This window comes from Lygodium microphyllum, unplaced genomic scaffold (assembly GCF_053477565.2).
Source record: "Lygodium microphyllum isolate KBCC unplaced genomic scaffold, Lygodium_microphyllum_v1.1.10 scaffold_53, whole genome shotgun sequence".
Classification (NCBI taxonomy): domain Eukaryota; kingdom Viridiplantae; phylum Streptophyta; class Polypodiopsida; order Schizaeales; family Lygodiaceae; genus Lygodium; species Lygodium microphyllum.
This window is the reverse complement of record NW_028229536.1, coordinates 667278-739366: the sequence shown is the minus strand read 5'-3', so window position 1 is coordinate 739366 and position 72089 is coordinate 667278.

Below are 72089 nucleotides of genomic sequence, written 5' to 3'. Positions count from 1 at the left end.
ATAAACAAGAAAATAAAAAATTAAATAACTACCACTACCACTACCACTACCACAACAACAATAAACAAGAAAAAAAGAAAAGAAGAAATAAAACAACAACAACAACAATAACAATAACAATAACTACTGCTACTACTACTACTACTATAAAAAACAAGAAAAGAATCAATTAAAGAACCACTACTACTACTACAAACAAGAAAATAAGAAATTAAAGAACTACTACTACCACCACTACTTCTACTGTTGAGATATCGAGCTCCACTCATGATACGCCAGGGTGACCGTTGTGTATTTATGTCACCGACTTGTCAGTTGCAGACGCGGTTGGTACACCGCCCTTGAATAATAGCTACATGATAGCTATCCTTATCTACTCTAGTTCGTGGCTCAGTTAGTATGCCACCTTAGTTAGTTGAGTTTGGTTTTGAGACCCATATCTAGGGTTCTTCTATTTCTTTGTACTTGAGTTCTTTTTGGCTTACACAACTAAGAAGAGGAAAACTGTTTTCAGCCTCCACCCTTGTGTGTCTTCCCCCATTGTGCAAGCAAGAAAGCTTCAAGCGAGACTCCTTCCTTCTCTCCCACAATCTTGACATGGTATCAGAGCCTTGTTCGTGGTAAGGAGCTCAAGAAAGCAAGCCAAGCTCGCAGTGGTCTGGTAAGAGGAGCAGTGTTGCTTTCATTTTCTGTTTTGGGAGCAGATCTCTGCAGGTAGCATAGCCGGAAATTGCAGGAGTGCATTGTCTCAGGTTGAGATGCCCTTCGCGGTGAAGCAAGAGGGCAGTATATGCTGCGGGACAGAGCTTTAGCTCTAGGCGACCTTGTTTTTTTGATTTGAAGCCATTTCGGGGCCTGTTTTGAAGGCAGAAGTTTTCTGCACGCACTCAGGAAAAGGCCCTGTTTTATGCTGTGCGACCACTGTTCTACAGGTCGGTGCAAAGTTACCACAGAGATTGCATCGTATGCTTGTGTGCAGAGACATTGGGAGTTACAGAATCATCCCTATTGCCTGTTGATGCAAAATCGTCACTAGGAAGTGACTGTGTGGTCAAATACCACTTTCGTCAGTTTTGCAGATTAGCCCTTGTGAGGCTGAAGCTGTGTTCTCTGCAGTGACAGAATTTTTTTGCAGTGTTCTGTAATGGCATCTGATTCTCTCTCACAGATTGTCACTGAAAAGCTTGACAAGAACAACTTCCAAGTATGGAAGTTTAGAATGACAAATTTCCTTATGGGAAAAGGATATTGGGAATTTGTTGCAGGAAATGAAGAAGAACCAGTTCTTCCTGATGTTCCCAATCAACAGCAAATGCAGGCATTTAAAGCATGGCATGAGAGAGCCAGGAAAGTTATGTATTGGCTGTCTATCAGCATTTCAGACTCTATGATTGTGCATATTCAAGATGCAAGTACGCCAAAGGAGGCATGGGATACTCTGTCAAAGATGTATAGCACAAATACACAAGCCAGGAAAATGCAGCTCAAGCAAGAGTTGCACAATGTGCAAAGAGAAAATATGAGCATCAATGACTACCACATGAAGGTGAAGAAGATTGCAGATGCACTTGCTTCCATTGGGTCGCCAGTGGAAGATGATGATTTAGTTTCCGTGACCTTGAATGGTCTAGGAAAGGATTATGCACAGTTTCGGACATCCATTTCAGTTCGTGAAAGATTTCCTGATTTTGAGGAGTTGATTGCTCTTCTAATTTCTGAGGAGCAGAGAAATGGTGGTGCATCTTCTTCAGGAGGAACTTCAAAAGAAGCTGTCTTCTACTCAAATGCTGGAAGAGGTAGAGGCAGAGGTAGAGGAGGCCGATTTGGAGGCCGTGGCAGAAATCAGAATATGCAGCAAACTCAAGAAAACCAGTCCTATGGAGGAGGACGTGGTAACTCTAGAGGCAGGGGGAGCCAAAGAGGTCGTGGTGGATGGCAAAGAGGCCAAAATGCAAACAGTAATGTTGAATGCTATTACTGTGGTAAAATGGGTCATATGGCTAAAGACTGCTATAAAAAGCAGAATGACATCATGAATGAAAAACTGCAACAAGGAAATTATGCATCCTCTAGTAGACAGGGTGATGACAGAAATGAGCATTTGTTTATGGTGCAGCACATGAACAATTCTGTGACAAGTGCAGAAGAAAGCAATGATGTGTGGTATGTTGACTCAGGTGCATCAAACCACATGACAGGTCATGCAGAATGGATGGAGGATGCAAGGAAAATGGAAAAACCAGGATTTGTGGAGACTGGTGATGATACTGCACATCCTATTGTGCAGATTGGAAAAATTCCCTTGTCTATGCAGGATGGGAAAAAGAAATACCTGTCCGATGTATTTCATGTCCCGAATATCACCAAGAATCTGGTTTCTGTCGGTCAAATGGTTGAGCAGGGCTTGCAGGTCAGATTTAATCCTCATGGATGCTTTGTTGAGGATATGAAAAATAAAGGTCGCTTGATAGCAAAAGGAAAGAAGAAGGGCAGAATGTTTACATTGGATGCAGACATGTCTGAATTGAGTGCAGCAATGTTTGCACATGGGACCGGTGTAGTTGCAGATATTGATATCTGGCATAAACGCATTGGTCATGTTAATGTACAGCGACTTAAATCAATGCAGGCCCAAAATATTGTTGCAGGATTGCCCAAATTCAAGGTTGCAGAAATGCATAAGGTATGTAAAGCCTGTCAGTTTGGAAAACAGGCAAGGAAACCATTTCCTAGACATGTTCAAGAGAGTGAGAAGCCATTGGAATTAATCCACTCTGATGTGTGGACTACTAAAGCTGCATCTCTTGGAGGCTGTCATTATTTTGTCACTTTTATTGATGACTATAGCAGAAAAGTTTGGGTGTATTTTATGAAAAAGAAAAGTGAAGTTTTTGGGCATTTCAGAACTCTTAAAGCTATGGTTGAAAAAGAAACAGGCATGCAGATAAAATGCCTAAGGTCAGATGGAGGGGGAGAGTACCTCTCAAATGAGTTTGCAAAGTTCTTGCAGGAGCATGGCATAAAGCAGCAATATTCATGCAGTTATACCCCACAACAAAATGGAATTGCAGAAAGGAAAAACAGGCATATTGGAGAGGTCTCTCGTGCCATGCTCAATGAAAAAGACTTGCCAGATTTTTATTGGGCTGAAGCAGTTGCTACAGCAGTCTACATAATGAACAGGACTCCCACTGCAGCAATACATGGAATGACTCCAGAGGAGAGGTATACTGGTAGGAAACCAGATATTTCTCATTTGAAAATTTTTGGTTGCATTGCCTATGTACATGTGCCAGATGAGTTGAGATCCAAGTTGGATCCAAAAGCTGAGAAGTGCATCTTTATTGGTTACTCTCTGCAGCAAAAAGGGTATAGATGCTATAACCCTTCTACTCGTAAGTTTACAGTGAGCAGAGATGTTGTTTTTGATGAGATGAGTAGCTGGTATAAACCAGTAAATGTGATTGATGATGTAGATGCACAAAATGGTAATGCTGCACAGAATTCACAGCAGCAGTCACAAAACATTAGTGGACCTGGAGCGTCCTCTAGCACTGGTTCACATTCTTCGCCATGGACAGGCAGATTGAGATCAGGAGATTCTTCTCAAAGCAATGCAGATAGTGGTATGCAGGTATCACGAAAAGGAAAAGAGAAGGTTGATCAGCCCATGTTTGATGTGAATGTAGGTCACTCTTATGTGGATGGTGAATCCACTGGCTCAGAACAGAGCATTGATGATGAGTTGGGTATTCCTTCTATTGTTACACCTGGAGTAAGGAAGACCAGGGATGTTTTGAGAGCACCTGGGAGTGAACCTACTTTGCGCAGGTCTACGAGAGCTAGGTATCCTGTGGATAGGCTGAAATATGATGGATTTACAGCCATTCACTATGCATATATGGTCAAGGTGATACAGGAACCAGAACCCACCTCTTTTGAGCAAGCCATGGGAAAAGAAAAATGGAAAAAAGCCATGGATGAAGAAATGGATGCCTTGGAAGCAAATGCTACATGGGAATTAGTACCTTTGCCTAAAGGTAAAAATGCAATTGGCTGTAAGTGGGTTTATAAGGTGAAGCACAATGCAGATGGTTCTGTGAATAGATACAAGGCAAGATTAGTAGTCAAGGGGTATGCACAAACATATGGCATTGACTATGAAGAAACATTCAGTCCGGTTGCAAGAATGGAAACCGTAAGAGCAGTCATTGCTATGGCTGCATCAAAGGGATGGTCTTTACATCAGATGGATGTAAAGAATGCCTTCTTGCATGGTGATTTGCAAGAAGAGGTCTATATGGAGCAGCCACCAGGTTATGTGCATGTTGTTCATCCTGAGTTTGTTTGCAGGTTGAAGAAAGCCTTGTATGGCTTGAAGCAAGCACCTAGAGCATGGTCTGACAAGATAGGACAGTATCTTGTCACTATTGGCTTTCAGATTTCCAAGGCAGATTTCTCACTTTATGTGAGAAAAACAGAGAAATGTATTATGCTGCTTGCCATTTATGTTGATGATTTGATTATGACAGGTGACAGTGATGAAGATATCCTTCATGTGAAAATGCTATTGAAGCAAAAGTTTGAGATGAAGGATTTGGGAGAGCTGCGTTATTTCTTAGGCATTGAGATGATTAGATCACCAAGTGGGATACAGCTCTTGCAGAGGCAGTATGGATTGGACATGCTGTCCAAATATGGGATGACAGGCTGTAATTCTATTTCAGTTCCTTTGGAGCAAAATGTGAAGCTGAGCACAGATGCAGGTGAGCTTCTAAAAGACCCTACTATGTACAGACGCATAGTAGGAAGTTTGATTTATATGACTATTACCAGGCCAGATTTGAGCTATGCTGTTGGATTGGTAAGTCAGTTTATGCAGGCTCCAAGGAAACCACATTTGGATGCGGCTAGACGCATACTCAGGTATGTGAAGTTCACATTGCAGTATGGACTATTTTATGAGACTGGGGTTCAGATACAGTTGCATGGATACACTGATGTTGATTGGGCTGGTAGCATTTCTGATAGACGATCTACCAGTGGATATGTGTTCTCTTTTGGGAGTGCTGCAGTCACTTGGAGCAGCAAGAAACAGCCTACAGTTGCCTTGTCGAGCATAGAGGCTGAGTACAGGGGTGCAGCAATGGCTGCATGTGAGGTAGCTTGGTTGCATAAGCTACTTTATGATATGCATCAGTCTACAGATGGGCCAGTTGTCATTTATTGTGACAACATGAGTAGTATACACTTGGCAAATAACCCAGTCTATCATGCTAGAACAAAGCACATTGAGGTGCATTATCACTATGTGTGAGAGAGGGTTTTACTAGGTCTTATTGATCTAGTTTATGTCAGCACAGAGGATCAGGTAGCTGACATATTTACGAAGGCATTGGGCGCAGAGAAGCTGTGCAAGTTCAGAGACCTGCTTGGTGTGCAGGAATTGGGATTGAGCTCGAGGGGGAGTGTTGAGATATCGAGCTCCACTCGTGATACGCCAGGGTGACCGTTGTGTATTTATGTCACCGACTTGTCAGTTGCAGACGCGGTTGGTACACCGCCCTTGAATAATAGCTACATGATAGCTATCCTTATCTACTCTAGTTCGTGGCTCAGTTAGTATGCCACCTTAGTTAGTTGAGTTTGGTTTTGAGACCCATATCTAGGGTTCTTCTATTTCTTTGTACTTGAGTTCTTTTTGGCTTACACAACTAAGAAGAGGAAAACTGTTTTCAGCCTCCACCCTTGTGTGTCTTCCCCCATTGTGCAAGCAAGAAAGCTTCAAGCGAGACTCCTTCCTTCTCTCCCACAATCTTGACATCTACTACCACTACAAATAAGAAAAGAAGAAATTAAAGAACTACTACTACTACTACTACTACTACAAACAAGAAAAGAAGAAATTAAAGAACATGATCTTACCCTCTCTTTGTTTTTTATTCATTCATTCTCCTCTCTCCCTCCCTTCTCTCTCTTTCTCTATTTCTCTATTATGTTTAATGTTTTTTCCTTCTCTCTCTCGTTCCTTCTTTCCTTTTCTGTCTTCTTCTCCCTCTCTTATTTCCTCTCTTTCTCTCTCAATACACATGATTTTTAACAAAAAAAAGTAAAATAAAAGGAGAAAAAACAAAAACAAAGCAAGAGGGAACAATGTAGTCACCGCAAAGTCTCGAGGATGATTCGACGGCTCCTCTTTGCTATGGTGGCTTCTCTTCGCCCTCTGTGCACTTCCTCCTCTTCTTCCAAATGGCGGCGATGGCGGTGAGAAGCTTTCCTTCTCTCTCTTTCTCTCTTTCTCTCCTTCTCCCTCTCAAATGCAAGATGCAGCTTGCTCTCCCTTTCGCTCTCTTCCGTTCGTTCGCGCAAAATGATGCGCTCGGGTTTTGGCCCACGTTTTTTTGCCCAAGTACTGTGGCGCAAATAGAGACGCCGCTAATTTACATTGAAAATTGCCGTCACTATATGCATGTATCCTTGTAGTGAATTTGAAAACCAAATATAGATATTCATAATGCTCATTCTCATTCTTACTGAAAACCAATATATCATCAAAGAAAATAATTACACAATGCTGATACTTCAAAAATATACAATTCATCGTACGACTAAATGTAACTGGTGCATTAGTCAAACTAAAAGGCATAACAAGGAATTCATAATGATCAAACTGAGTTCTAAATGTAGTTTTGAAAATGTTAGGTGTATCCAATTGTACTTGATGATATCTAGATTTGAGATCTATCTTGCTAAAAATAGTGGCTCCTTGTAGTTTATCCATGAGATCGTCTACCCTAGGGATCGGATATCTATTCTTAAAAATGATCTTATTTAAGGCACAATAGTCAATGCACATCCTATAGGTATTATTTTTCTCTTAACTAATAGGACAGGTGCACCAAAAGGAGAACTACAAGGCCTAATAAGTCCTCGAATTAATAGTTCTTCAACTTTTGCTTGGATTTCTTTCTATTCAATCTGATTATGTCTATAAGGTGCTTTACATGGTGGTTGAGAACCAAGGATTAAGTGTATTTTATTATCTTCAGGACGTGTAGGTGGTAAACCAAGGGGTAAGCCAGCAAAATATTCTTTAAATTGTGAGAGAAATTGTGTGTGCCTAAGATGCATCTAATTTTTCTTAGCTTCAATTTCATTCACCCATAGTAAGTATGATTTGCTACATTTTCTCCAATGCATGTTTAGCTTGTGTGTGACTAAGCAATGGAAAATTATCAAAAGTATGTGATCCATGTAATGTGATTTGTTTTCCATTAAGATGAATTTTCATGGAATGCGTGGAATAATCTATGTCGGGATTATATTTGTGATGCCAAGGCATTCCTAAAATAATATCACTAGCTAACAAAGACACAACCAATAAATTTTTGTGCTCAACATAATCATCAATTTTAATTTTTAAGTCATGAATTTATTGTGTACCATTGTATCTAATGCCTAAGAATGCAACCTTTATGTGAAAGTGAGTTGGAACAGTAGGTAAATTCAATTCTTTTACAAACTTTGCAGAGATAAAGTCATATGTGCTCCCATCATCATGCAAAATAATCTTTTCATGACCATATATAAGACATTTCATCATTAGTAATGAATAAGGATTTTGCATACCTAGTAAAGTATCTGAAGCACCGCCAATATCTTCATCATCTTTAGTAAAATCTTGCTTATCTTTATGGTCTTCATCTTCAATTGCTCCCAACAAGTAATTGATTTGAATAGTTGGCTTCTTGGATTGACAGTTCACCGCTAAGTGTCCAGGTTGTTGACACTTGTAGCAAACTATAGACGTTGCTTTGAAAACATTATTGGTAATGGCTAGAAATTTGGGTATGTTGAGATTTGGCTGGAAACAAGGCTTAGGGTTTGAATTTGTGTTTGATGATAAAGCAAGGGGTTGAATCTAAGGTTTACAAAAAGAATAAGGAACAAAGTGATTTTGATTGAATATTCGAAAGTTAGAATTGAATTCTTTGTACCAAAGTTAGCGTTAGTTGGAAATTATTGTGGTCGCTTTTCTCGTCCACGAATTTTATCTTCGGCATCATGGGCTAAAGAAATCACATCCTCCAAAGTCTTTGGCTTGAACATGTTCACTTCTGCATAGAAGTAACCAAGCAAACCGGACATATACTTGCGCTTGTGGATCGCCCGAAGAACATCTTCAAGCATTCAAAGTTGCAGGAAGGCACTCCAGAAACAGTGTATTGTGGAATGGATTCGCTATCTCTTTGTTGCAGAAGATCCCATTGAATGATTGCATCATGGAATTGAGGTGGAAGAAAATTTTGCAAAATTTTCTTTTGAAAGGCCCTCCAAGTAGTAGGACAATCAATACTCGTGCGAACAACAATACACCATAACAATGCTTTGTCTACTAGATGGTTAGTGACATATTTAAGTTTATATTTTTTAGCATACTGCTCTTCATGGAAATAATCATCAAACTGATTGATAAAAGTGAGAACAGTTTTTTCATCATGTCGGTAGGTGAATTGGGTAGTCGGCCTCCAACAACCCCCCAAGACAACATCATAGAATAAGACTGAGGATCTCACCTCAACAAGACCCACGAGATGGCACCACTGAACACATGATAAAAAATTCCCGATCACTCACTCCTCATTGAGACTTCAACTCAACACTTAAACAATTCAAACCTTAAAGCTCATATTTTACCACTTTTAGAGAGAAACTGACGTTGAAACAACCATGTTTGAGATTTTGACAACAAGAGCTTTTAGATTTACATAACTCCTATTTTTTAGGGAAAGAAACCCTACGCAACAACCCATCCCACAAAGCATGATTACTTCAAGTAGGAAAAAATCAGTTGTAGACCCTCTCTGTTCTTATTTCCTCAAAGCAAACATAAATATACACCAAATACACAGGTAATTAAAGCTTTACATGGCAAATTCCCATGCCCATTCACGGCTACAAGCATTTCACTACTGTTGTAGAAATTCCATTACTACATCAAAACCAAGTTTACATTGATATATCAATGGACAATCATGATGAATTCCATGAGAAAGCAAGTTGGCATTGTAGAAGCTGCTGAATTCACCTATTTTCTCATAGAGCGCAAAAAGTGCTTCGTGAAGTGTTACATAGAACCATTCATAACTTTTTAACCATACCTCAGATCTCCAAGCTTCAAAAGGGAAAGCTATATCTCTTTTTCCAATCTATAATTCTCTAGAGCAAGTCAGAGCCAAATTCTTTGATCTACTGCCCTGAAATGGCTCTGCACAGTATGCAGTCATAAATTTCTGCATGCTCTATACAACAAACACAAATACTCTACTCCAAAAGTACAATCTTGCATTGATGAAGAGTTGTAGGAGCTTTTAACTTGACAAACACTGATCCATTATTTCATTGGCTACAAATCCTTTCAGATTTCCACTAACTTAAACCCGTGCATTCAACATCTGCCCATAATGCATATTACGTGCCTCATACCCAGTTTCAAATGTAGAGGCCTTTACTTTCATTCTTCTCTACTGATGGGAAGCCTCACTCAACAACTAACGTGCATCACTCTCAACAGGACAAAGAACAGCCCTACATTGCCTTTCACTCATGTCCATACATCAAAACTGATCTACGAACTCTCTGCTCCACCAAGTAGTAGAAGAAAAGCAAACAAAGGAAGACTCCTATTACCATCATCTAAAAATTGCCAACTCGCATTAGCCCATCGATTGCAACTCTACCATCTTGCTCCACAGCTTCAATAACTTCAGCTTCACACTCTCTTTCTTCTAACAATTTGTTGTTCTTCTTCTAAGCTTTAGATTTCTCCCTTCTTCAGCTTGCAAGATTCTTCTCTCTCTCTCTCTCTCTCTCTCTCTCTCTCTCTCTCTCATGTTTTCTCTTGTTTTTAACACTTCGCTTTCCTTCTTCTTAAAAACTACTCACGTTTTTGCTTTTTCCCTTTATTTTTCAAGTTGCCCCTTGCTTTTCCTTAATTGCTAGATGGCAAACATGACCCTTGCCACATAAAATTCCACTTGGGGACTCAAAATCAAAAACTAGAACACATTTTTTTCTCTTCCTGCATGATGCGTATGTCTCAAAACTGAAATATCTCAACCACATGTCAAACATGCATGGTACCACTTGGGATTTTCATTTATAGACCTAACTCCTGCTACGGGTACATGTTAGAAAGACAAAAAAAGGATATTTGCATGTGTTACCCCCCTTGAATTCATGAAGCATCATGTCCCTGATTGCTCATTTTCACTCACCATGATTAGCCAGCCCGTGGTTTGAAACACAAAGTGTGAACAAACCTTTATTAAAAGCTTCAAATCCATCTGACAAAGACAAACATCTTTTCCTGAAAATCTGCTTTATAGAGCACTACACAAAACACTCATAACTTTCTAACTAGACCTTGGATCACCAAGCTCTAAAAAGGAAAGTTATAGCTCTCTTTCCAATCTATAATTCTCTAGAACAACTCAGAGAAAAATTATTTGATCTATTACCTTGAAACAACTCTACAGAGTCTATAGTCCTAAATTTTTGCATGCAGCCCACTTTAGACATTGACCTTCTGGAGACCGTAACTTTCACATTCTTGCTCTGATCAATACCAAACTTGAGAGAGACCTTTAGTAGGTGTCAAAGCACACTGTGAATATGATGTGCATCATTTACCACCATCTGATCGACACCAGATCTCAAAAAACTAAATCTGCCCCAAACAGTAAACTGGAAGCAACCTACTTTATGTACAGTATGTACATTACCTACATCCCCTTTAGTTACAGGATTTTGCATATATATTTCTTTAGATGGAATCCATTGATTTTACTATTTTGAATAGTCTCATCTAAATCTTGTAGTAAGTAAGTGCCATTTTCAAAATTTTGCTTGATGAGGAAAGGTCCTTCCCATCTAACTCGAAACTTGGTTTGAAAAGTAGAGTCCAAGCTACTGTCATATCTCATAACCAGCATTCCCTCTGCAAGATTCTTCTTCTTCAGCTGTGTATTAAACCATTCCTTTCTCTTCACAATTTGTGTTTCATAGCAATTCATTGCTTGTTGCCTATCCAATTGTAGGGTAAGCAAGTTCAATCCTCTGTAAATTCCCAATTCTCTTTGATCTAATTGATGCTTTCTTACAAACTCCCTCGTAGGGAACATGACATTGATAAGTAATAAAGCATCTTGACCATATACTAATTGAAAAGGGGTGAATCATATACTTGTCGTCTGCATTGTTCTACAAGCCCACAAAGCTTTATGTAGATAATTGTCCCAATCTTTAGGATGATCTTCCACCATCTTAAAGAGAATCTTTTGTAACGTTCCATTGAATGGTTCCACTAGTCCATTGCATTGAGGGTAATAAGGAGTAGCAAATCTGTGTTTCAAGTCTAGTTTTCCTATTAATTCTCTAAATAGCTTATTTTTGAAGCCCGGACCTTGATCTGTCACTATTTCTAGTGGTATTCCAAATCTGCAACATATGTCCTCCATGAGGAACTGAGTTACATCCCCTTTCTTGCAATTCCTTGTAGCCTTAGCTTCATGCCATTTGGTCATATAATCAACTGCAGTAATGATGTAAGAATTTCCTATTTTTGTACCAAGAAAAGGTACAATAAAATCCAAACCCCACTTCTCAAATGGTCCATAGACGGTCCATAGGCAACAATGGCTTTAGTAGGTTCTGGAATTAGTATCCTTTTTGCATATGACTGGCAAGCATGACAACTTTTACATGAATGAGCAACATCAGCACTCAGACTAGGCCAAGTAAGTCCTGCTAGTAGAATTTTCCTTTTAGTAAGCTCAAAAAAAAAAAAACCACCACATGCTTCCTCATTACAAGATAAACAAGCAGGAATCTCGGTACTATCCAGCACCCTTCTCAGTACATTATCAATCCCCTTCATATACAACTAATCATTTATGAGCACATATGCCCTAGCCTTTCTAACAATGGCATACCTTTTGTATTGATCAGCCAATGACTTTAGCTCCCTAGTTTTTAGAAATTCTTCAATCAGATGAAGGCTCTCTCTGCCCTCATATCTAGGAGTATCCACCCTCATTGCAACAACATACTGGGAAAGAGCATTTCGGCCAATTCATGAGCTCTATGTTTGTTTTCCCTACCAACATGCCAAATTTCAAATTTTTGTAGCTGCCTCATGAGGCCTCTTATCTTAAACAGCCAGTCCTTCAAAATATCTTTATTGGCTTTCCAAACATTTTGAACTTGTCTAACCACCAACATAGCATCTCCTTTTGCAACTATCTTTTTGTATCCCAACTGAATACACAGTTTAAGACCAGCATGTAAACTAGCGTATTCCGCTTTATTGTTACTTTGTATCTCTTTACTTTCTTGACTTTCAGAAAAGACTTTTCGATTTTCAGCATCCATAATGACAAAACCTAATCCTTTATTTTTTAGCAATCTTCTATAGCTGCCATCGAAAAATAAGATAGCATCGTTATTCTTCATCTCCTCATGAATTTGTGGATGCGGAATCAGCTTCCTTCTTATAATAGTTGCACTTTCAATAGGTTCTTTATAAGTCAACATATCAGCTAGGATAACTCTTACAATATCCTCCTTCAAACATGTAAATCCAAATTCTTGCAAAGCCAACAAACCACTTAGTAACTCTTGGAGCATTTTCAGCAGATCGCAAAACCTGTGGAAGCAATTGAGAACTAGTAAGTACTACAAATGGTTTTTGAATCAAGTGTGATTTCCATCTTTTAACTGCATATACCAGCCCCCATATCAAGAATTCTTCTTCCATCTAATATTTTTCAGTCACTCCAATGGATCTACTCATGTAAAACACAGGCCTCATATAAGACATCCCTTTTCCCTTTTGCATTAAAATGGCTCCCACCACATTTTTCCCAACATTGATACTAATGAAGAAAGGTTCATCCTAGTTTGGAGGCATAAGAACTAGCAAAGTGCTTAAACTTTCTTTAATCTTCAAGAATACATCCTCTTCAACTTGCGCCCAAACTAAAGGATCCCTTTGAGTTGCTTTCTATAAAGGATATACATAATTAGCCAACATATGGAATGACCTTGATAGGTACCTCAACTTTTGAACAAAGCTCATCGGTTCTTTTATAGTTTTTGGAGAATCCATAAGAAGTAAAGACTCCACTTTACTAGGCTCAGGTGAAATACCATTAGCAAACACTTCATGACCCAAGAGTATCACTCTAGTTCTTGCTATTTTACATTTATCAGGGTTTAGCTGACCACCATCCTCATCAAGTTTGCAAAAAACTTCATCAAGTTTTTTAGAGTGTAATGCCCTTGATCTATACACACAAAAGTCATCCATAAACACTTGCAAAGATTTCCCAATGAAAGGGGCAAATACCCAACTTACCCATCTTGAAAAGCTGGCGTATGCATTTATTAGGCCAAAAGGCATCACTCTATAACAGAAGCATCCCCATGGGGTAATGAACGTTGTTTTCTTTTGATCTTCTTCCACTATTTTGATTTGGAAATATCCAAAGTATCCATCGTACACACTATAAAATTCATGACCAGCCACTTGATCCAAGATCTCATCCTGAAACGAAAGATGATAGTAGTCCCTCTTAGTAGCTGCATTAAGATCTTCAAATCAACACATACTCTCCACTTTCCATTCTTCTTTGGTTTGATTACAATAGGAGACACCCATCTACATCATCAACATGATAGATAAATTCAGCATCAAGCAACTTCTAAATTTCAGCTTTAAGCACATTTTCCTGAATTGTACCAAGTCTCCTAAGTTTTTGAGCCACTAGTTTACACCCTTCTTTCAATTTGATATGGTGCACAAATAGTTTTAGGTATTTCTAAAAAATGGCTGAATATTCATCTCTTTCATCATTAGTCAAGTCATTTCCTAGCATATTCATAAGCTTAGGTAGTCCAACATTCACTTCACGTTGCTAATCACATGTTTCCTGCATGAAGTCTGTACTTCCTATAGCAATATTTACAACTTTTTCCTCTCTTTTTGAACCATGGATTGACAACCCAAAGAGGTCAGCATCCCTAGAGAGTAGGCCAGCCTCCCATTCTCTATCTTCCTCATCAAGGCTGGAATTTTTTGAATCACTACTTTCATCGCCTCCAACATCACTTTCATGTCCATTTTGAATTATGGACCCTATTTTCATGTCAAAGATCACCCTCTTATGAACTGGTTTCTCTAGATAAAGCTCCAATTGACCTCTATACCAGTCTTGTCTGGTTCTCATACCAATCAACCACGGTCGTCCCAAAAAGAGAGGATATGCCCCAAGTTTTGCAAGCATAGCATGGAAATCTAAACATGCTCTTTGGCCTCCAATGTTGATCTACAAGTTGCCTAGCTGGTTCAAGTGGCCTTTGTCCTTGTTGAGGTCTAGCATCTTGTCTAGGATTCCCTTGTGGCATGGGATACATCTCCCCTCCTATTCTTCTTGGATAAGTGAAATCAAGAGCAATATGACCTCTCTCCCTGCAATTAAAGTATTCAAAGTTTTCCCATCTATTTTGTTGGAGGTTCTCTAAATCTAGGTTTCATTTGAGGTTGCCTTGCCTGCAATAGGCTCATATTCAAATTCAAATTTGCAAATTGTTCATGTAGTTTATTAATCACATAATCATCAGCTTTTCTATGGCCTTGTCAAGTTCCCTTCTCCACTCTTTCAAATGCCCCATGAAGATTTTCAGCTTGATGTCGTGCACTTCCTGCAACATTGTCAACTTGATTAGGCTGTAAAAATGCATGCACAGCAATACCTCTTGATTGATCTGACCTCGATTGTATTTTCCTTTGCTTTTCCTAGGCTATTTTGACTGCATCTTCATATGTATCAAGGTCTTTGATCATAATCTTTTCTCTAATTTCAGGTTTGAGCAATGAAACAAACTTGTCCTTTTGCAAAAACATCATGGGAGGTTGCTCCATACTCTGTGCAATTTCTATCCATTTTGCTTCAAATATTGCAGAAAATTTAGACACTTCCTCATTTTCCCCTTGAAACATCTTTTCCAAAGATTTCCATAAACCCTCAGGATTTTGCTTAGTTGCAAACCTTGTAAGGAACTCATTTTTGACTTCACTCCAATTTGCCATTGTCTCTTCATTCAGCAAATTCCACCATAATCTTGCAGAACCTTCAAGTAGCATGCTCATCATTTGAAGCTTATCTGCATCAGTGTCCCTTCGAACTTGGTAAGACATCCACTCCAATCTCTTGATGAACTAATTAGCATCCTCATTTTCAATACCAAAGAAGGGTTCATATCCAAAAGCCACCATGCTTGAGTTTGTGTAAATGTTGGTTTCCAAACCTTACATTTCCCAACTGATAAGATCAACAAAAAATCTTCAACACGGGAGATCCTCAGTGGAACCAATCTATGGTAGGTGAATTGGGTAGTCAGCCTCTCACAACCCCCCAAGACCACCACATGATAAAAACCGAGGATCTCACCTCAACAAGACCCACAAGATAGCACCACTGAATATATGATAAAAAAGTCATGATCACTCACTCCTCACTAAGACTTCAACTCAACACTTAAATAGTTCAAACCTTCAACCTCAGATTTTACCACTTTTAGAGAGAATATGACATTGAAACAACCATGGTAGAGATTCTAAAAACAAGAGCTTTCAGAATTACACAACTCTTATTTTTTAGGGATGGCAACCCCATGCAACAACCCCCCCACAAAGCGTGATTGCTTCAAGTAGTAAAAAATGAGTTGTAGACCCTCTCTGTTCTTCTTTCCTAAGAGCACACATAAGTACAAACCGAATACATAGGTAATCAAAGCTTTACTTGGAAAATTTGCATGCCCATTCAATGGCTATTTCACTGCTGTAGACATTCCATTACTATATGAAAACCAAGTTTAGATTGATATATCAATGGATAATCATGATGACTTCCATGGGAAACCAAGTTGGCATTGTAGAAGCTGCTGAATTCACCTATTTCCTCATAGAGCATAGAAAGTGCTTCATGAAGCATTACGTAAAACAATTCATAACTTTTTAACCAAAACTCAAATCGTCAAGCTTCAAAAAGGAAAGTTGTAGCTCTCTATATTTCTCTATAGCAAGTTAGAGCCAAATTCTTTGATCTGCTGCCCCGAAACAGCTCTACACAATCTACAGTCATAAATTTTTGCATGCTCTATACAACAAACATAAATACTCTGCTCCAAAAGTAAAATCTTGCATTGATGAAGAGTTGTAGGAGCTTCGAACTTGACAAACACTGATCCATTATTTCCTTAGCTGCGAATCCTTTCAGATTTCCACTAACTCAAACCCATGCATTCAACATCTAGCCATAATACATATTCTGTGCCTCATACCCAGTTTCAGATGTAGAGGCCCCTCACTTCCATTATTCTCTGTTGACAGGAAGCGTCACTCAACAACTAACATGCATCACTCTCAACAGGACGAAGAACAACCCTCTACTATCTTTCACTCATGTCCATACATCAAAACTGATCTATAAACTCTCTGCTCCACCAAGCAGTAGAAGAAAACCAAACAAAGGAAAACTCCTACTACAATCATTTGAAAATTGAGAACTCACATCAGCCCATTGACCATAGCCCTACCATCCTATTCCACAGCTTCAATAACTTCAGCTTCACGGTCTCTTTGTTCTAACAATTTGTTCTTCTTCTTCTTAGCTTCAGATTTCTCCCTTCTTCAGCATGCAAGATTCTTCTCTCTCTCTCTCTCTCTCTCTCTCTCTCTCTCTCTCTCTCTCTCTCTCTCTCTCTCTCTCTCTCTCTCTCTCTCTCTCTCTCTCTCTCTCTCTCTCTCTCTCTCTCTCAATCTTGTAGAATCAAATTCTTGCAAAAGTGCTCAAAATACTTCTACATAATTATTAACTATCTCTCCCTAGTGGTAGATGCCCCTAGATCATCAATGAAATTTTTTAACTCTTTTGGGAAAATCTCACCAAAGCTTTTATTAGCCATGCGTTGCTAAGAACCTAGTGCATTACATAATCCAAAGGCCATGTCATGATATGCAAAGTTTCCAAACATGGTTATGAATGTCGTCTTTATCTTCTCTTCCTCTGCGATGGCCATTTGATTAGAGCCAAAAAAATATTCAACCACATATTCAAGAATTTTGAATTTTTCATAAAGTTTGGGAATTCCTAATGTGATTAATATTTGGACACATGGTCAAATCTTATCCCCTTACTTGAAGGTGAAATTTTTCCTAGATACTATATAATCAATCCATCCAAGTCCCACTCTCAAATGGGGTTAAGATTTAGCCACTTGGTCAAATCCTTGCTCTTTATTTGTAAATGTATCTTGGGAGATTTCCAAATTCTCTAATATGGTATTATTCCATAAAGGAGTATATATCCCTACATACTAGTAGCTGATATAAGATTTGATCAATGAATGGCAAAGGATAATTATTATTTATTTGTTGAGCTCTCTAAAATCAACGTGAAGCCATATTTTATTATTATTTTTCTTTCTAATAACCACCGGTGAGCACCACTCCATGTGTTGCAAAGAAATATAAAGCTAACCTTATGTAATTTCTGTAACTCTTTGAATAGCTCATCCTTTTACTTAAAAGGTATGTGCCTCACTTTCTGTCAGAAAGGTCAACTTCCCTCTTTTAGGGGAATAGTATGTACGGCTAAACTAGGGGGAGGACCCCTCAATTAATCATAACTTTGATCAAATATACCATAGAATTCCTAGATTAAGGACACATAGTCCTTTATTTCTTCCATGTTGAGCATAGACCCTAATTTAATTCATCAGGAAATCGTTTAATGAGCCAGGGTCTATCTCTATCACATCCGCATCCCTAACTCTATCCCGAGCTTCCATTGGCTCATTTAGAGTTATTTGGTAAACATATTTTGTAGTAGACTCTCTCTTGATCCATCACTTAACAAATTCTCACTACCAAAAGGCCCCTCTAATGCATCCAATTCTGTTGAGGATATAGGTGGTCTCTCATTTTGAGGTGATTTTAGGTAAGTATCAATTATAAAACCTAATAGCACTTGGTAGCTTGGCTGCCCTACAAACCTAATGATAAAGTCTAGGATACATTCAACATTAGCAACTGTCACATGGACTTTGGTAATACAACCTTTCGGTTCTCTCAAACTATCATCGGGCATCCTTAGAATTGTGGATGTATCTTTTTAGATCTCTAATCCTAGCCTCTCCATCAATTCTGAGCTCATAATGCTAATGGAGCATCTTGTATCCACAATGGCATGGTCCACCAATATATTCTCAACATAAGCTGGAAACCTTAGGCAATGTTTTTCAGCATGCTCAAACCAATCATCACCAACACGGGCTATACCTCAGGGTTCGACACAATATATCAAGTGCAAAGCATCTTCTAAAGCTCCTTATGTATTCGTGGTGATAGTTTATTTAACTATAGGAGGTTAAAATCATGTGGCTCGACCTCACAAAGAGAACTTGCTAGGTCAAATTTATAAAAGTTAGCAATAGCTCTTTTGTCCCACCAAACCATTTGCTCTGTTAGTTTCTTCAGAGGCTTAGGTACCTCCTTATTGGCCTTCACTTTCTCCTTCATTGACTCCTTATTTAGGTATGTTTTCCCATCAACTACCTTAAAAGGACCACCTTACATATCAAGTTTAAGGATTTATTTGCCCTTATCATCCTATTTAAGGGGTTTTCTCACAATAGGTTTTACATTATCTTTATCTCCCTCTTTGGCCTTCAAACCTATCATAATTATTTGCAAATTAGAAGCATAGATTTCATTCATGTGCATTGTTTCTATCAAACTTACGCCATTGCCATTAGGCAATTCCTCCACTATAGTCTTTCCTCTCTACAAAATTTGCTTCAGTCCCTCATCTTGCTAAAGATTTTTTCCTCGGCTTGAATGATTAATAAGACCTAGCCATCTACTTCCTTGTTGAAGGAAACTAATCTTTCTAACAAGTGCTAGCTAAGTGGTTGGACTTTCCACATATGTCATATTTAATATTAGGGCAATTTCAAGGGAAGATCTCTCATCTTGCTAAAGATTGTGTGCTTGTCCTCAATGATTAATAGGACATGGCTATCTACTTCCTTGTTGAAGGAAACTAATCTTTCCAACAAGTGCTAGCTAAGTGGTTGGACTTTCCATATATGTCACATTTAATGTTAGGGAAATTTTGAGGGAAGGTCCCTCATCATGCTAAAGATTGTTTGCTTGTCCTTCTCAATGATTAATAGGACCTGGCTATCTACTTCCTTGTTGAAGGAAACTAATCTTTCCAACAAGTGCTAGCTAGGTGGTTGGACTTTCCACATATGTCACATTTAATATTAGGGAAATTTCAAGGGAAGTGTTAACCATCACACCATTTACATCTAAACCTCAATGGACCACCCTCTTTAGGGAATCAACTTTGTTGAGAGATATGTATGTGAACCCTATCTATGCAAGGGTGGATGAGGGTAGTTGGTGTGAATACATTGAAGGATAGGGGGAAACCCTTACCCTAGCTATTGAGAGGCTTTTTAAACAAAGAAGAGGTCACTCTCATTGTAGAGAGAGAGTGTATCAGTTGTACTCCATAAGCAATTGAATAAGCAAGATCTTCTTCTTGTACTTCTTGAGCTTTCTTCTCCCTCTTGTGCATATTTCTTGTCATGCTACAAACTCTTATTTCTACTATTAACTCCAATGCAAGATAGAGAAAAAAGAAGCAAAAGAGAAGGTTGAGGATTGAGGTTACTTGATCTCACATATTGGATCATGGAGCTATCGGAAGGTTTGAGAGACAAGGATACTGGATTGGACATGGAGGTGAGCTCACTACACTCATAGGGTAGAGGGTATGTACGGCTATATGAGAGGTAGCCATTAGCATTTGACTCAAAACGCTTGAGCAATAAGTAGTCAATGGGTCTTAGTATTGAGCAAACACAATTTGGTTCCATTGCTAAGACCAATGGATTCAAGTCTTGGGTGCTTACGTGCCTGAATCAAGCATTGGAGTAGGGTTTTTCCCTAACTGGTGCTTGAGGTAGATAGGTAGGAAGAAGGTGCATTTGATCTTCATTGCAAGTAAGTATTTTAGATTCTTAAAGTTTAGATAGGTCAGTTTTATTAGCATTGGTATTTGCTTGTGATGTGTAGGCATTTGTAGGCATTAAAGATAAGGGAAGAAAAAAGAAAAACACAAAAGGGTTTTGTTGTATTAAGAAGCCTAAATCAAGGTGCAAAAGAGGAAAATGGGGTTGGAATCCAAGAAGAAAGAGAAAGGGGCATCGAAGGAGTGTTGGAAAGGGGTTTTAAGACCCTAAAGAAGGGAGAGAGAGCTCATTTTCACTTGCAGAGTTTGAGTAAAAGAGAAGCTGACCGGTTGCTACAAGAGACCAAGGGAGTGGAGATTTCATTGATTTCCATTACTCGAGTGCACATGATGCCTATAGGTGAGCTACCTTAGTTATTTATATGCCATAGATTGTGTATGGATTTTGTAAGACCCTGGGGTTGAGAATCAAAACAAAATGCATTGATTTAATGTCATGTTGTGTGTTTGCACAGACGAGATCGAATGGTCGGATCTGATTAGGAACATCTTTTTGGGACAAAAAACGGGCCTGACACTAGCTCTCTAGCACTAATCGGATCTCTAAGACACACAAGACACCCCACACAGCCTCGCAGCCATGAGCATTTAAGGGACATGCTACACTAAACTCTAATATCGATCTTGCATTTTTAATAGCACACAATCCAACGTTTACCCTCCCCTACTCCTTAGAGGGAGATCCCATACACATTGGCATAATATACCACATATCACATACAATAGGAGGCAACCTCTCGGCTAAGTACCATGATCCCAACGCAACTCTCCCACATCTCAAGGATTGGCCCCTTGATGTGATGCTCTAACATAAAGAACAAACGTAAAAGCTCCACTCTTTTGTACATTGAATGGTCCACGAGTTGATATTTCCTCACTAGACTTACCCCAAGGAACCGCTCCTATAGCCTAGGAATCCTCACACACTCCACGTTGGTGGTCATTTATTAGGCAATCAAGTGCTATGCATCTAGGTTTTATACCATGTGGCATGCAAAATTTTGAAGCATATGACCATTGTATGAAAGCATTTTATGATTATAAATCAGCCACATGGTGTGCAAAAAACTTCTTTAATGATTTCAGTCTATGCATTATTGTGGCGTTGGTAGAGACTAGCACCGAGTTTTCTCGTGCTACTAGACTCTTTAAATTTAAATTATCATCCGTCTATATGCTTTTCATAAACCAAATCAATTATAATTTCATGTATTTCCAGCAACTAAACACACTCACAAATGCTCTCTCCCGTAACATTTAGGTTTTAAAATGTTGCATAGGTATAGGGTTCATATTTATGTCTTTTTCCATATAGAAAGCAAAAAAAATGCACTAAAATGTAAAACAAGGATGAGATGAGGCTTAACCATCATGGCTCAAACTTTTCACACATACACAAATATGAATCATATTTTTTCTTATTTATTTATTGTGAGAAACCTAAATTTTTCCATTTTTCTCTATTTATTTCTTTTAAAAATTATAAAAAATAAGAATTGTAATCTCTCACTAATCAAAAGCAATCAGCCCCATTTTTATGTTCATTTTTTATTCCATGGAAACTCAAAACACTCACGAAAACCCCCAATTTCCATAATTTCTTCAAAAATCGCACTTTGCAGGTTTTACGTGTTTTGAGAAAAAATTATTATGTCATCAAGATTTCTCATTTTTTCTTTCATTTCAGAGATAATTCAACATACGCAACCAATATCAATCATCAACAATTATTTCCTTCAATTATCTTTCATCAAACAAAGAAAAAGAACACTTATAGAAACCCGCATGTTCAAGGTGTGTATCCTAAGATTAAGAGGTTGCTAACGCTTCCCTCTTGCCGGTAACGTGCTCTCTAGCCCCGATCTACATCCTCTACCGCTCTATGAGCATATTTTGCTTCAAAATCGTCATCAGCCCCCACCCCCTTCTCTCTTTCATTGATGCATACGAACAGCCTATAAGGAGGAGAGAGGAGAGAGAAATACTAAAAACTAGATTTCTCAATTCTTCACCATATTCTGTGAGATTACAGCCATCATGTTTGTCTCAAGATGAAGATCAGCAATTCCTTTCTCTCTCTCTCTTCATGATTCAATATTGAACAAGCACAATTCATGGAATTTTAGGGGTGCACAAAAATTTGTGCCCCCCCCTCCCCCCGATCGCATGAAAATTTGAGTTTTTTTCTTTTTAATAAGAGCTTAAGCTCTTAAACATTTAAAAAAAAAGTTCCTCCTTTTGGTTGCACACTACTGTGAAGTGGATTTTTTTGGTTTTCGGGATCCAAATAAGCTCGGAATTGAAATGCGTATGGCCAAGTAAATTCATGACATCAAACTCCATCATCTTGGCCTTGCGCAATGCACTTTCTGGCACTTGGATCCAGTAGCTACTTTATAACGCCAAACCTTGCAAGGATTAAATGGGGGGTCAAACAACCTCCAATCGACGAACTCAGAATTGTGTTGGATTCCTGACATCGAAATGCATTTAAGAAAACTCGAGCTCAGTTATCCACCACCATTTGATTTTTCATGAAAATTGGCTCTTTAACACGTCTAGGGCCATGTTTTCGCTTCAAAACCGGCCCGAACCACTTTCAGATAGACTCAAAAGTGCTCATAAACTCCAACTCTCATTGTTTGACAACCATGGGATTGGACAGCTCAGCCCATCAAATCCTACGAACTACTTGCACATAAACACAACCATAAAGAACATCAAGCTGATACAAAATAGATGCACAATAAACCCCATACGAGCTCTCACCCTACCCTTCACAAAACTAAGGCATGAAATCCAAGAGGAGTAGGCCGAGCATAATTTGACAAAAAGCCCAAAGTTAGTCACTAACCGATTGCTCCAACACGGCAGCGAAAAAGAACTATCAAAGAGGTAATCCTAGGTGGTGGTTTGAACTACCTACCTAATTGAGGACAACTTAACTAGGAGCTCCTACTAGGCGAGGACTCCTATAACCTGATCAAGAAATGTCGTATTTTAGCACATTTTCCTTTTAGGCCTTTATTTTGCCATACTCGGGCATGTAAAAAGGAGGGAGCTTAGCGTAGTGACCCAAGGAGAACAGGGCATCAGCCTTAGGTCCTATCCCGGTACTGAAGAACCTACCAAGCCCTCGCAAGTTGACACTTAATCATTTGTCCTTTTGATCTTCCGGTCACTTTTATTTTCTCTCCACTTATTCTTATTTTTTCAACTCTAGAGGCCACCCCTAGGAAGACAAGGCATCGGCCTTAGGTCTTGTCTCGGCCCCAAGAACTGACCAAGCCCTCGCAAGGCAATCAACAACTGCTCAAGTATTTTTCTTACTTTCATTTTCTATTTTTATAGGGGTTAGAACCCCTTTTTACACACCTCTATATATTTTTATTCTTCAACTATTTAGGATTTGGCTTCTTTGTTTACATTTGTTTTGGCAAGCTTTTCTAAATACCTCACAACTAACAAAAACTCTTAGAATGGCTACCTAGCAGGTCAGCAGAATAGGGTCACTAGAATTGCCTTCTAAAACAATTCTTTCAATGCCCGATAATGCCTTTGTAGGAGGCAACAACTGCTCGGAGCTCCCACAGGTATACCTAATCTAAACCCGGGACTTCATACCTTGATTACCGGTCCCCAACAAACAAAAAGAAAGTAGCCCCTACATACACATATATCATTATCTACTTAAGGGACAAACTCAGAAAGGGGACAAAACCACCTGGAATGGCCACCAAAAGCTCCTCCGCAGCAAAGGCTCTCTCCAGTGACTTTAGCAACCAGTGTGATGCAAACTCTAAAACAAAAAACCATTAAACATACATGCACCAAACAGACATATGGCCCTCTTGGCCTAAGGAAATATTACATTTCTCACCCAACAAAAATGGCCCTCATGGACTAAAGACATCAAGCATTTAAATGTGACAAAACCGGTCCTCTTGGTCTAATGGAAATCAAGCATTAAAATCCTTAAAACCAACTGGCCCTCTTGGCCTAAGAAAATCAAGCAAACTAGCTCGTATATATCTCCCCTTGTAAAATCTCATTAATATACGATAAGATGTTCCATCCCAAGGAGGAAATCGGGCTCTTGCCCTATACTAAATGCATCAAATTGTGACCCATACCTCTTGCATAAATGATGGGACCTAAAATGGGCTGGCACTGGCTACAACACTAGCTAGACCTTTGACATGCACAAGCCAACCCCAAAGCCTCACGGTCAAGAGCGTCTACAGGACACATTGCCTTGCCATCATACGTACATTTTGCATTTGTATCGTGTTTGTAGTCCAACCCTTAACCTTCTCAGATTCCGCATAGGGAGACCCTACACATTTTGGTGTAATTCACCAAGTACAACATAGGAGGCACCCCTCAATTGATTGTCGTGGGCCCACTGCGACCCTCCTACACCTTGGGGATTGGCCCCTCAATGAGTCGCTAACACATATAGAACATACGAAACAAACTTTGCTTTTGCTACCAATATTATATATTTGTTCTAGGAATGTACCAATCCTCACTTACTTGTCCCCTTGGACCCACCATCTAGACCTATAGCTTGCATGTCTTACTCTCTCTAGTGTGGGTCATTTATACTTACAACCAATTTCTATGCATGCTAGGAATAGATACCATGTGTATGATTCATGCAATGGTGGATGCTTTATTGTGCACAAACAATTATGGTTTAAAATCAACCTATGTGTCGTGAAAAAACAACCCTTTTAATGAATTTTTGCTAATATGCAATGCATCGTGGTAGGAACCTAGCACCAAGGCGAATCTCGTGCTACTAGATCCATTATTTTTAAATAAACTGCATCCTAAATGTTACGCATAAAGAAAACAATCAGACTTTTTATCATTTCAGTGCTTAAACTGTTGTATAACATCATCCTCCCCCTCATCGTTTAAATTTTGATGCGGTGCATAGGTGTAGAGGTTCTTTTATGTCAATTTTTGTATGTAAAAGCAATAAATACGCACTTTAACACAAAGTAAAAGGGCCAAATTGATGCTTAACCTCATGCTTGAGCCCCGTCAGACATTCACATACATAGATCTCATTTTTCTATTTTTTTCCAACACAAGAAATCTATTTTTTCCAATTTTTCTCTATTGTTTCTATTTATTTTAAATAAAAAATTGGTATTTTTTAATTTTCCAACTGCTGCAATATAGCCAAGCTAAAAAGAACTATCAAAGAGGTCATCCTAAGTGGTGGTCTGAACTACCTACCTAACTAAGGACAACTCAACTAGGAGCTTCTACTGGGCGAGAACTCCTATCACTTGATCAAGAAATAACTTCTTTTAGCACATTGCTCTTTTAGCCTCTTATTTTCCATACTCGAGCGTGTAAAAAGGAGGGAGCTGAGCATAGTGACCCAAGGAGAACAAGGCATTGGCCTCAGGGCCAGTCTCGGCACCCAAGAACCTACCAAGCCCTTGCAAGGCAACACTTAATCCTTTTCGAGCGCTCACTTTTATTTTCGCTCCAATTGTCTTTTATTCTTTGTGTTTTAGTTAGATGCCACCCCTCGAAAGATAGGGCATCGGCCCCAGGTCTTGTCTCATCCCCAGAAACCTACCAAGCCTTCGCAAGACGATAAACAATAGCTCAAGGATTTTTCTTTCTTTCCTTTTCTATTTTTATAGGAGTTAGAATCCCTTTTTACACACCTCCGTATATTCATATATTGTCTTTCAGATATTTAGGGTTTTTCTTCTTTCCATCATTATTTTAGTAGGCTTCTCTAACTACCTCACAACTAACAGGAACTCCTAGAATGGCCGCCTAGCAAGTCAGCAAAACAGGGTCACTAGAATTGCCTTCTAAAATAGGTCTTTCAATGCCTGACAATGCCTTTGCAGGAGCCAATGACTACTCAAATCTCCCCCAGACATACAGAGCCTAAACCTAGGACTTCATGCCTCGAGTGTCGGTCCCCAACAAACTAAAGAAAGTAACCCTTACATGCACATATATAATTAATTGCTTAAGGGAAAAGACTCGAAAAGGGGACGAAACCACCCAGAATGGCCACAAGAAGCTTTTTCGTAGCAAAGGCTCCCTCCAATGACTTCGTCAACCTGTATAATGCAATCACTACAACAAAAAACTATTAACTGTACCTGCACCCAATAGACATAGGGCCCTCTTGGCCTAAATAAATAGCACATTTCACTGCAAACTAGCTGGCCCTCTTGGCCTAGAGAAATCAAACATGACATGACAAAACTAACTGGCCTTCCTGGCCTAAGAAAGTAGATCATTAAAACCTTAAAACAACTGGCCCTCTTGGCCTAAAGAAATCAAGCAAACCAGCTGATATAGATCCCTCCTTGGAAGAAGGAAGATATTAAAAAATATACTCCATTCCAAGGGGGAAAAAAGGGCTCTCAGCCCTAAACTAAATGTATCGAGTTGTGACCCATACCTCCTGCATATATAGCAAGAGGCATATGCATAACATGTTGTCTAATCAACATATGGGTCCAAGATAATAGTGTGAGATGGGGTCTCGGCCACTCTTCACATTACCCATATCAACCATTGCCTACCATATAACGCGTGGTCTGATAACATTCCCCACAAGCGACCAGGTCCCGTCTTGTTATCAAGAGCAACATCTTGACTAGGACCATAGTTGAAGAAGAGGTCCTCTTCATAAGAAAAATTAGCAAAGAAATCTGCAAACTGATTCCAATAACGTAGAATGAGCTGAAGAGATACGCTCTCAAGTTCATCAAGTAGGGTTATAGCAATTTGATGATACATATGAAGGATGGGATTCTGGACTGTATATGTCCCATTGAGTTTATTTAAGATCAGCTGGGAATCCCCCTTTACCAACAACCACCGAATACCACCTTTCTTGGCAATATTCAGTCCCATAATCAAGGCTTTATACTTTGCCATGTTGTTAGTGAATCCTACCCCGAGATAAACAGCCATCCCACGTTCTTCATTAAACTCAATAGGGATGCTTGTCAAAATTTGCAAACAGTGATGGCATAAAACTTTGATCTCCCACACAAAGGTACCGTCTTCTTGCTCAATCACTTTGTATCCCTTGCTCCACCAGATAAGCTTCCCCTGATGATATCTTTGCTCGAGATATGGGTGCTCCAAGTAAGGGATTAACCGCCCCATCAACTAGTTTAAGTTCTCTTGCAGGTCTCAAATCAACCCCAGCATAGACCTGCAATGCATTTAGCATGTTAGCATATTCAAAAATAATAAGGTCTAATCTTATTAAGATTAATCTTATTCTTAAATTCCACTCGTAGCCATGGACTTATTTTTACCTAACCGAGCTATCTTGTAAGGGCCATCCCATCTAGGTTCCAGCTTTCCTAGAAATAGCTCCCTACGCGCATCGTAGTATAGAACTGACTGCCCTTTCTTAAATGTATATTTCTTCACTTTTAGATCATGCAACCGCTTCATCTGATATTTAGCCACCTCCTAGTACAATAGAATTTGCAAGTTCATCCAAGTGGGATATAGTCGTAAACCACTCAAATAGGGCAACTTCATCACCCAAAGAATGATTGATTGCGAATCTTATGGTCGGCAACTCAATTTCTAAGGGAAAGACACACTGCTCCCCGTAAACTAATTTAAATGGGGTGTGGCCAATGGCTCACTTAAACTTCGTGTTATGCGCCCATACCACCACATATAATTTTGTATCCCAGTCCTGCTTCTTTTTGGGGACTATTGTGGATAGGATACCCGCCAGTTACTTATTGGTACTTTCAACTTGTCCATTTACTTACGGATTATAGGGGGTCATCTTGTTATGCTTAATTTTCCATGCTTCAGTCAGGATTTTAATCACATTGTTTAGAAAATGGGTTCCACGGTCCGATACTATTTCCTTTGGTGGGCCAAAACGACAGATGATCTACTCAAGTACGAAACTGGTAGTCTCTTCTGCATTGTTCTGCCTCGTCGCCCGTGCTTCTAAACACTTTGTAAAGTAATTAGTTGCTACTATAATATATATTTTCTGAGTAGTAGATGATGGGGTAATAGGTCCCACAAAATCGATGCCCCACTTCTCAAATGGAAGGGTAGCCATAACCAGTGTAAGTGGACGCCTCCTATTCTCTCTACTATCATGTCTTTGATATATATCACATCTCTTAACATACTCAAATGAATCTTGAAAGATGGACGGCCACCAATACCCAGCTCTTAAAGCCTTCTATGCCGTCAACCACCTAGCAAAGTGCCATCCACAAGCGGAGTCATGGCACTCTTCCAATATAAATGGAACCTCATCAGGCATCACACATCGGCGATAGATATCATCAACACCCTACCGATATAGTGTTCCTGCGATCAAGGAAAATTTCAATGCCTAGTGTTTTAATTTCCTCTTCTCCGATTTCGACAAAGTAGCTCCAGTCTCTCCCATAGAAAGATAGTGTGTTATAGCAGCATACCAGGAGGGAATAGACACCATATCAATCTTGAAAAAAGTTTCCATGTCACTTCCTTCAACCAAGACCTCTTTTGGCTCTCCGAAATCCACAAGACATGCGACAATGCCTTGTAGCTTCGGTGGCTTGCTTTTAATCTCGTAATCAAATTCCTACAAAGTGATTAACCACTTTGCTAAATGATCAGGCAGCTGTAACTTATTCAAGAACAATCGAAGTCCTTCCACCCTCATATAAAAAACCACCTTCTCATAAAGAATGTAGTGCATGAACTTTTTGGTCACAAATACCATCGCAAGGCACAACTTCTCCATATAGGTGTAGTTAATTTCCGATATGCCCAACTTTCGACTAGCAAAAGCTATCGGATGGTACCACTTCTCCTCCCAAATTTGGGATAAGCAGCAGTAGCTGATACTATACATGGTTGCTGCTGAAAATATATAGAACATTTTGCCCCTTTTAGGTGCTTTTAAAAGAGGTGCTTGGCAAGCTCTTACTTCACATCGTCAAAAGATACTTTGCAAACATCACTCCATGCAAACTCACAGTTAAAGGACAATAGGTTCGTCAATGGCAACATTCTTTCTACCAAGGCATTGATAAACCTCTGATAATACCCTACCAATGACAAAAAGCTATGCACTTCCTTTGAAGTACGCGATAGACTCATGGCGACTATGACCTTGATTTTTTTTAGAGTCAGTCGCAATCCCTACGGAACTGTCCACATGGCCTAACAATAGCCCATAATGCACTCCAGAAACGCACTTCCGTAGGTTGAAAGCTATGCAAAATTGTCTGCAATGCTAAAAAAACTTCCACAAAATAATCAACTACCTTTCTCTTACGGTGTCTTTCCCTAGGCCATCAATGAATACTTTCAACTCCTCTAGGGAGATGTCACCAAAGGTCTTGTCGGCTATTCTTTGCCATGAACCAAGTGCATTACATAACCCAAATGCCATCACATGGTATGCAAAGCTACCAAAGATAGTGATAAATATCATTTTTAGCTTGTTTTGCTCAGCAATCGCCGTTTGGTTATACCCTGCAAAGCAATCCATGAACAAATATATTTTCCTACGTGCCAATTGATCCAAAATTTGGTCAATAAATGACAACTGGTAGTAATCTTTAACAGTATGTTTATTTAGATCTCTAAATTCTACACAAAGATGGATTTGATTATTCTTCTTCTTTCTAATCACAATTGGCAAACACCATTCAGTATGCTGAACTGGGAAGATCAAACCTGCCTTTTGCAACTTCTAAAGCTTTTCAAACAGCCCGCCCCTTAGTTCAAAAGGCATATGCCTTACCTTCTAACGTACAGGGGAGGTACCTTCCTTTACAGGAATGGTATGCACAGCTAGACTACGGGGAATACCCCTAAGTTCCTCATAGCTCTAAGCAAATATGTCTCGGAACTCCTGAATTAGGGACACATAGTCCTCTCTCTCTTCCGAACTAAGCATGGAACCTAATTTGATTGGCCGTGAATCATTAGGTGTGCCAAGGTCCAACTCAATAACGTTCGCATCTCTTATTCAATCTTGAGGCTCTATCAGCTCATTCAAGGTTATCTAATAAATATCCTCTGTAGTGGATCCTTCTTTAGATCCATCGCTCAATGATGTCTCACTAACAAATGGATCATCTACTATTTCTAGTTCAGTGGAGGATAATGGAGCTCTCTCACTCTAAGGAGACTCAGGGTAAGCATCCACTATATTACACGATGGGCACCTCGACCTAGAATCACTTGGCTAGTGGGTATATCGACTTGATAGTCTGTCCGTAGAATCCATGGCCTGCCTAGCAAAACTCGATAGCTAGGATGTCTTGCAAACCTTATCACCCTAAAGTCCAGATAGCATTCCACGCTCGCAATTGTAACGTGGACTTTAGTGATGCAACCTTCTGGTTGTCTTAGACTATCATCAACCATCCTAAGAAGTGTGGAGCCGTCTTTTTGGATCTCTAGACCTAACCTCTCCATCAAATCTAAACTCATGATATTGACAGAGGATCTAGTGTCCACGATAGTGTGCTCCACTAATATTCCATCCACATATGATGAAACCCTACGGCAATGCTTTTCAACATGATCGAACCAATCTTCTCCCACTCTAGCTATGCCCAAAGGTTCTACAATATATCCTATATGTAGGATTTTATTGAATTCCTTGCATACTCCTAGAGAAAGTTTAATCAATTGTAGGAGATTTACGTCTGGTTTAACTTCACAAAGAGAACTTGCTAGGTCAAAGTTGTGGTAGTTAGTTAAAGCTCTCTTCTCAGGCCAAACCATTCTCTCCTTTGGTCTTTCAATTGGATTTGGTGCCTCTTTTTTAGCCTTTACCTTCTTTCTTGGCAATCTTTTATCCTTCTCAGGATCAACTTTACTACCAACACATCTTAAAGGTCCACCTTCCATATCAGGATTCAGGGCTCGCTTTTCCTTGGCATCTTGCTTAGGGCTTCCCTCAACAGGTTTTACAATTCCTTTGTCACCCTCTTTGATCTTTTGACCTCTTGTTACAGCTCGTAGATTAGAAGTTTCAGCATCATTGACACATATGGCCTCAATAAGGCTGACTTCATTGCCATGAGGCAACTCCTCTATAGTAGCCTTTCCTCGTTGTAGTATTTGTCTTGGTCCCTCATCTTACTGGAGATTATTCCTTTGTGCGCAATGGTTAACTGGACATGGTTGTTTACTCCCTTGTTGGAGAGAACTGATCTTACTCCAACAGGTAGCAACTAAGTGGCCGGACTTTTCGCAAATATTGCATTTGACATTCGGGTAATTCCTAGGGAAATGTTGGCCACCACACCACTTATAGTTGAATCTTGAGGGGGCACCCTCCTTAGGGCGTCGACTCCCTATCAAATTTTGCTACTTCTTAAGAAAATTGACATCCACAAGTATTTGTCTATATTGTTCAGAAATCATATCGGTATAGTGATTCATCATGTCCTTAACTTCACCAAGGACATTAGAGGCACTCGACTCGTAGCCAAGATCATCTATCTATCGTCCCATTGGCCTAACTACTTGATTAGGAATTGGCCGCTAATCTACTAGGACAACATTAGGATTCATTGTTTGGCTTCCACTACTTAGTGGGCCCGTCTGACTAGCCATAGGAATAATCATGCTAGGAGGGCTGGTAACATAAACAAATTCAACATGGTACTCCCTCTCCCATTCACGTTTGACATGGGGTCCCCTTGACTCCCATTGGTCAAGGCCAAATTATTACCATTCCAATTTATCCTTGATGCATAAGATGCTTGCAAGCGCGATTCTACTCCTTCTGCTTGGGTAATAGCAGTGTCAATGTTGCCCAAAGCGACACTACTAATCTGCACTTGGATATTGAAATCCAATCCATGTAGGAAATATTGCAACTGTGCAGCCACTGGAATGGGGATATAAGTATTAAGTTTGCGAAGAAGTTGCTTTAGTTTCTTGGCATAGGCCTAGACATTCTCATTTGGCTCTTGGCATGTTACATTCAAGGCACGCAACCAATACTGTCCACCCTTCTCAGGAGCAAATTCTCTAAGGAAAACCATAAAGAATTGGGCACTGCTAGTTATGGTTCTGGCTTCTAGACTGTGATACCACACTGTCGATCTTCCTTTTAACGTCATGTTGAAGAACATCATTAGGTGTCCTTCATTTTGGATTCGATAGTTGAACATTAGTGTTTGAAACTCCTTAATATGGAGTTCTCCATCTTCTTCTGCTAACCCATGGAAAATGGGCAACGGTGCTCCTAATGTCAGTAAATCCAGTGTCCTTGCTGGAACTGCAATGGGTTGTGCCATGGCTACAATCGGATTGACAACAGAAGTTTGTGTAGGTACAACTATATCCCCACTTGTTGTGGATTGATTAACTGGAAAAAGGGAAGTACCAAGACTTCCACTTGCACTCAAAGGGTTGCTTGTAACACTTAAGTTACTAGAACCACTGCCACTTATGTGTAACGGGTTGCTTCTTTGAGGAAAATAGCGTCTTACAATCTCCAACCGTCGTCTAGCCCTCTTAGCACGTTCTGCTTTTTGTATTTTGGCTTGACAGTCCTTGTTAGAGAACATAAACTGAATATTTGGTCTCTAAAAACCCTAGATTTGAGAACGACCACTTGTTGGCCACTCCTGACAGACGCACCACTGATTGAACCTAAAATGGGCTGGCATTGGCTACAGCACTAGTCGGACCTCTGACATGCACAAGACAACCCCACGGCCTCCTGGTCAGGAGCATCTATAGAACACATTGCCCTGCCATCATTACTATGTTGGTGTAATTCACCCTTAACCTTCTCAGACTTCATAGAGGGAGACCCTACACATTTTGGTGTAATTCACTATGTAGAACAACATAAGAGGCACCCCTCTGCTGATTGTCGCGGCCCCAGTGCGACCCTCCTACACCTTGGGGATTGGCCCCTTGATCATCACTAACATATATAGCACATATACGAAACAGACTCCGCTCTTGGTGCCAATATTATATCGTTCTAGGAATGTACCAATCCTCACTTACTCGTCCCCTTGGACCCACTATCTAGACCTACAGCTTGGGTGTCTTACTCTCTCCAGCATGAGTACTATGCATGTCAGGAATAGATACCATGTGTATGATTCATGCAATGGTGGATGCTTTATTGTGCACAAACAATTACGCTTTAAAATTAGCCTATGTGTCATGAAAAGACAACCCTTTTAATGAATTTTCGCTAATAATGAATTTTCACTGATACACAATGCTTTGTTGTAGGAACCTAGCACCAAGGCGAACCTCATGCTACTAGATCCATTATTTTCAAATAAACCACATCCTAAGTGTTATGCCTAAAGAAAACAATCAGACTTTTTATCATTTCAGCGCTTAAACTGTTGTATAACATCATCCTCCCTCTCATCATTTAAATTTTGATGCGGTGCATAGGTGTAGAGGTTCTTTTATGTTTTTTTTATATGTAAAAGCAATAAATATGCACTTTAACACAAAGGACAAGGGCCAAACTGAGGCTTAACCTCATACTTCAGCCCCGTCTGACATTCACATACATAGATCTCATTTTTTCAAATTTTTCCTATTTTTCCTATTTATTTTTAATTAAAAAATATATTTTCTAGTTTTTTTTCGATAACTGATCATTGGAACTAAAACTCAGCATTTTTTCTTATGTTATCCCATGTCCAGTCATTTTTTTCCAATCAGAATCAAAGAAACTATCAATTTCCATCAAAATTAGTGATTTTCGGGTTTTGAAAACTTATAATTGTTGTGAATTAATACGGGTTCTGCATAACAGTGATTGCAGCCGTAAAATAATGCAAGGAACATTCAAATAAAATTTCAGCCCATGTGCACACCATTTAGACCATGAACGATAAAAAACAAGCAAAATTCTTTCATAAAATAGAGCATACCGCCTTTTTGCTTGTTTCGAGTTTTTTGAATATTTAATTGGGACTGTGTATCGACCAGCCAGCCATGAATTTCAGCATAGATCTTCAGCCTTTAGCCTCCTCAGCCTCTTGGAACACTCCGTTGCCTCTTGGACAAGCATCCATCTCTCGATTCTCTTCTTGATTCTTGCCACATGAAGTGCCTCTATGCAGGAGAGAGAAAGAGGAGAGAGAAAGAATGAATCTGCATCTCCACAGTCGGGCAACCATTCCATGCACAGAGACAAGCAATGAGGAGTGAAGATAGAGTGCATCTTAGGCATCCAGTTAGTTGGGGGGGTTGTTTGCAGGCCCCATAGCCCATCTCACCATCCAATGAAAAAATGGCGCCTTCTTCTGATTGCGCCCGAAAAAAATGAAACCCCCCCCCACAATTTTTATTTTAATTGGGGCTCCCAAAAGGCATGACCTTTGCCCCCCCTAAAGTCTATTCCCACTTGCCCTTTTGGGTCTTGGCTTCCCGGGGGCTCTCCCTCTTCCGCATCTGGTGTCCAATTTGAAGTATGAAAAATCCTGGCAATCCGTCTTGAAGTCCTGCACTGTTGGGCATCTCCTATGGTCTTGTCTGACATGCCAAAAAATTATGAAAATTCTCCAACTATCATCTAGTGGGTCTTTTAAGCACTTTTGAGCATTACCGCTTAAAATCGTACTGATTGCAACCGCCGCCTTCGACGAAGTCTATTTTCCCCCTGAAATTCAAAATTTTTGGCTATTTTTAATCACTTCTCGATATCAAAAATCATTCGTCAATAAATAGCAAGAGATGTATGCATAACATGTCATCTAACCAACCTATGGGTCCAAGATAACAAAGGCAAATGGATCTCAGCCATTCTTTGCATCACCCATACTAACCAGTACTTGTCATATAGGGCATGTTCTAATAAAAGGCCTCATAATCGACCAGCTCCTAACTCATCATCCATAGAGATATCCAAACCACGACCACAGTTGAAGAAAATGTCTTCTTCATAAGCAGAGTTTGCTAATGAGTCCGCAAACTCATTTCCATAACGTGGAACTAGCTGAAGAGACAATCTCTCAAACTCGTCGAGCAGGGTCATAGTAGTGCAATAATACATAGACAGAATAGGATTTTGAACTCTGTATGTCCCATTTAGTTGGTTCAATACCAACTGGGAATCCCCATTTACTAACAACCGATGGATACCACCTTTCTTAGAAATATTTAGGCTCATGATTAAAGCTTTGTTTTCCACCATGTTATTGGTAAATTCAGCCCTAAGCTAAACAACCAATTTCATGATGACTCTACGTCAAGGATCTCTAATAACTACCCAAATACTCTCTTTCTTGTTGGGACCCTTAGATGCTCCATCAAAGTACAATGTGTATGTCCATAATGGATTCACATTGCTAGCCATCGTCACCTCTACTTGTACTTATGATAGTCAAAATTTAGCATATTCAGAGGATGTATTGAAGGCTGCATTCTACCTTCTTCATTGAATGTAAAAGGGATGCTTGTCAAGACTCATAAGCAATGATGACATAAGACTTTGATTTCCTAGACAAAGGACCCGTCCCCTTACTCAACCACCTTATATTCTTTACTCCACCAGATAAGCTTCCCTTGATGATATCGTTGCTCCAAGTATGGGTGTTCCAAATAAGGAATTGGCCACCCCATCAACCTCTTTCATCTCTTGCAGGTTCCTGATCAGCCCAATATTGACTTGCAAGCATTTATTTTTTTAGTTCATTTAGAGATAATAAGGTTTAATCTTATTAAGATTAACCTTATTTTTAAACTCCACTTCCTCAAGATCAGCCATTAATGCCATGGATTTATTCTTCCCTATCTTAAAAATCTTGTAGGGACCATCCCATTTGGGCTCAAGTTTTCTTGGAAATAATTCTCTATGTGCGTCATAATAAATAACTAATTGCCTCTTCTTAAAGGCATATTTCTTTGCTTTTAAATCACGCAGCTACTTCATCGACACTTAGCCACTTATTGGTGCAATAGACTCTGTAATTTGAGCTCATCCAAGTGGGGCAAAGTCATAAAGCACTCAAAGAGAGCATCCTCATCACCCAAAGAATGATTGATTGCAAATCTTATGGTTGGCAACTCAATCTCTAAGGAAAAAATACACTCCTCCCCAAATACTAGCTTGAACAGGGTGTGGTCAGTGGATCATTTAAACGTTGTGTTATATGCCCACTCCGCCACATATAATTTCTTATCCCAATCTCGCTTCTTTTCGGATACTATTTTTGGTAGAATACCCACAAGCTACTTGTTAGTACTTTCAACCTGCCCATTCGCTTGTGGATTATAAGGAGTTGTTTTGTTTTCCTTAATTTGCTATGCTTCAATCAGTAATTACCCTATTTAAAAAGTGGGTTCCATGGTCTGATACTAATTCTTTTGGTGGACCAAATTGGCATATAATCTGCTCTAATAGGAAACTTTCATTCTCTTTTGCATCGTCCTTCCTTGTCACTCGTGCTTCTGACCACTTTGTAAAGTAGTTAGTCGCCACTATAATATATCACTTTTTCATAGTGGATGATGGAGTAACAGGACCCACAAAGTCGATGCTCCACTTCTCAAATGGAAGTATAGCCATAATCGAAGTACATGGTCACTTTCTATTCTCCCTACTATCATGCCATTGACAAGTATTGCACCTCTTAACATACTCGAATGCATCTTGGAAAATGGACGGCCACCAATAATTTTCTCTAAAAGCTTTTTGGGCCATCAACCGTCCCACAAAAAATGCCCTCCGCAAGCGGAGTCATGGCAGTCTTCCAAAATGAATAAAACCTCGTCAAGCATCACACATCGGCAGATATTATCAACCCCCTGCCGATATAGTGTTCCCGCAATCAAGGAAAATTTAAAAGACTGCTATCTAATCTTTCTCTTTTTTGATTTTGATAAATTGGCTCCAGACCCTCCTATTGATAGGTAATGTGTAATAGCAACATACCTAGATGGGATCGAAGCCGTATCAATTTTAAACATTTCCTCGATATCACTTCCTTAAACTAAATTCTCTTTTGGCTCCCCAAAATCCACAAGGCATTCCACAATACCCTATAGCCTCAGTGGCTTACTTCTAATCTCATAATCAAATTCCTGCAAAGTGATTGACCACTTTGCTAAACGATCCAATGGTTGTAGCTTGTTCATTTGAAATCTAATCCCCTTTGCCTTCGTATAAAAAACTACCTTCTCATAGAGGATGTAGTGAGTGATTTTTTTAGTTGCAAATACCACTACAAGGCACAACTTCTCCATGTAGGTGTAGTTGATTTCTGATATGCCCAACTTCCAATTAGCAAAGGTAATCAGATGGTATCATTTTTCCTCCCAGATTTGGGATAAGCTCAATTGATACTATGCATGGTGGCTGCTTAAAATATATAGAATGTTTCGCCCCTTTTAGGTGCTTTTAAAATTGGTGATTTTACTAGCTCATGTTTCACATCATTAAAAGCTACCTTACAAGGGTCACTCCATTCAAATAGATAGCTAAATGATAATAGATTTCTTAGTGGCAATGTTCTTTCTGCAAGGGCATTTATGAACCTTCGGTAGTACCCCACAAATGACAAAAAGTTGTGTACTTCTTTCGGAGTGCGCAGTAGACTCATGGCGACTATGACCTTGATCTTTTCAGGGTCAGTCATCACGATCCCTATTGAACTGACCACATGACCTAACAATACCCGATAAGGCACCCCAAAGATGCACTTCCATGGGTTAAGAGCTATGCAAAATTGTCTGCAGTGCTCAAAACACTTCTGCAAAATATTTAACTACCATTTTCTTATGGTGGTTACCCCCCTGTCATCGATAAATACTTTCAACTCCTCTAGGGAAATGTCACCAAAGGTCTTGTCTACTGTTCGTTGCCATGAATCAGGTGTATTGCATAAACCAAATTCCCTCATATGGTATACAAAGGTATTAAAGACAGTAATAAACATCATTTTAAGCTTTTCTTCTTCTACAATTGCTATATGGTTATATCTAGCAAAGCAATCCATGAATGCATATATTTCCCTACCTGCTAATTGGTCCAAAATCTAATCAATAAAGGGCAATGGGTACTAGTCCTTAAGTGTATCCTTATTTAGCTCTCTAAAGTCTACACAAAGCTAGATTTGATTTTTTTTCTTCCTCCTAATAACAATAGGTGAACACCATTCAGTGTGCTAAATAGGGAAGATCAAACCAGCTTGTCGCAATTTCTGTAACTCATCAAACAACCTGTCCCTCAGTTTGAAAGGCATGCACCTTACTTTTTGACAAACAGGACTACTACCTTCCTTTAGAGGAATGGTATGAACAGCCAAACTGGGAGGAATACCTCTCAGCTCATCATAACTCCAGACAAAGATATTGCGGAACTCTTGGATAAGGGACACATAGTCCTCCCTTTCTTCCACAACACTGAGCAGGAACCTAATTTAATTGGCTATGGATCATTTAGTGTACCAAGATCTAGCTCAATCACATCTACATATCTTTTTTGATCTTGAGGCTCTATTGGCTCATTCAGAGTCATTTGATAGATGTCCTCTATGGTGGACCCTTCTTTACATGCTCCCACCAATCATCTCCTACTCGTGCTATGCCCAAAGGTTCTATGATATATGCAAAGCTTGCCAAATTGAATACATGATAATTTGCTAGAGCTCTCTTCTCTCACCAGACCATTCTCTCTTTTGGTTATTGAACTGGTTTTGGTACTTCCTTCTTAGCTTTTGCCTTCCTCCTTGGTAATTCTTTATCCTTCTTGGCACCGGCTTTACTCCCTATAGGTTTTAAAGGTCCCCCTTCTATGTCGGGATTAAGGACTTGCATGCCTTTGTCGTCTTGTTTAGGGTTTCCATCGACCATATTTACATCTTTGTCACCTTCTCTACCCTTTTGACCTCTCATAATGGTTGCAGATTAGAAGCTTCAGTGCCATTAACCCATACAACCTCAATGAGGCTAACTCCACTGCCACTAGTAGTAGCCTTACCTCTTTGAAGGATTTGTTCGACCTATCATCCCCTCAAGATTGTTCCCTTGCGCGCGGTGGTTAATAGGACCTGGTTGTCTACTACCTTGTTGGAGAGAGCTAATCTTACTCCAATAGGTGGCAACCAAATGGCCAAACTCCCCACAAATATCACATTTGATGTTTGGACTATTTCTAGGGTAGTGTTGGTTACCACACTGTTTACAACTAAATCTCAAGGATACACCCTCTCTAGGGTGTTGACTCCCCATCCGATTCTATTGTTTTTAAAGGAAATTCACATCAACGACGATTTGTCTATATTCTTCAAAAATCATGTTACTGTAGTGCTTCATCATGTCCTTAACTTTGCTAAGGACATTTGATACACTTGACTCATAGCCATGATCATCCATTTGTTGTTCCATTGGCCTAACAATTTGATTAGGAATTGGTTTTTGCTACTGACTCACATGAAACATATTCATAGCCATGATCATCCATTCGTTGTTCCATTGGCCTAACAATTTGATTAGGAATTGGTTGCTGCTGACTCACATGAAACATATTCAATTTTTATGCTTGGCCTTGGTTGGGCCTTGGTTGGAGCCATAGGCATAGTCACAGTGGGAGGATCTAGCAATAAAGGAACATTTTGGACTATGCTTCCTCTCACATTTGGGTTAGTCATTGTTATCTCTTCACTTCCATTGCTATTGCTCAATGCCAAATTATTTCTCGAAACTAGAACCATATTAAGATTGGTTTGAGAGACATAGGCCGCTTGTAGTCCAGATTCTACTTCTTGTGCTCGTTTAATGGTAGTGTCTACATCTGCCAAAGTGACACAACTCAACTGCACCTAAATATTAAAACCGAGACCATGCAAGAAATATTGCAGTTGGAAAATTGCTGGAATAGGGATAGAGGCTTGCCATTTTCGAAAGGCCTCTTTTAACTTCTTGGCATATGCTTGAATATCCTCATGTGGCTCTTGATGTGTGACATTTAGTACATGTAGCCAATATTGACCACCCTTCTTAGGGACATACCTCCCTTCGAAAGGCTTCAAAAAATAAATCAATAGTGGTTATGGTTCTCGCCTCTAGGCCATGATAGCATATGGCAACTCTTCCTTTGAGAGTCATGTTAAAGAACATCATTAAATGTCCTTCATCTTGGATACAATAGTTGAACATCAACTTTTGGAATTTGTTAATGTGCAGTTTGGCATCCTCCTCCACTAACCCATTAAAGATGGGTAGGCGGAAACCTAAAGTTGGAAAATCCGCCGTTGCAGCAGGTATAGTAATAGGTTATGCTGCTGCCATGGTAACAACCAGATTCGCTACAACTACAAGGATTCAAACAATCGGAACTAGAGCTCCACTCAAAGTCGAGGGATTGATTGGAGGGGGGAAAAAACTAAAGCTTCCTCCCCCTAATGGACTATGTGCCGAACTAGGGTTATTAAAACTATGCCCTTGCAAAGCTATTGGGCCAGTCCTTTGCAGAGAGTACCTTATGTGTATCTCAGCACGCTGCCTAGCTCGTTTAGCCCTTTCTTTACTTTGGAGATCCGCTTGATGGTCTTGTGAGTCTAGCTCAGTAAGTTTAGTTATACACCAGAGAATAGGTTCCAATTGACTAAGGCACAAAAACTGCCACTTGTAGGCGGCCAGGAGCGTCTAAGGGACACGCTATACTAAACTCTAATATCGATCTTGCATTTGTAATAGGACACAATCCAATGTTTTCCCTCCCTACTCCTCAGAGGGAGATCCCATTCACATTGGTATAATATAACACATATCACATACATATGAGGCGACCTCTCGGCTGAGTACTGCAGCCCCAATGCAACTCTCCCACATCTCGGGGATTGGCCCCTTGATGTGTTGCTCCAACATAAAGAACAAATGTAAAAGCTCCACTCTTTTGTATATTGAATGATCTATGAGTTGATATTTCCTCACTAGACTTACCCTAAGGAACCACTCGTCTATCCTACAACCTAGGAATCCTCACACACTCCACATTGGCAATCAAGTGCTATGCATCTAGGTTTTATACCATGTGGCATAAAAAATTTTGAAGTGTATGATCATTGTGTGAAAGCATTTTATGATTAGAAATCAGCTATGTGGTGTACAAAACAATTCTTTAATGATTTTCAGCCTACAAGTTATTGTGGCGTTGCTAAAGACTAGCACCGAGTTTTCTCGTGCTAGTAGACTCTTTAAATTTAAATTATCATTGACCTATATGCTTTGCATAAACCAAATGAATCATGATTTCATGTATTTTTAGTAACTAAACACACTCACAAATGCTCCCTCCCCCTATGGTTTAGGTTTTACAACATTGCATAGGTGTAGAGTTCATTTTTAGGTCCATTTCAATGTAGAAAGAAAAAAACACACTAAAATATACAAAAAAGGATAAGCTAAATCTTAATCCTCAAGGCTCAACCTTGTCACACATCCACAAATATGGATCATATTTTTTCTTATTTATTTATTGCGAGAAACCTAAATTTTCCCATTTTTCTCTATTTATTTCTTCCAAAAATTATGAAAAATCAGAATCATAAGCTCTCACTTATCAAAAGGACTGGACCCCATTTTTATATTCATTTTTTATTCCATGGAAACTTAGAACACTCACGAAAACCCCCAATTTCCATGATTTCTTCGAAAATCGCACTTTGAGGGTTTTACGTGTTTTGAGGAAAAAATATTACGTCATCAAAATTTCTCATTTTTTCTTTCATTTCAGAGATAATTCAGCATATGCAACCAAGATCAATCATCAACAATTATTTCCTTCAATTATCTTTCATCAAACAAAGAAAAAGAACACTTACTCATAGAAACCTGTGTGTTCAAGGGGTGTATCCTGAGACTGAGAGGCCGCTGATGCTTCCCTCTTGCCACTGACATGCTCTCCAGCCCCAATCTACGTCCTCTACTGCTCTATGAGCATCCTTTGCTTCAAAATCGTCATCAGCCCCCCCCCCTCCCCCTTCTCTCTTTCATTGATGCACATGAATAGCCCGCAAGGAGGAGAGAGGAGAGAGAAAGACTAAAAACCAGATTTCTCAATTCTTCAACATATTCTGTGAGATTACAGTCATCATGTTTGTCTCATGATGGAGATCAACAATCCCACACACACACACACACACACTCTCTCTCTCTCTCTCTCTCTCTCTCTCTCTCTCTCTCTCTCTTCATGATTTAGCATTGAATAGCTAGCACAATTCATGGAATTTTAGGGGTGCACAAAAATTTGTGCCCCCTCTCCCCCGGTCGCATGAAAAATTGAGATTTTTTCTTTTTAATAAGAGCTTAAGCTCTCAAACATTAAAAAATTGGTTTCTCCTTTTGGTTTCACACTGCCGTGAGGTGGATTTTTTTGTTTTCGAGGTCCAAACGAACTCGGAATTGAAATCTGCCTTGCCGCGCCTTCTTGACATTGAACTCCATCATCTTGGCCTTCCCCACACCCGAATCTATTAGCTACTTTATAACGCCAAACCTTGCGGGGATGAAATGGGGGGTCAAACGGTCTCCGATCAACGGACCAAGACTTGCATTGGATTCCTAACATCAAAATGCATCTAGGAGAAATCCAGCTCAACCATCCGCCACCGTTTGATTTTTCATAAAAATTGGCTCTTTAACTTGTCCCAGTCATGTTTCCATTTCAAAATTGACCCGAATCGCTTCCAGATCGGCTCAAAACCGCTCTCATTAACTCTAGCTCTCACATCAAATTTTCAAAATCAGAATATCAGACTAGGCCATTTGTCTAATCGAGCATCCACACTAAAAGGTAAAATTGAAATCAAAATCAAAAATTAGAAATCGACAATTAGAATTGGATCAAACACCCCCAAATTAGAAATTAGAATCGAAGCCAAAAATAAAAAATAAACAATCTGAAATCGGACATCCAATTTTGGGAATCGGATAGAAAGCGTCAAAATTAGACAAATGAACAGAACATAAATTTTGACCTACTCTGACCTGACAAAACCTAGATAGGGACCAAACCCTAGCCATGGGACACCCCAATGCGCTCCCAACAAGTAGATATGACAAAGAGTGGATTCTCCAAAAGACTTGGCACCTAACAGTCTAGGAGTGATTGCAACTGTTAACCGCGCCCAATAGAAACCCTGACAAACCAAGAGGGTGGTCACAATCTATGCCTTAGAGCCACATTGGGGCTAAAAATAAATAAAGGGGAGGAGCGAGACTTGCATTGATTTTGCTGCATTCACACATCACAATATTTAATCGCTTGAAATGCACATGAAAAGTTGAAAACCTATTTTTGCACGGTGCATGATCAAGAGCACTATTCACATGGCAGTTGCTTTAATAAGAATACTATTTGGAATAACAAGATAATGTAAATTGAACAAACCCACCATTAGGAGAAGACCCCAGACTTTCAGGTGGGAGAGTCGAGGAGCCAAACCACTTGGAGAAAAAGAGGAGCATCACCATTAGGGACTCGAGGTTGCCTAACCTGATTAACTTGATTGACATCTTAGTGGCCTCAAGAAACAACTAACATGTTTGGCCCTCCATATATGACCTTGGGTCCTCCATCTCCCACATCCTTAGTGAGTTCTCCTCTTGCCCTGATCAAGCCTTCATTACAACTTGCAATTACCTTAGGTTACTTAGGGTGTTTCTCAAATAGGATCCTACTACTTAGGAATATTTCCTACCACTCCTCTTTTTTTACTTGAACTCTAGCATAGAGAGTTTCACAATGTCTAGACTCATTATGCTAGCCACACTTCTCCCATCTTTTTGCATGGCTCTCCTCAAGTATATGAATGATAGCCGATTCACTAGATGTAATCATCCATTCTTGTCTAGAATCCCTCTAAATGTATGCATAAATCTAAAGGGCTACATGTAAGGTAAAAACTTTCTTAGTAAGTCTCTCAAGCCCCCAACCTCTTCCTCCCACGACTATGAACACAAGGACTAGTTCCTTTCATACTTTTAAAAAAAATAGAGAAAGAAAATAAAAAAAGAGAAAAGAAAAGGAAAAGAAAATCAAAAGACAAAACAAGAAAAACATATCACTTTTGATGAGCACCACAATCATTGCACCTAGGGGTCCTCAAGTTATGTGTGTTTGGTGGCCTCAGTCATTCGGCTTAGTGCCTAGCCCCCTAGCCCCTATTTTTTTCCAACTTTACACACTTAGGGCACATTAAGGGCATGACACACCTAGGAAGGTCACACTCGCCTATGCTTAGACCTGTCTCCCTAAAATACACCCATCGCACCTCCCCTATGTTGCATAAACTGGGTCCTCAATTGTGGGACAACAACCCAAGCTTGACCCAATTCCTAGTTCCACTGGCACAGACACAATGCACTATACGGTAAGGTAGACACGCCCCCCAGACAGTGCACTTTCTTTTCCTTTTTTCAGGTGAATCCGACACCCTGCAACCAACCATTGAATTCGGAGGCCCTATCACCCACTCAATCCACTCTTGGCCTCCACAACCTCCACCATTTTTAAATGTTTCTTCTCCACTTCCAATCTCTACAAGGCCCCATCATTGACCCACATAATAGCCCTCAAACTACCCGAGTCCTCATCAGCAGTAGCTATCCACAAGTACCATGGGACTAGTACTCGACTAGAGGGGGTAATGTTAACCCTAGTGCAAGATAGAGAAAAAGAAAATTCAAGAAAATTCAAAAATACAAAAAAGGTGGTCCGACGGAAGGAATAAGAGGAGAAAAGACCAAAAGCATCAGGGCGACCTTAAAATTTCAAGGCAAATGCAAAAGGGGAAACGCGCATTTTAAAATGTAAAAGTGCCCCTAAATTTTTGTAAAAGAATTCTAGGCTCCCTCCTCTTGTATAATTTATAATGTGTAGATGGGGGTAGGTGAAGAGAGACGCTATAAATAGAGGGGAATAGGAAAAGATGACCTAGGCAAGATGGATGGTCATGTAAAAAAGTGGATGGATGCCCAAAAGGGATTAGGGTATGTATAAAAGCCAAAAAGTGAATAGAGAAACTCATTCTTGGTGTGTGGCAAAAAGTGGCTCTCCTCTTTCTCTTCTCTTCTTCTCTTCTTCTTGTTCTTGCTTGTGCTTGAGGGAGTGAGTTAGGGTGTATGAGAGAGTGAGGGTGTGATGGTGAGGGACCGTGGTGGAGAAGCTCTCCATCTTCTCCCCTCTTCTTTTTCTTCTTCCCTTCTTCTTTGTATGTCTTGTCTTAGGTAGCTACTATGGAGCTTGGAGCTTGAAAGTGGAGGATTGAGATTGATTGAGCTCACATCTTGAATCATGGAGCTACTCGAAGGTTCGAGAGAGAAGGATACTTGATCGGGCATGGAGGTAAGATCACTACACTCATAGGGTAGAGAGTGTGGTGCGTATGACTATGTGAGAGGTAGCAATTAGCATTTGACTCGAAATTCTTGCGCAATAAGTAGTTCGTGGGTCTTGGTGGTTGAGGAAAAGCTCCCACAATTTTCAATAGTCTTCTTATTAAGTTTTGTTGCTTCTTCAAGAAGTTTACATCTATAGCTATTTGTCTATATTATTCAGATATCATGTCAATATAATGTTTGATCATGTCCTTGACTTCCACAAGAATATTCCATGTACTAGTCTCATAACCAGAATCATCCACTTGGTGTTCTAATGGCCTAACCACTTGGTTATGTATTGGTGGCTAATTAGTTGGCATTACGTTGGGATTTGTCATTTGTTGTGGGAGCTTTCTCTCAACTGCCAAGATCCACGGACCGCTTATTGCTTCAAGCATTCCAAGCAAGCCCTCATGGCTATCTCTCACCTAGCCGATGCGTTTTCGATCCTCTCGAGGTGTAGTGAGCTTACCTTGATGCCAAAATGAGTTGCCTCCTCCCTCCACAAGTCGGTAGCCCCATAATCCTAGATCCTAGCTCAAGCCTCCTCCATCTCCAAGCTCCATTCTCCATAGGCACATGCAAGGTAAGATAAGGGAAGGGAAGAGAGAGGAAAAAAGAAGAGGAGATGGTGAAGAGCTTCACCCTCTTGATCCCTCACTTCCACACACTCACTCACTCCCTCGCACTCTCACACTCCCTCCCTCAAGAGCACACACACTAGCAAGAAGAAGAGAAGAAGAGAAGAAGAGAAGAAGAGAGGACTCTTGTTAGCCACAAACCAAAGAATGAGCTTTCATTCACTTTTTGAACTTTATATATACAAACCCTAAAACCCCCATGGGCGCCCATCCCTTGTTACATGACCGGCCATTGTGGCAAGGTTTCTTTTTCTAATTCCCTCTTCTTGCTTCATGCCTATACCCATCTATTCCTTTACAAGTGGCACAGGAGAGAGCCTGGTACTCTTTTACAAGTTTTTAGAGTTTTTGAGGCACCTTTCCTTTAAAATTGTTCTTTTTGCCTAGTTTAGTTTTCGAGGCCGCCTCTACACATTTGCTCTCTTTCTGCTTTTTTTGTGCTTTTTCCTTTATTTTTCCGCCATTTCAATTTGAGGTTAACATTACCCCCCTCCGAGACAAGTGCCAGTCCCATGGCACGTCGAGCTGTTTGTAGGGGAAGGACAGGTGGTCATCAAGTTGTTGGTCAAGTGATGGTAGGGCTATAGGCAATTTGGGCTGCCATGGGAGCGTGGGAAATACTGTCAAGTGGGTGATGGGGCCTCCGAAGTTGATGGTTTGGCACATCTTGCAGTGGCTGCGAGGAGAAAGTGTAGTGCTCTTACCTAAGGGGAGTGTCTTCTTTATTGTGGGGTGCCTTGTGTGCGTGTGCTGGTGGAACGGGGAGCTGAGTCTAACCACAAGTAGGCTTGGGTGATGTCCCACACATGAGGACCCCGTTCGTGTGGTAGGGAGGTACGGTGAGTGGAGCGTAGGGTGACAGGTTTAACCATAGGTGAGTGTTAACTCCCATGCCATCATTTGTCAAGATTTCTTTCCTATTCATCTTTAGTAGGGCATACACATCCCTTTTACGTTTTTTCTCCACCCTAGGTTCCTTTCCCAGTGCTTTCTCCACCAAGGCCTGGGTTAGCGATACTTGCACTTGCCAGGCATTGTCCCTCCTTCCCACCATCACCATTCTACACTCTCAGTCGAGGTTGTACATTCTCAAGAACTCCACACACTTCGTGTGGTCAAATTCTTGTGCAAACTTCTCTAGGTACTTGTGGAGGTGGCACTTTTCCACTATCCTCCTTGGCCTGCTCCTTGGCCACCATCTTCTCAAGGTTGTGAAGTGGAATTTTAGCTGACTATAAGCTCAATTTTCCAGGCTGATGTAGTACTGCGCTCTCTCTTCTTCTGTGAAGAGGAGTCGGTGGGCCCGGTCTTGTTGCCACATCTCTTGTTCCTGTCATGAACCATACTTCCCATTAGTGTTATAATTATTATACGTGCAAGAATTTGCTGAAAAGAAAGATTTAATGTTTGTTGAAGGACAGCATTAAACTCTAATACAAATTCTCCTCTTTAGAATTGGTTTGTGACATCCCTCCTACGTCACCCGTTTCTTAGGTGTTTATTGCATTTACTTGATCTTGATTGGTTTTAATTTGATTCACCTTCATGCTACCCTCGTACCCTCTCCCCTTCCAGATTGAGAAGAATCATTCCTAGGATCGAAGGTTAGGAGATCCAAGGCATTCAGCGTTTGGGTATAAGGCTTACTTGCGCATGAGCCAAGTATAGAATTTTGGGTTGTATTGCAACTGAGCCTTGGGGTCCAGAGTGAAGGGTCAGGTACTTACGTGTGTGATGTAAGTGAGGACATCGGTTAGGAAATCGTCGGAATCGATGCGGCTAGCGATGTGGAGCTCCTCCTCGGTCAAGAGGCGATGAAGATATGGGTGTCCCTTGACGTGGTCTTCCATGGGTCAGCCACAAAGAGTGGTTAACACTCTATATGAGGTGGGTGCGACGTAGGTTGGGTCATACTCTAATGTCTTGATTGCGCGGTGCTGCTCAGCATTGGTCATGATTTGGCATCCTTTGAGTTCCCACTGCAATCACAGAGTGTACCAATTTCGTAAAAATGGAGAGTCGATATCAGTTTAGCGCTTTCAACTTCTTGACTTCTTTGTCAGTGTGATGGAGGAAGTCATATGCTTATCGTAAGACGTAATGAGGCATTTATTGATTGCTTGGTCTCTTGATATCTCAGCGCGTAGCAACTGGTAGAGCTGATTGGGGTGTTTTGACAAAGGCAAATTCAAATGTTTCCTAGGAACAAGGCATCGTGCGAACTTCTGTCGCGCTAAGGGCTCTTGCAGTAGGCCCAAGTCCAAGCGGTCATAATTTAGAGCCAATGACATGAACGTGGCATCCAAGCATCTAAGACAAGCAATAACATCATCCCCTATGTCTTCAGCTAGGTTTGCATCTAGAGTTAAGAATGATTTCCACTCGTAAGATGGTTTAAGGCCCACAAGTGGCTAGGGTTTGATGGGACTAGTAAGCACGGCGTCAGATGGTGGTAGTTTCCCATGACGCAGTGGTTGAGTCTCATGGGTAACACTCAGAGTAGTGGTTGCTATGGATGGGCCGCTACACTCGGATTGGGCTTGGCAAGTCTTATCATCATTAGTAGGGGTTGAAAGAGGTAATGTTGTTTGGGGTTTGGGCCAATAGTCTTGCTCAACTCCTCGGAGCTCATGGGTGAGTGAGCTAGTAGCAGATAGGCTCGGGAAATGTTGCGGCTTTTGGTTCCAAGGTTCCACGAGCCTCGGGTTGATTAAACAAGAGGGTGGCGTTTGAGTGATGCCGTGGGCCACTCTGGCCTTAGGGATCCATAGCCAGGCATTCCCCTCATAGTATCCTTGAGCGTGCAAGAGGGCTTTAGGAACCCATCTTGGCTTGATCATGTTTTTTTCTCCCTAGCTGCATCTCGATCTCCTGGGCTTAGAGTCTCTTGAGCTACAAAGATGTGGGTGTTTACTCCTAACTGGCAATCGTAGTTGTTCAGGCCTCCATTGAAACTCAGGTTGTTGTTGGGCCTTAGCTTTTGCCGCTGTGAGTGGTAGCCCGTGAGGCTTGGTGCATGGTGGCTAAGCCCTACCCCCCTCCGTAGACTTGGCTGCAAGTATTTCTACCGGTGGCCTTGCAAACTTTAATGGAATCGCATAGCCCTTGCCGAAGGTTGTATCAATATGAATGTTGCCTATGGTGAGATGGATGCGTTGTGACTCAAATCGACATTGCAGTGAGTTTGCTTCTTGAAGGTTCACCCTAGCAGTGACTCTGTGCCTGCGTTTTTAGTGTTTGGCAACATGTAAAAGATCATTGGTACAGTCTCAAACTCGATAGCAATAGCGATCCGAGGAGTGCGTATGAGCGGCCCCCATATGGGTTTAATTGGGCATTAGTGGGCTGTAGTGGTAGTTTACCAAGTTGGGTCCAATGATCGTAAGTTAAGATATTGAAGTCTGCTCCCTCATTGATCAAGGCATTGAAAGCGCATGCTTGCTTGGCAGTGACCGTGATGTGGAGGTATCCGGGTTCTACGGCTTCCTCATCCTCATCACCAACTTCCATAATTGTTGCAACTCGTATCATGACAGGGGGTTCCAACATTGGTGGCTCATGGAACAGATGCGTGGGAGGGTAGTACTTCTTAATGTGACTGCCATTAAAGAAGCTGATGGCTTCGCAGTCTAGAGTCTCGAGCTCAACATTGCCAGTTCGAATGATTGCACGAACCTTGAAAGGCCCAAGACCTCTAAACTTCATTTTTTGCTTGTGTCCTTTGACTGAGTACAAGAGCACTAAGTCGCCCTATTCAAAGTCGTGTTGTTTGACATGCTTGTCAAACTAGCTCTTGCATCATGCCTTCTCTCATATGAGCGCGTGAGTGGCTAGAAGGCATGTTTTTGAGAGGCGTTCAAGCTCTACCAAGCATTGTGTCCATGCCTCCTTCCCTTCCCACCGTTCTTGAAGTGCTATTCTCAAGCTAGGGATGAAGAACTCTACTGGTAGAATTGCCTCAGTCCCATAGGTTAACCTAAAGGGGGTTTGACCAACAGCCATTTTATAAGCTGTACGATAAGCATGCAACACTAGCATCAGCTTGTTATCCCACTCACGGCATGAAGCAGAGACTACTTTGGTCAGGACATTTACAAGGATCTTATTTGTGGATTTTGCCTATCCGTTTGCCTGAGGGTAGTATGGAGAGGATTTTTGATGGATGATAAGAAAGGTGGATAGAAGATGCGTTATCACTTCATTGATGAGGTGCATGCCCTGGTCACTGACTAGTTCAATGGGGTAGCCGGAACCGTGAGATCACATGTTTCCATAAGAACTTGGCAATCGTTCTAGCATCATTTTTGCATGTTGCTCTCGCTTCTGCCCATTTCACTAGGTAGTCCGTGGCCACAATGATATATTTGGCCTACGAATACTGTGTTGCAAGACTAATGGGTTATATGAAGTCGATTCCCCACTTTTCAAAGGGTTGTCGTGCAATGATTTGGGTTAACTCCATTTGATCCTTGTGAATTGGTACCTTTGTCCATTGACACTCGTCACAATGCTTAACGAATCGCGCTGCGTCGCAAAAAAGTGTGGGCCACCACAGTTGAGACTACAGCACCTTGCGGGCTGTCGTGTCTCTACTAAAGTGTCCTCCAGCAATTCCACTATGCGCCTATGTGAGCACATCGTGCATCTCATGTTCACATATGCATCTATGCAGTAACCCGTCTTGCCCTAACCTATATAGTTGGCCTGCTATCAAGTGATAGGGCTGGATTTTGAGGATGAGTTGCCTAAGTTTGGACTTTTCTATTGGCCACTCAGGCAGTCCGTGCTCCAGTACATGGACAATATCATCTACCAGTATGGTGTTAGATCAACCTTGAATAAATCTCTTTCGCTGGAAAGGTTGAATAGATGGGCGTCTGGCAATTCATCAGCAATGCCTTGTCCAGCGGCCTCCCCTGTGGGAATGCGTGAAATGTGGTCAGCTATATAGTGCTACTTTCCCTTCCATACCACCACAAAGAAGTTGAATTCTAAAAGCATAAGGGGCCATCTATGTGTCCTATAGTGCAGGGTTTGTTCTCTAGATACAGCAAGGCTTGATGGTTCATGAAGAAAGTAAAAGGCATAGCCAAAAGATAATGCCGAAACTTCTTTACCACAAATAACATGGCTGAGCCTTCTCTCTCAGTCGTCAAGTAGTTCATTCCGGTCTTAGTGAGTTGCCTACTAGCAAAGATCACTGGATAGTCGAGGTTGTGTTCGCCAAGTTGGCACAGTACTACCCCCACGGTGAATTTCAAAGCATCAATATCTACATGGAAAGTGATGGTCCAATCTGGGGCTCGTAAGATCGATGCAGTAGTCAGAGCCTTTTTCAATTCCTCTACCCTCATTGACATGCTTCAGTCCATTCAAAAATGATCAATAGCTTGTACAAAGGTAAGGCAATCAATGCATAGTTCAACATAAACCCTCGATAGTACCCCATATGGCTTAGGAAGCATTGAACTCCTTTATAGTTAATTGGGGATGGCAGATCAACAATAACCCTAACTTTCGAGAAGTCAATGGCAATGCCATTCTTCGACACCACGTGCCCTAGTATGCCCTCATGTTTCACCCAATGTCTTTAAATATGGTTCACATGAGGCGTTGAAAGGTGGCTAGGGCATTAGTCAACCCGAAGGGCATGACTATATAAGCAAAGACGCCCCATTCGGTGGCGAAGGCAGTCTTATGCCTATCGGAAGGATGCACTTGCACCTGATTATATCCAAAGAAGCTGTCCAGGAAGCTGTAGGCCTCTTTGCCTACCACTCTTTCGAGCATGTGCTCGGTGTACAGCAATGGGTAATTGTCTTTCTCTTACTGCCAGCGTTCACCTTCTTGTAATTAACACACACTCTAATCTTTCCATTCTCCTTCATTACTATGACTACGGGCGACCCCCAGTCCGTGTGCTCGATTTCATAGATGAATCCTATTTTCATCAGCTTGTCTTCTTTGACTGCATGATTGTGTTTTGAAATCGAGTATGGTCACTGCTTGACCGGTGTTGCGTGTGGCATCATGGGTATGTTATGGGGTACTACACTTGAATCCATCCCCTTAAGCTCCTCCAAGGACCAAGCAAACATGTCTACGTACTCTCGCAAGAGAGCAACAAGACTTTTCTCCTCTTCCTTAGTCAAGTCATTGAAAATTAAGACCGGTCGGGGTGCCTCCCCTTCCTGTGCTAGGTTCACCTCCTTGACCTTGGCTGGTCCCTCAATGGGTTCACTTATTTTCCCTTGGCATTTGGCACCCAATAGGATCACTACCCTATCACCCTTCTTGAACTTTGTAAATCTCCTCGGGAGATCCTGTGGCTTTCTTTGCTCCTCCATTTGTGTGTCCCTAGGTTGTTTTGCCCTATCTTCCTTCAACCGTCTGCGCCTCAGGTGAACGGCTAGGTCCCCCTTGGTGCGTCTAGTCTTGGATGGTCGAGGTATCTCCGAGTCGCTATCTAAGCTCACTTTCGACTCAGAATCGAACTCACCATTTTTGCTAGAAGAGGTGGTTTCTCCTGGCGGTCGCAGTTCAGAGGGTGACTCCCCTCTAAGCACTAGTGTTGTACCTAGCCGGGTTAGGTCTGCTTGTTCAAAATCTATGGCTCCTATGTGTTCCAACCATGCACGGTAACATTCCATATGCATGACCCCTCATTCCATCCTAAAGGTACCCTTTTTTTGTGGCCTGGATTCCTCTTGTATTGGTTCTATTTCTCATCCCTCGGTGTCGTATTTCACCGTGTCTATTTCACCCTTACTTTCGTCACTGAAGGAATGACAGTCTTTGTACTCGTCCTTGGAATCATCTTCGTCCGACTGCTCATCGTCCACTAGGTTTTGGCACAACTCTTGTATTTGGTTAGAGACAAGGGCCCAATTGTACATGAGGTTTAAGTCATGCACCTTGGTCCATTGCCACCTAGGTCCATCTAGCAGTTCCTGGAGTGGCTTGAAGTTTGCTGCTGGATTGCTAGCTAGTGTGCCAGTCAAATACTCCTCGAGTTCCTTCTTCTTAATTGGAACTTGGAATGTGACAAGCTTAGGTCACCCACAAAGGGTTCCTGCCATCATATAGATTGGTGTGGAGGGTACGTCTATTGTCCTGCCAACTATCTAGATGGCTTGTTCTTATGCCTCATGATCTGAGAATGGCACGTCGATCGTAGCAAGGACATGCATCCATTCTCGCTCATCCTCAAGGCATGGGATATACTTGGTCAAGGACCCATAGGACTTCTTGACCTGAGCATTACCCTTAAGCATCGTCGAGATAGCATTCAAGTCGACTGGTGAGGTTTTCCACATGTCCATCTCTACCCTCATAGCTTTCGTCCTATTGCCCAAGAAGATTAAGCCACTACCCCAATCCTCGATGACTCTCGCATTGCGCATCCATGGTCGGCCTAATAGGATATCGTAGTCCACTCCCTTCATGACTATAAACTCCACTAAGAACTTAACACCTGTGATCTTCACCGGCCAGTTTTTAAGTACCCCGAATGGTTTCACTTTCATACCATTTGCTAGTGTGACATTGAACCTGGCGGTTTCCATAGGTGGGTTTTCCCATGTCTAAAGCATTGTGTGGCTCAGTACACTAACCCCCACTCCTGTGTCTACAATCCCCTTTCGAGTTGTGTCGCCCAGGGCTGAGACAAGTAGGACCGCATGCGTCTTGGTGCCTTCCCAGAAAGCATTAACGTGCAAGGACTTACGCATAGAGTGCAGCGTCACGCTTGGTATTTGTGTCTTTGCATCACAGTCATGCAGGTCTATGGTAGCTTGCTCTCGTGATCCTTCAACCCACTGCTTTAGGTCTTGCCATAGGGTGGAATGTGACCAAAGTAGGTCTCCCAGCCTCAGCGTCACACAGGTGGTCACCAGTGTGGTAAGGAGGTTGTTGACTGCTCACCTTTCTCCTATTCCGGATTGTCTTGGCCAATGGTTGTGACTGATTTGGTGGCCTGTAGCATCGAGGGTTTGTCTAAGCGGTATCACTTCTTGTGGCGTAGTTGCATCTCTTGCTTTTGGTTGAGGGAGTGAGACTGGCATGCTTATGCTGGAGAGATCTTCGATCTCATCCTCTAGGATGGGATCCACATCTTTTAGGTGCTCTTGGGACTCTCTTACCCATTCCTTCACTTTCTCGATAGCCTCTAGTTGGCGCTTAGGATGTGGGTACTCCCCTACCCTAGCACTTTCCTTTTTGTCCGTCTTAGGGGCTGAGGTTTCTGTCTTCGCGTTAGTAACCTTCTTTCCCGCAGGAGGTAGAGTGGTGGTAGTCTTTGTTTTTAGTGTGATCTTAGCTTCACGTTTCTTCTTTCTCCATCTACGGCTCTTCTTCCCGATCGAAGCTGCATCAAGGTTGCTCAGACCTGGCAATGATATGCCGGCCTGCTTTGTCTGTGCTCAGGCCATGGCATGCAATGGGATAGGTGTGGCCTCCCCATCGAGATTCTCGACGCCGAACAACCCCAATGGGACAAATGGCACGTTGGTTGAACTTGAGGACGGTTTTTGCTTGGGACAGTCAATGAAGAGGTGAGTGATTCCACACTCTGGGCATCTTAGGTCTACCTTATCTCTATTTGATTGCTCCCGATTAGGGCAACGTGATGAGACGTGCCCTGGATGACCGCAAGTCCAACATATGATTGGATCCTGCATCTGCCCTCCTAGGCCTCTACGTCGGCCTCTTCCTAACACCATCACCGGCATTGGGTGATATTCCATAAGGACTGCGTTGCCCTTGTCGTCGTGCGAGACATATGGGTATACGTAAGTCTCTTTCTCATTTGGCTCCTCCACATATAGTGGACTAGTGCGTTGATTGGTGGATGAGTCATGTAGGGACCAGGCGGTCTTGGTATACTTGTAGGATTTATGTCCATTCAAGGAACAACTGGTTTAACGTCTTAGGCACAAGAAGGGCCAATGGGGCCACCCTTCCGAAGAATTGTTGGGGTCTGCTCACTAGGTATGGCTAGCCACATGGTTGTGAGTAAGGAGTCTTCTTGGTAATCTACGATGCGCAATGTCATGACCAAATCTACCGCAATTAGTGCAAGGTCGTGACCTAGGGTCTTAACACTCAGTCGGCAAGTGGCTTCCGCCACAATACACGCATTGTATATGCGGGCGCATTGGTCATCTCAACATATCTTGCAGTTTGGCTATCTCCATTTTCACCTCAAGGTTTGTCTCATAGGCCTTCCCCTTGTCCTGGGCTGTTGGACCTAATCGTTCGCTAGAGGCTGATGCTCTCTCCGAGCTTTGCGAGTTGGTTTCTTCTAAATTTGAGCTCCTAGAGCTCCGATCTTTCAGCTAGTCATCCACTCAAATGGCCTCTTCAAACACCCTAGCTCTTGAGTCTTGCTGCAAGCTCGAATTACCTATGAAGGCCTTATACAGCTTCTCGCTCCGTATTCCACTGATAAATACGGTGGACACTACTTGCTTGAATTGCTCTACAAAGCTGTATGGATCCTCGTGAGGTTGGTACTTGTCAAGTTTCTTTGCAATGATTGGGATTCTAGACTAGCCCTTAGAGCCTTGGTTTGTTCCTAATCCTGTTAGTAATGATGTCGCTAGTGCTGCAGCACTCTGCTCTGTTATGGTGTTATCAAGAAATCGCTTCATGAGAAGCTCACTCAATGTCAAGTCTCCTTCCAGGGCTCTCTCGTGATCAGTCCGATTCCCACGTGCCAAGTTCAGCACCCACTGTACCTCGCGCAATTCTGCATTGTACCTTAAGCTCCTAGCACGCTAGTCTTGGTTGTATTTCCCTATGCCTTGCAGTGCCTTGGGGGCTAACTTCCATTCCTCCTCTAAGTCTATTATGATGGCTTCTGCTTTTCTACCGTGGTGCTCATATCGAGCGTGCGCATCGTAGCTGCTTACCAGCTACTGGATCACCTCTGTGGAAAAACTCCTAAGTCGAGTTCCTCGTTCGGCTTGTGGTCTGAGCTTTCCTTTGACATGATTATGTTCTCGTGCTCCACAAAGCTATTGATCAGGTTGCACAAGCTGGTGAGATCCACTTCTCTAGTGCTGCTTGCTTGATCCTACTTTGTACCTTGGTTGTTTGTCTATGTCTTGGGATCTTTTTCTATTGGTGGGTTCCTTGAGGTGTTTATTTGAGTTAGTTCCTTGACTTATTGCATCCAATCCTCAATTTACCCCTCCTCAATGCGTGTGTTCTTTCACATGCACTTGTGCTCAATCAGGCTTTCTGTTGTCCTTAAGTGTACTTCAAGTGCGGAAATTTAGGGTGAGTGCAGGAAATAAGTGTCTAAATGGCTTACATACCCTCTCGCTTTGTTTTAGGCCTAGTAGGCTTATTGACCCACATCTGGTTGTCTTGTCCATCTTTGAGTTATTCGTCCAAGTTGCAAGGGCCAAGTGTGTCACTCGGACGGCCAAGGGCCAAATGGGGTTGTAGGCCGAGTGAATTCACTCGGATGGGCTGAGGGCCGAATGGTAACTAGCCCGAATGGGCCGAGGGTCGAGGGGCAAGTCAAGAGGGTTGAGGGCCAAGGGTCGAGGCTAATGGGCCAAGCGCCAAATGGTGTTTTAGGCTAAGTGGCTGAGTCAAGTGGGCCGAGTCAAGAGGGCCGAGGGCGAGGGTTGAGGCTAATGGTCTGAGGCTAATAGACCGAGGGCCGAATGGTGTTGTAGGCCAAGTGGCCGGATCAAGTGGGCCGAGTCAAGAGAGTTGAGGGCTGAGGGTCAAGGCTAATGAGCCGAGGCTAATGGGCCGAGGCCCAAATGGTGTTGTCGGTCGAGTGGTCGAGTCAAGTGGGCTGAAGGCCGAGTAGTGAATTCGGCTAGGCCGAATGTCGACTTGTCTGAGTGGGGTTTGGCCGAGTTGGCAGGGACAAGGGCCGAATTTCAAAGTTGGTACGAATGCTTCACTCGAATGGGCCGAGTGAAAGGCGTTTGAGTGTAGTGGGCCAAATGGCAAAATGGTTCGAGGGCCGATTGGCTAAGTGGTCCGAGGGCCGATTCTAGGACTTGGCCCAGAGGGCTGAGCCGTGCATGATGATGGCCATGTGTCGGGAATGGTTTCGTTGAATCTAATGATCCTTACAACCGTCGAGCACAACACCTTCTAGATCACAACAAATACATAGCAGAGAGGTCTTGACGTACCTGAATCGCACGGAGAGCTCCTCAATGGCAAGATCGAATTGAATCAATGCTGGAAACACACTCTCACTCTCTATCAATGTCAGGGCATGAAATGAGCTCTTCCCAGTCCCCTTGGCTCTTAAATCCCTTCCTGGGTAAGGTTTCGGTGTCCCCAATCACTCACTTGCCGACATTAACATCCCAAGCACTTTTTTTTTTCCATTTTTGCATGACTTGTGCCCTGTTTTACCCTATTTTTTAGTAGCAAACTCTAGGCTTTTCCTATCCAGTTTCCTAATCCTATCCTACTCTAAATGCAACAACGGTTGAAGGTAAAAAATTAAAATAATTTCTCCATCTTTTCCAATCATCAAACCAACAAAATAACCCGAAATACTTACTTGTTTCAAAGATAAAAAAACACAAACTTCCTTCCTACCTCAAGCTCCGGTTCGAGGATGAATCCCTTACTTCGATGCTTGATATGCGGCGTGCGAGCGCTCAAGCTTGAATCCATTTTTCCCAGCAAATGGAACCAAAATGTGGGAGCTTTCGCTCAATTGCCAAAACCCACAGACCGCTTATTGATTCAAACATTCCAAGCGAGATCTCATGCCTATCTCTCACCTAGCCGATGCATCATAGATCCTCTCGAGGTGTAGTGAACTTACCTTGATGCCGAAATGAGTTGCCTCCTCCCTCACATAAGTCGGTAGCCCCACAATACTAGATGCTAGCTCAAGCATCCTCAAGCCTCCTCCATGTCCAAGCTCCATTCTCCATAGCCACGTGTAAGGTAAGAGAAGGGAAGGGAAGAGAGAGGAAAAGAGAAGAGGAGATGGTGAAGAGCTTCACCCTCTTGATCCCTCACTTCCACACATTCACTCATTCCCTCACACTCTCACACTCCCTCCCTCAAGAGCACACACACTAGCAAGAAGAAGAGAAGAAGAGAAGAGAGGACTCTTGTTAGCCACACACCAAAGAATGAGCTTTCATTCACTTTTTGAACATTATATATACAAATCCTAAAACCCCCATGGGTGCCCATTCCTTGTTACATGATTGGCCATTGTGGCAAGGTCCCTTTTCATGATTCCCTCTTCTTACTTCATGCCTATACCCATCTATTCCTTTACAAGTGGCATAGGAGGGAGTGTGGCGCTCTTTTACAAGAGTTTTTAGAGTTTTTGGGGCACCTTTCCTTTAAAATTTTTCTTTTTGCCTCAGTTTAGTTTTCGAGGCCGCCTCTACACCTTTTCTCTTTTTCTATTCTTTTTGCACTTTTTCCTTTATTTTTTTGGCATTTTGATTTGAGGTTAACATTTTTCTTCTGCTATATAATGGAGCCATTTGGCTAGCCATTGGCATAGTAGCACTAGGAGGAGCTAGTAACATAGGTACATTTTACATCACACTTTATCTTACATAAGAGTTAGTGGGGAGATTAGTCATGAATAAATGTATGTATTACATAGGTTCAACATAAGGGATTTTAAAAATACCAGTTTTACACATTTTTTATATACAAAAGGGTCCCATATAAAGGTATTGCTTATAAATTGAATAGAAAACAGTTATGTTTTAGTAAAGAAAATTTAATAGATTAGGATATTTATAAATATGTCTTGAATACACGTGATATAGAGGGTATACATATAGTAAATTCTCCAAGGGTCATGAGTGGACTTTTTGCAACTTGATCTCCACTAGCTGTAGTCAATGCCAAATTATTGCTAGGACCCACATTTGAATAGGGGTTTACCCTAGATGTATAGTTTGCTTGTAATCATGACTAAAACTGCTCCACTGATGTAATGCCAATATCTATATTAGTAAGAGAAACACTACTCAACTACACTTGGATGTTAAAATCCAATCCATGTAGAAAGTATTGTAATTATGCATAACTAGAATGGGAACATAGTCTTGCAATTTATAGAACACTCTTTCAATTTCTTGGCTTAAGCTCGAGCATTCTCATGAAGCTCTTGAAATATTACGTTCAAAACACGCAACCAAAATTGGCAACCTCTCTCTCAAGGGAAAAATCTCTTCAGAAGGCCGCATAAAATAGATCTATCATAGTCATGGTTCCATCGTCCAAGCCATGATACCACACCACATATCTTCCTTTCAAATTCATATTAAGGAACATCATAAGATGTCCTTCATCTTGAATTCTACAATTAAACATTAACTTTTGGAGCCCACTAATATGGAACTCCACATCCTCTTCTATTAACCCATTAAGAGGATGGATAGAGGAGAAACAAGGGGGCTGGAAAATTTGATGTTCCTATAAATATCACTTTTGGTTGTGCCATAATAATAATGGGGTTTGCTCTAGGGATGTGTATTGGGGGGTTTTACACTCCTACTCCAAGTAGACTGATTTTTTGTGAGAGAAGAGGGATGCTAGAATTTCCTCCTCTCCCTAACTGACTAAATGGGATAGTAAGATCAATAAGATCTCTGACTCTTAGCAATATTGGAGTGCTATGCTTAGGAGAATACCTTCTAAGGATGTTTGCTCTCCATCTAGCCCTTTTGACTCTTTCTTGATGTTGAATCTCAGCTTGACAATTTATATCAAGATGTATTGGATCTATCTCAACACTCTTTGGCATACACTAATTGACTAGGTTCCTATTAGCCAAGGTTCGAAAACTGCCACTTATTACCAACTCCTAACAAATGCACCACCATGGGACCAAACATGGACCCAACACTAGCTCTATCAGCTCTAGCTAGTGGGCTTCTTCACACATCAAACAACCCTCATGGCCTCATGGCTAGGAGTATCTAGATAATACTAAATGGTTTATTTGATTAAAGTGTTTGTAGACATAAGTTTCAAACTGTTGTAGTCCAGCAGTTTGCCCATCCATCTCGACTCCAAGCACAGGGAGCTTCGCATACATAGGTGACTACTTCACCTTGATTTACACACGCAAAGGGCATCCCCCAATAGACCACTATGGCCTCTATAACTCTCCTACACCTTAGGGATTGGCCCTAAGATGTGTCATCTACCACATAAAGAATAACAAAATAGTCTACCCATTTTTTTCTTGATCCGAGAGATTTATTATTTTCTAACATAAACTTTCCCCAAGATCACTACTTTAACCTATAGCAAAGGAAACTCTTTCGCTCAACCGTAGGTCAATACTTTGATAGATAGGTGCTATGTATTCAGAATTTTTTCTTACCATGCTTTGTGCATATGCAATGTGTCATGCCCTAGTGCTCTCAAATAATTTTAACTCCCAATCAACATCCCACAAGAAATTCTTTTCATGCTTCTCCCTCACGTATTGTGGCATTGAGGAGAGAACTATGCTAACCCATGCTTCCACTCAATAGAACCTAAATGATATATTTTAATGTACAATCATTACTTTCCCATGAAAACAAAACAATGGCATTTCAGCCTCATTGAACATTGATTTATTATGTCACATTCTTTATGTCATATGACATTTTTCCATCGAATCACCCCCTAAATGGACACTTTAACACACAAACAAAATTAGGATGAGGCTAAACCTCATGCCATGTAGCCCACCATACAACCAAACATATTCTATTATTTCTTTCCATTTTCTAGATTTATTTATTTTTTCTAATTTTTAAATCAAATTTCCTAAAATTTTTATTATTTCTACTATAAATACTCATTTTACAATTTTTGATCACACAACAACAACAAAGACTAACCATGGCAATCAAAGTACCCCATTTCATTCATATACACCATTTTTTTCTACCATTTTTATTGATTATTATCCAAACTACTTGATTTTACATGTTTTTCCATGTTTTGGATAATTAATTTCTCATTGTTATGATATCAAATTTTGCATTTTCTTTATGACAGCACTCAAACATATCATGTACTACTCTCATATAAAATTTTATTTTATATGAACATCATTTCCATGATCAAACAACAAAATGGACCAAAATTTCAATAAAAATGAGACTTAACCGGATTTTTCATCTTTTTTATTTTTATATTGCATACATAGCCAACAATTTGGTCCGAATTTAGACTCTACTTGGTGCTAGTCATCACATCTTAGCATCAACATCATCTCATCTTCATCTGGTTCAAGTCAGACAACCAACTCCCATCCCAATCTTCTCTTCCATTCTTCTCACATAAGAACAAGCCCTAAGAGGAGGGAGAGGGAGTAGAGAGAAATAATAGAAATGCACCTCTCTAACAAGGCTATCACTCTCAAAGCCAATAAGAGTGATGGAGATTGAGAAAATTGAGGAGAAAGCCTACGTCATCAGTTGTTGGTATGGGTCTTTGTAGGCTACTGTGGCCTCTCCCCTCCTCCTCGTCCCCCCCCCCCCCAGCAATCACATGAAGTTTTTGGGGAGGGGGGCTCCCAAAGGTCACATCCCCCCACTTACGTAAAAACCCTTTTCATATTTTCCATTTTCTTGGCCTTCCACTTGGGCACCCACAACTTTTGTGCTCAGCATTGAAATTGAAGTCTCTGAAAAGTTTCACCTGCCCATTTAGGGGTCCCACACTACTTGACACTTGACATTGTTGATCTTGCCACTCAAAAAAATTTATAAAACTTGCAACCACTGTGAGATTTGTCTTCAAATACGACTTTAAAACCCATCTTTTAGAAATGCTTAAAATGACCAAATTTGCCCATGCCACTTCCACTGGGCCCATATTTCCACATTAAAATGATGAATTTTGGCTTACTTTTGGCCCATTATTTGGCTTAAAATCCCGTTCTAATTGGGTTATTCTTTCGTCTTAGAAACTCCCTTTCTTTTCCAAATTATAAGAATTATTTTGCCTCACCTAGGCTTACTTCAAGACATGAATTCAGAGGTGCTACAAGGCTCCGAGGAGGGATAGAGCAAGGAATGAGTTAGAAGCAGGTTGCTTGCTATGATGGCCCCAAAGGGACATAGAGTTGGAGTGGGACAAGAGATTGAATGTGTGAACAAAGTCCCATCCACACCAACTTCTACTCAAGTGCCATTAGATAGATTTAAAGTAATAAAATGATTGATTAGTTTATATCTAGTTCCCTATCATTATTGCTTGCAATAATGAAGGATAATTGGTAGTTGCATATGCTAAAACACTTGTGGAATTATCATGTATCATTTTATATGATTGTACTCCAAGGAGAAATGACTCCTGTATCATGTCTTCTATTGTAGAATATTCAAAGGTGACTATTTTGTTTTTGATTAAATGTTTTAAGTCATGGTTGTTGCTTGGAAAATGATAATTTCCTAGTTGAGAATAGGATGATTGCCTTGTTTGTGTATTTTGGGAAAAGAAATAGTGTGCCCATATGGGCAGATTCTTGGATACACCCAAGGTCTCCCCTAAGGATAGTGGCGTAGCCCTTCACCAAGGGGCTAGATTCATTTTCAATGGGTGCTAGCATTAGCTTCTAATGTGGGATGTCTCTCTATAGGGAGAATGTTAGGCTAGGAGGTGACAAGGGTGTCAAGGGGGCTCTAGCTATAAATTCCTTAGGAATCAAGGACTGGCCTTACCCTTATAAGCCCAAGATGGTATTCTCAGAAGGCCTTGATACTAGATAAAGGAAAATTGGTGGATTATGCCCATGCATGGGTATCCAAGTATTGTGGATATGGGTCTGGGTGTAAGGGGTAGAATGTCCACACGGCATTATACCTTGGAGAAGATACATATAGATATACTCCTTGCAACTATTTTCTAAAATACCATTTGAAATTGAATTTGTATCTATGTCTAAATTACATGAAGAAAATTTGTTTAAAAGGCTAATTAAGAAGCAAATTTCTTATGTCAAATTAAATTATACTAGGATTACTTAGAAAAATAAAGAAAACCCTAGAGGGAAGCAGGTGGCAAGATCCCGAATGAGAGTTCTAGCCAATGATAGGGTGGTATCGGTTTGCAAAGAGTCTTCCAACAATTCACGTATTAGTATAGGAAAGTCTAGGAGGAGCCGAATGTTGAAGATCTTTGCTTGTCATCATTAGAACCCAACCAGTGTTGTTTTAGAGGGCCGAAGTTTAGACTTTACCCCATGAGTAGAGGGGTTGATTCATATTGCTCCCCCTTCTTTCTCACTCTCTTTAAACCAAGTGCAACAATGGTTCACTTTAGATTGAGGGATAATAACTTAGGTTCCTGTTTATCCTTGTGGGGTTGAGGCGGAGCTTCCCTATGGGAGAGACTCAAGTAGCTCAAGATTATGAATGTCATGTTATTCTAATGAGCCCCTGGTAACAATAGTCTTGATCATTGTTGCTTGATGGGCTATAAAAATAAGTGTTATCAATGTTCATTAGGTAGGCACATTATAGTAGACCACCATTTTCAAACTCTAATTTTGTAAAGGCAGATTCTTCTCTTTCATCTCCTTTTGAGGTCTATAAGAAAGTGATATTATATTGTAGACTAATTATCCTACAAATAATCTATAGACAAGTTACTAGCCATACAACTAACTTCAAAAATTATGTTGCTTAATACATGTATAGTGGCATTACCATTGAGATGGCTACCAGCACAACGATAGTTACCAATGCTATAGTATCTATGTGTATTGTGGTAACCACCACCACTACTACACCAACTACTAGCACTGTAGTAGCTACGAATAGCTATTAGTAGTAACCAGTACTGTGATAGCTAATAATACACTTGTTGAGACATAGTGTATTGATCGATTCTAATATTGGTGGTAGCTACTAGAAAAATTGGTTGTTACTAGCATAATTACTAGCTACCAATATGACTATCGCTTATATTTGTAGCTTCCACTTATAGTAGTACATACCTTTTGTATTGGCTTCTATCAATATATTGGTAGCTACTAGTTGTATTAGTTATAGTGGTAGGCTATAGTTATGTTGGTACTAGTGTAGTGGCATCTACGAGTACAAGTAGCAACTGGATCCTAGTATAATTGGTAGACTTTGTAAGTACAAATGGTGAACTCATAGCTGCCATGTATACTAGTATAACTTGTAGCTACCTTAGCTACTAATAGCTCCTAACATATTTGTACTAGTATCTATCAACTATACCACAATGACTAGCTACCAAGCACCTACAATTTGTACTAACAACTACTAGTATAACTAGTAGCTACCAATTGTACCAACAAGCTACAAGTACCAATATACTTAAACTTGTAGTAGCTATTAAATATATCATAACTAGTAGCTAATACATAGCTACTAGTATAACTAATATGCTATGGCTACCTAGTAACTATGTATTATACCAATAGCTACAAGAACACATGTACTTGTAGCTATCAAGTATACAATAACTCATAGCTACTTATGTAACTACTAATATAGTTGGTAGCTACTATATAACTATTGATCTAATTGGTACCTACTGGTATAAATAATGTAGTTATGAGTTGTACTATCATCTACTAGTATACTTGTGCTTGTAGCTATCAATCATACTTTGAGTAGTAGCTACCAGTTGTACTAATAGCTATCACTATACTTATACTTATAGCTATTAATTATACTATCAATATCCTTTCTCTAAAAATAAGCCAAGGTGGTAATACAAATTTTAATGCATACATTTCTTAATGCACTCATTTGGCGATACACAACTATCAAAGTAGCATCAAAGACTTGATGTGTTGAGTGTTGTCTTAGCTACCGCTATACCCCATGCCCTTACTTATGCTCCATAGAAGGTGAGAGCAAAATAGTGTAGGTGGTATATATGTGTATGTGGCACCATGATCATACCCAAGGCCTTATAATCAAAGTTGGCTAGCCCACAAGTAGAACAAATCAAAGGTGAGAGCAAAATAGTATAGGTAGTATCCATGCTTGCTTGGTAGCATGACGTACTCCGGGCCTCACCATCAAATATTAACAACCACAAGCACAATAGGTCAAAGGTACAAAAATAAAGTTGTCATCTCCAACTATGTTTTTTTGGAGGGGGACTTTCAACAAAATAGATCAGCTTGTACTTTGTGTTTGTTCAATAGATTTAATATAGGAACCTTTGATATCTTATACAATTCTTTCATGTCAAACTCTTTGAATAGCAGTTACATCATCAACAAGGCTAGCATATTGAAATTTGGCCTCCCTAAAGGGTCTCAATGCTCATTGAGAGTGTAGTTACTATACTTCTCAACTCTTCACTCTTGGTAGTATCAAAGAGCCTATTTGATACTAGCTCTAGCAAATAAGTTTTGGCATCTTCAAGCTATCTTGTTAAACTTCCAATTAGGCCCATCATCCTCCTTACAATTAACTTTAGCCTTCTACCCATCTAGCTAGTATGTGATCTCTATAAGTTATGAAAAAGCCATGTGATGGCTGCTTTCCATCAAATCCAAGAGATAGTCTAAATGAGCAAGCACTAGTGGCAAAATGCATTTTGCCAATAGGTTCAAAATAGACCCCCTATTTGCATCAACATCTTTAAATTTGTTGACCATCATCAACTATCAAGAAAGGAGTTTTCTCAACTCCATGTTGGCCAAGATGATCTTTGCAAATGCCAACCAATTAGTTCGGTCTATAAGATGCTCATAAAGAAGCCCTTTGGAAAATGTCTTCATGTCCTCCATGTTATAATTTCCAAGAGCTTATTGATAGACCCACTTGAACAATGTGTAGAATTTTGGCTAGAACTCCTTCTTTGCTAACTTGCATTTCACTTTTCTATCTCTCTTAGGAACCTTAGCAAAGATGCTCATCTAGTCTTCATCACTGAAGTTTTCCTCACTAAGTAGCTTGGGATCTTAATGTGTTATTGAGGTTGTACACCTCATGGGTGTACTTGAGGAAAGCTAGTATGCTTCTTGAGGTTGTGTGATTGATAGAGAAGGGATCATATCTTTTGAAAGTGACAACTTTACAAACCAAACCTTGTAGCTTGGTAGGGTCCTTTTACTTGCCAATCCACTTGCATCTACCTTTCTTTGAGGTCAAACCTTGCTTTCCTATCTTCTTTTATCATTTGTTCTCATGTATTCTTGACAATGTGGTATTCCTTGAAGGCATTATTTTCTTGTGAGTCTCCATGGTGATGAGAGAAAAGTGCTAGTAATTACATAATGTCAAACAAAAAGGAAGAAGGTCCCATTCCCCCATGATATGCAATAATGAAACAATAAAGTGGAATTTAAAATTAAAAATAATATTAGGAAGTTTCATGTGAACTATTTAGCCCCTCTGCCACTTGAAATATCAACTAGTAAGTGTCACTACCTCCCACCTTAAGTTTCGTAGCTAGTATAGCACCTTATCCTGAATATACCCTTGCATCTTTCTTTTGCAAGGGGGAAGGAATATATATAATTTTGGTAATAAGTAAAGATAACAAGTGATCTCAATTCTTTGGCTACTTGAATAGAAGTTTATTTCATCTTCTATACAAATAGTAGAATCCAAACAAACCGTAGGCAAGGAAAGTGGAACCTAAGGTACCAATTCCTATTAGAGACCATGCAATGAGTCCAATATTGTCACAATCATTATAAAAAGTTTTGGCCTACAATCAACCATGTGGGGTATCAACAACCTTAGGTTTTTTTTGCTAAGAAATCTTGAGAGGAGAGTTGATAAGTATGATATGATAGGGAGTTTTGTGGAATAGTGTGAATTTAGATCATATGTTAAGGTGAGAAATGGACCTATCCCCATTAGGATACATGTAATGTTTATTTGTAAGTAGAATTTTAATATGATAGGGAGTTTGGTGGAATAGTGTGAATTTAGATCATAAGTTACGGTGAGCAATGGACCTATCTCCATTACGATATGTGTAATGTTTATTTTTAAGTATAATTCTAACACTCGATCAAGTTTATGTGTGAACTACACATTGGGAAAATATTTACAAGTTTGCACGAATGCCTTAACTAGAAGAACATACCCTACAAATTAGTAAGGGACTGGGAAACACAAAAACATGAAGAAGTCCCCCACTTTTATAAATGAATGGGGTGTCAAGGAAGGAATCAACCAATAGATAATATTTTTTATCTTCATATCTAAGGCCTTGAGGGTGTCAAGCAAGGAATCAACCAATAGAGTATATTTTTTATCTTTATATCTAAGGGCTTGTGGGTCACCACACAAGACTTTGATCAATTGTTTTCTTATACCCAATGACTTTTTGGAAGATGTGCATTGATAGGAGGAATAATTGAACAAAATTTAAATGACCTATGGCTTCATGTGATAAGAAAGTCACTAAGCACTAAATTTTTTTACTAAAATCAACAAGTGAGGAAGTCAGTGTAGTAGAGGTAAAAACATTAATCATTCACTTTGGTATTGCCCTCACTAGAATCATTAACATGGCCTAGGTATCTCCACACCAATTGTCTTAGATATACCATATCCACCATAGCATTCCAACCCCCCAAGCTTAAGTTCACCTTTAAGTAGCACAAAATATAGTCCACCACAATAGAAGGCAAAGGGGAAAATGGTAGTTTGAGAAAGGAAAATAGATCAAGAGAAGAGGATGATACGTCAAATTCCTCTTTAGAAAGAGAATATTAGAAGGCCTTAAAAAATCTCAAGGAAGGTACAATCAATGCAAATTTAGAGGAATCTAAAAAAGAAATGTGGGAATCAAAGATTGCATGCCAAACAATAAGAGGCGGCTATTATTGCCATCTACATATCCTCTTGGGGGGTACATCGATAAAATATAATCTATATAATGTGTGTTCACGGGGTACTAAGAAATACCCTTTCTTTACATTCTATAAGGCCATAAAATAATCCCTTTTACTTTACTAAACTTACTAGTTTTGTCAAACTATAATTAAAAAACCTTATATATATGTATTATTGTAAATTCTACTAAATAAAATACCCTTTTCTTTGAACTTAGGTCGTACCTTACATGTTCTATAAGGTCGATCCCTTGGGCATATCCTATGAGGAAGACATGTGTAGAAGAGATGAGACCATATCATAAAGAGTAGAAGTGGCATTGGATCAATGATCAAAGATATTGAGTAAGAGGAAATAAAAGAATATTCAAGAATCACCTTCAAGCATAGCTCATGGTGATCTTCAATAGCTCATGATAGCAATGCAAAGAATGCAAAGTGAGATCATTGAAAGTCTTTAGAGGTAGTCATAGTCACCTCCAAAGGGATTGATGATGACCGAGTGAGTCAACTACTGAATCTCGCAAATAACTTCATAAAATCACACATATCAAAAAACCTATCTAGCTTAGAGCTTTTGTGCAAGAATCTTAAGACCTATTAGAAGAGAAAGACAAGGAAATTGAGGAGATGAGATCTAAACTATAAGAAATGGAGCCAATGTCCCTAATGAAAAGAGGACAAGAAAGAAAAAAATGACAAAGTAGAAATGTACATAAATACAATAGCATGAGGAAACACCTCATCTCATCCAACACCCATCAACTTCTTAAGAAAGGAAAAACTCTCCTTTGAGAGACTTTTGGTAAGTAGATTTGTAAGATTTTGGTCAATTTAGAAGCTCAATAGACTTATCCTCAACAACCTCTCTAATGAAGTGGTAATGCACCTCAATGTGTTTTGTCTTTGCATAGAAGACCTGGGATTCTTGGCTAACTGAATGGCACTCATAGAATTTGAATGAGATTTGAATGCAATATAGGGACCACATTAGTAAATCCAAGGTCTAGCCTAACCAAAGAGTCTCCTTGAAAGCCTCAGTGGTGGCTGCAATATACTCTATCTATGTAGTAGATAGGGTCATGTATTTCTCCACCTTGGACATCCAAGAGACATCACCTCCAACAAAGGTGAAGACATAGCAAGAGATGGACCTCCCACTATCTGCATGTCCTCCAAAATCAAAGGTAGTGTATCCCATGATTCTTGTATCATAGCCACAATAATAGGTGCACATAGCTACTGTGCCCGTCAGTTACCTCATGATATCCTTGACCTCATCCTAATCCCATCATCTAGGTGTAGCCATATAGGGTGCCACAACTCCCAGTGCAAATAGTATGTCAAGACGAGTGGCTATTATGGAATACATGAAGCCTCCCACTATGGATACATAAGGGATCTTGGCCATCTCAGTCTTCTTCTCATCAGACTACTATGGATAATTGGCCTAACCAACCTTCATGTGAGAAGGTAAATGATAGAATAGGTCTAACATCCTATAGATGATACTACTCAAGGACTTTCTGAATGTACTCCTTTTGCAACAAGTAGAGAAGCCCCTTAGAGAGATTTTGCATAACGTGCATCCCAAGAATATATGGTGCATGTCCCATGTTCTTCATCTCAAAGCTCTTGTTGGGCTGACCTTTCAAGGCATCCAACTCATCATGAGCACTTTTAGCAATCAACACATAATCCAAATAGAGGATCAAAATCATAAGGTTGTCATCATGATCATTCTTCTATATAAACACACATCCATATCATTGCAGGAATATTCTTATGAGTGCATAAAGGAAACAAACTTGTGATATCATTTCCTAGGTGCACGCTTAAGGCCATAAAGGTTCTTCCCTCAATCTACATACTAGGTATTCCCTACCATGTTCTGCAAAGCCCTTAGACTCCTCCATGTAGATCTCATCATGTAAGTCCCCATGAAGAAAAGCCATCTTGACATCCATCTGATAAAGATCTAAGTAAAGCTGAGCAACCGAAGGCCAATACCAAGTGTAGGATACTCACCTTCACAACAGGAGAAAAGATTTCATCAAAGTCCACACCATGTTTCTACTTGAAGCCCTTTAGCAACCAATGTGGTCTTATATCCCAAATTGGAGTGTCTATGGGTAATTTTTAACTTGTACATCCACATACATGGCAAAGCACGCTTTCCACTAGGCAAAGGAACATAATCCCACGTATGATTGTTTTGCTATGATTCATACTCTAATTGCATGGCCCTATCCCAAGTGTGACTATCACCTTTGCACATGGCCTTATCATAAGTAAGAGGATCACCAACATCTATCACCATAAAATAATCCATAAAGGGCTCAAACTGTGCAAGCTGTCATCTATCTCTAGTAGATCACCTCAAAGCTAGCTAAGGGGCCTCTAAATCCTATGGAGAATCAGGGATTTGGGTCACTAGGACATTAGTCCCTATTGCATGGTGTCTAGCAAGCTACAGAGTAACAAGAGGATCCTCCTAAAATATCACCCCTACATACCTCAACGACATGCTCAGGCTGCCTATGCATTTTTTCTCATGGAAACCAACATCATGGCTATGGATAACCTTCTGAGCCTATGGATCCCATAGGCGATAGCCCATCTCACTTACATCCCCATAACCAAGAAAGATACATTTTTAGACTTAGGATCCAACTTATTGCACTTATTCTTGGATACATGGTAGAAAGCCTCACAACTAAAGACACAAAAATGAGTATATGAGGAAAGTTTTCCAGGGTGATAGAGCAGTACATAGGGTCCAATTTATCAAGTATACAATAGTAGTAACTGCCTCAGCCTAAAAATGATGATGTAAGATTGCCTACTAAGCATATTGTGAACTTACTCATGAATTGACCTATTCATATGCTTAATCATACCATTATGGGGTGGGATGAAGGGGGTGATCAATGGCACATAGTATCCCTCTCGTCTCACAAAACTGCTCAAAGGATTTAGACACATACTTACCCCCATTATTAGGCTTAGATATTTTAGCCATACCCAAAGTAGTTCTTAACCAAAGCAAGTGAGTGCTAAAATGTAGCCACGAATTTTGATTTTTTCTTAATAGGATATGCCTAGACCTTATGCGTATAGTCATAAATGAAAGTAATGAAATATTTTGCACAACCTCAAGGCATGGGACCATATACATCCGAATAATGAACATGAGCCAAAGGCTCACCTATGCATGTCATAATAGACCTTTTATGCATATTGCATGTCTGCCTGCTATATAAACAATGATCACAAGATTCAAAGCATTTATAGTCAAGGAAAAAAATATACTACAAATGAGTAAGAGTTTTCATTCTTTTCAAGGACATGTGCCCAAGGCGATGATGTCAAAGAGATACATATGAAACTACATCCATTGCCAAAATATGGTCAATTGACCTAGATACAAACAAGGAGTAGATATTATTAGACTTTGCACCATGTGCAATGACAAGATTTCCATGGTAATCTTCCATGAGGAATCACAAAGGAAATTATATAACATGCATCGTGAGAGTCGATACATGGAATACATCATGAAGAGTAAATATGCAAATTGAACCAAACTAACATCACTAATACCAACTATTTCCAATGCCACGTCATTATCCAAATGGATAGATCCAGTCATACTGCAATAGAAGTGAAACCACTCTCTATGAGGGGTTGCATGAAAAGAGTCCCTTGAATTTATCAACCAATACTGAGTATATCCTGACAAAGCATCACTCAACTATGAAGTATCAAGAGAAGAACCTACGAATATGAAATCATCATCAAAATTAGTATGCACAACGTTAATCTCTTCAATCTTAACACTAGACTTACTAGGGACAATGCTATGATCATCGTTTTTGTCATGTGATTTATCATTGATCTTTTCTTTGTGCTTGTCTTCACACATTTTATGGCAACCGAAAATACTAGGTCATTTTTTTGTAGTTTTGTCAATTCTTAAAATAGGTCGTCCCTTAATTCGAAAGCCATATGCCTTACTTTCTGTTGCATAGGGTAGCTACCTTCCTTTAAGGGGATAGTATGAACAACCAAGTGGGGAGGAATGCCTCT